Consider the following 59,714-nt stretch of genomic DNA (forward strand, 5'->3'; position numbering starts at 1 on the left):
CAAGCCAAACTTCACGAGAAACTTTGCTTTGGACTTTCCAACCAGGGTGAAGTCGAAAACCGGCGGCGTGTTGCAAGGTTATCTCACAGTATTCTTCACCGACGCTGCTAATATATTCCCAGGAGAAGAGCACAGTTTATGTCCCGCTGCCGACTATCAAAGCTGAGATATATTCGCAGTACTTAGCAGCCGCGGACCTCAAACGGTAAACGCTCACCACTTGTGTCAATTCAAGGAGGATTTGGCCCTCTTGCAACAAAACACGATCGCGGGAACGCTTGTGCCAGACGCCTGCAAATGCATACAAGACCATGTCTCCAAATTCAACCGTACAATTCGTATTTCCGAAGCTTCGAAGAAGAGGGAGAAACCTTCAGGCACATTCTTTGCGATTGCCCAGCTACTGGCAGCCAGGCTACGGACATTAGGTAAACCATTCTTTGAGGGTGGGAGAACTGCTTTCCTTCATGAATACTAGGGGCTGGTTCTGCAGATCTGAACCGGCTGGGCTCTGCCGCCATGCTCCTATCACAGCAATTAATAGTTTCTGGCAGCAAAACGGCGCATTACTAATAATATTCGTAAGCGCGAAAATTAACAATATGACTCACTACAATTTGTTTAAGTCCAAAATTGAAATTGCCGACCTTGCTTAAAATGTGGCCTATCTACCATCCAGTAACGAGTTGTGCTGCCTGCCACACCAGAATGGCATGTTCAGCTGATTTTTGGACCCTATTGTTGGACTTACGGTCAATACACTTACTACCTCTCTAAACCAAAGCTACGAAACTTTTACACGTCTTACTAAAACATAAAATAGCATTCGCAGACAATGTCCAGATCTTCTTCCCGTCCACATACAAATTTTACTTCCTCAATACTTCATTATTAATGTTGGTGCCAAAAAGGAGAAATTACTTTGTTAACCCCCCAACTTTGAGCTTTCAACAGAACCCTCCTCAGTTTTTTCCAGTCAACAATCGATTCGCTGCTTGGTCATACGTTTTCATGATAGCTTTCGCGGCACTTCTCTTCCTTTATCAGTCCTCGCAAAACTGGAGTGCTGACCAAAATAAATCTCATCGATGTCACCACTTATCACAGCTCTTATATAGTTAACCATAATGCCAGCAATAACACAACAACAACGGCAAAGTAAATTACGCTGAGTACTTATGAACTCATAAAAACAAGACATAGGTAAGTATGGAAAAGTGCATTCGGATAGGAAAATGTGAAAACAGGAATCCGGGGTAAGCAGAATATAGAAAATCCTATAATGAAGGAAAAAAGAAGAAGGAAGACAGACCAGACAGAAGAAAGGATGGGAGTCCTCCCTATGCAGCGAAACAAACAAACATTATAAAATCTAGCCCAATATGGTCAATATCTATAACCCGAGTTAAATGTACTACAGGAAAAGTGCAATTGCCAATCGAACCCGTCACCATAAAAGGGGAAATCAAATAAGCCAAATCCTCCTTTCCTGACAAATGCAATGATAAGCTCCGTTTCATCCTGGTGCAAATTTCCTTGCCTGCCTGGATGTAGAACCCAAATTCAAACAGTGCAGAATGGCTATCCAAAAATATTTTCCGGGCACTGTATCCCAGTGGTCATCGAACATTACCCGCAATTTTCACACACGTCACACGAGAATGTTGAAAAGTTGAGAGATTCTAATTTGAGAATGGGAGGGACTGAATAGTTCTGATCATCATCATTATCTTAACAGTAGTGGGGACAGTAGCTTTGCAATTATTACACTCGATGGACCTTGCCGATGGTAATTTACCCCAGCAACAACTCCACCGGCCATACCCACACGTTTGCATGCACATACTTTGTACACGAACCGAATTATAATATATTCGAATAAGTACATGTCCCCTGGCTAATTAAAGCCTCCCAGATTTCCTTATAGCTACATGTCGTCTTTTTTGTACTTTATTTAATTTTATTGTATTGTCATCGCGTACCATTTTCATTCTATTTTAGATGAAAATGTTTTAAACTTAGGGAAATTCTAATTTCGACTCTTAGTCAGTAGCTCGTGCGATTTTAAAGAGTTTGGCTGCAATTCACGTGCGGTTGCGCCAAAAATTTATTCAGTGGAGATAGAAAACGGTTCGAAGGACATAACGCAAATGTGGACTAGAAATATAAAATAGGATTGTGAAATTTATTGGTGACATTCACAGATACGTTTGGTTTGAGAGAAGTTATAGTGCAGGATATTGAGTGGATTGGAAGAAGGACAAGAAGGATTTTCCTATCCTGAATTCATTGCTTTTGGATACTTCACGTTTTATATAAAAGTAAGTTAGAACTTAAGCCAATTGAAAAATTCAAATTTTTTTTTCTTCATTCCACACAATTTATATTTATGAGATCCCATAAAATACATCCATGCAAACGAAAGATTTAAGCCAGAAACCTGAATTATTTTTTTCTTTTTTTGTAAAACTAATTTCTTAAAAGCGAATAATTCTGTGGAACCATTTCATATTTTACCGATTTCCGCGTGTGTATAGATGTCTTTGGCTAGCATAATCAATTTCCGACCATCGGTTCAGGATATTGATTCCTTATCTGAAACTAACAACTAGGAAAAAGTACATACTATATCTGCGCACCGCACGCAATACCGATATATCTGTATACCGTACTTTACATCTGGCTGCCTTTGCCAGGGTCTAGAATTTTGTCTTGCTGATATTTTCACTGCTATACTGTTCAATTAATAGATCCTACTCGTATCTGGGGCATCATTGTACAATCGCTGGAAAGTCTGACTGCCATTATTAGAGTTGCAATCAACCTGTAATACCAGTTACCACTTCCATAATCTTCACCAGTTGGCTACCTATTCACAAAGGTAGAAGAAGTTAAGAAAAGTCTTACACCCTGCCATATTCCGTCTTACTTCCTGCTTCCTGGTGCGCTTTGATATCCTATTCTAACCCCATCCTGATTGGCATAACCACAACTCCATTACCTAAGTAGCTATCGCAAGACAGTTCTGCTTGCTTTTCAAGATAGTTAGATTTCTGCTTCCTTTTCCCTTAAAAAGATTCGTACTAAATAAAACCTTATCAATGCCGATTCGTTCCAGTATGTTCGTTTATGAGAAAGGGGCGTAAAAAACTCTTTCGTATGGTATGGTCAAGCCTGACGATAACGTGTGCAAAGCGGGGGTTCCCCGGTTACTTCGTTTTCTCGGAGGTTCGAGGATAATAGAGGGTTGATATAATTTTCACTCCAGACCTGCATATTTTTTTCCCGCCGAGACCGTATTTTCGCATAATTTTTTTACCACAAATCCTATTTTCAAAAATTATAAAATATAAGCCCTCAATAAATTTCAAGGTCTAAATGATAGAGTCCATGTTTCGAACCAGGAGCGTATAGACGTAGTCCACTTCCCACCCTCATAATTTAGGAGCTGCATACATCACACGGAACAATACATACTTCCTTCCTTCCTAGAATGAAAGGATAAAAGTAGGGTTCAGGCACTCCCAATTTATTCCAATACCCGCATCTCATTAAACACCGAAGCTAGCATCATCATCCTATCTTCAAAAATATTAACTGCAAAATTTAAATCAAAGATCAAGCTGAGAATCAATACGGAATGAACTCCAGGGATTTTCGCTTTTCACGCTCTTAACTAGTGATTTCGAACATTTCCTTCATTTCATCTGCCAATATTTCTGCACTGACAAACGCAGTTTCATTCGAGGTGGTCCTGAAGGTCCAACGTAGAGATCACTCATACCTTAGATTGATACTAAGCAGAATATCGTTAGCCTCATCTTCTGTAATTACTAACAGTCTTAGGAAAGACCCGAAAAAAAAAACCATTCAAAGCCACGGTAGTAAACCACGAGGATAGAACTAGTCGAACTTCTAAAAAGGGTGGCGAAAATTGGCCGTGAACTGAAGCCGGCCGCCATCCATTTGCATGATCTTATACCAGGCAGAATCGGGAATTTAGATCAGATTTTTGGACACTGTAGCCCCTCACACGTCAGCTACAAAATTACACGATTTTCAAGAGAAAATCGGATACTCAGTTGAATCACGCGTTGAACCGGAAAACTGGAAAACCGATTACCGTTAAGCAGAAATAGAAAATCCTTCAGTCTGCCTTAGGCTTCGTTAAGCGCTGCGGGATTCCCACGCTTCCTCTGCATCTCTTGCTATGTGTATTCTTTAATCTGGTGATTGCAATTTAGTTGCAACATCCCGTAAAATTTCAAAGCTTGACAGGGACGTCTACCCCCTGGGTAATCAAAAGGACGTTCACGGAAAAGTGTGTACTGAAAAAAAACAACCTTACTCCTACCCCGGAAAGATAAAATATCCAGCTCTGGATTGAAAATTTGCACTGCAACAGGAGCAGACTTTCACCTGTGACTGGTCCATGGAAAAATAATCCACAGGAGAAGCCTCCCCTCTCTTTAAACTTATCTAATTCGAATTACCATCCTCTAATAGTAAGAGAAATCGCACACACAGTTATTTTACCTGACTTTGTGACTAATATTTTTTCCCCGTTTTTCCTCCGTAAATGTTATTTCAGCCAAGTCCGACGCTCCCCTCCCACCCCCGGCCCCAACCGCATTTTCACAAGAATGGAGGCTTGAACACGATTCAAGAGCCTCAAAATATTTCATAATAAGAGAACTCCACATAGATAATTAATTAGTAACATCCCACATAACACGAGAGCACGTTCAGACAGTTCTGCCCCTCCTTCAACTATGTATGTGAGAGTACGCGACTGACCCTGAAGAGGTTTCCGAGCTGCCATTGTTGCCATCGGTGCTTCCGCTGGCTTCCAGAGGAGGAGCGTAATGGTGATGGGGTCTTGGAACAACTTGATCTCCAGAATAGCTTCAACACTTCTACTTAGAAAGGCCGATGGGTCAGGAACTTTCCTCATTATTGGCGTTCCTAAAGCAGATATTAAAAAGGTTCGGGAGCAAATGCGCTGTCGGCTCTACTACGAGTTTTGGCCCGTAACATTCCAAGTGTCGGCTCCTAAAGCTAAAAAACAAAGGCATCTTCATCTGAATCGTAAATGAGGTGTTATGTGTCTCAAAAAAATTTGCAGCATCAATCATCAATATCAATCGTCGGATCAACATCTGCAAGACATGTATATACTTCATACAAGAACCATGAGTTGTTGGTGGGGAAATTAGCGGCTTGAACTTCCCCCATGCTGCCTTGTTGTACGCCAGTGGAAGTGATAGACGCCGCTCTTACATGGTGGTTTCAAAGGACTTCCATGCTATCTTGGTTAACGACCTATGTGATGGTGACACCACAACGATGACATTGAAAATAAAAAGTCAATAGCGAGATAAGGATTTTTTATGGTAGCCTGCTTATTTTCCTTATAACGTAGACGAACTTCTTAGTGGAATATTCATCAGAGCTAATCAATATTCCAAAAGTAAAGGCACGGGAATAATAGCAGGATGTGATGTTAACGCCCACGATACATGCTGGTAGTGAGGATGGAGACTACTGGAATATTTGTCATGAACTGAATTGCAGATCCCACATTCTTCAACGTTGTCGGGCGATTGTGCGCATCACAATGGCACCCCCTGACATTCCGGCTCTTGTCGGGAAATGGCGAGTATTAAACGAGATAACGTTCTTAGATCACAGGCTCAATGGTTTCGTAATGGGCATGGATCCACCTCCACCTACTCCAATTCGGAATCCACGTAAGACAGATTGGGCGACGTACAAAACAGGACTGAGCGCCCGACTTTCGATCCCGGGGAAACGCATCAAATCCATTGTTATAACTGAAAAAAACAACCCAGCATGAAAGCACCTTTTCAAAAGAGCTATCCACTCAAGATACCAAAGAAGGGTAAAACATCATGGTAGAACTCCAATTTGTTGAAACAGAGAAGAACCCCAAGGGTGCCCCCCAACCGCACTCTAAAGTATGATACAACCGCTGGTTGAAAGCGATACAAAAAGGCTCAAAAAAAGAGCATAAAGTCGACGCTTTTACAAAGAGACCAACTCTCTTGCAACCTAAAAGCTGAAGCGGATCCTTTTTAAAGAACGTAGCCAGCAGTTGGATCATCGTTTACAGAGCCGGACTTATACATAAGGCGATGAAAAAACGGCAAACCATTTGTTTGAAGTGCACTTCCCAGGCAGCAGTCAGTACTTCATCTCGGGGCCGACAGGTGGATACACCCCTCAAACGAAAGATTGGGCTTTGGCATGCAAAGTAGTATCACTGGAATGAGTGAAATGGGCATTTAACCCGTTGCATACATGCAAGTCTGCAGGTCTGGATGGCATTATTCCTGCTCTAATAATATAGAGAAGGGATGCCCGGAGTGTACACACAAGGAATAAATACCGTGCTTGCCTAGCACATGCTTATATCTAAGTTAACTGGCATAATGAAAAGGTAATATTTAGTCCCAAACCAGGGAAACCCCCCTATACAGACGCTAAAAACCTCCGGCCGATCAGTCCAACTTCCTTTCTACTAAAAGAACTAGAATGACTAGTAGATCGGTTCATAAGGGATACATCATCACTAAGTGCCACTTCACTGTCGGCAATATGCTTACCAGAAAGGCAAGTCTACGGAGAGAGCACTTCAAGAGCTAACGGCAAACATTGAGAAGGCGATGTCCGCGAAAGAATACCCTTTGGACGCATTCATCGACATCAAAGGCACCTTCAATTATGCCTCATTTGCCGCGATTTGTAGCGCGGTAAGACAACATGGAATCGATCCGCTGTTTATCAGTTGGAGTATGCGGAAGGATGTCTTGGGGGTTGCCCATAGGGAGGGGTTCTCTCTCCTTCGTTGTGACTTCTGGTTATGGGGACCTTACTATGGCTCCTTAAAGACACAAAGGTCTTCGCACAAGTAATAATTATCAGCAAGTTTGCGGGCACAATATGTGACCGCTTAAATGCAACATTGCATGTAATTCACAGTTGGTGCCTCCGTAATGGACCGGTGCACACTAGGCAGATTTGACTCATTATTTTCACTAGGAACGTCCGCAGGGGCTGAAATCGAACTTTTAAAAACAATCATATATTTTGGAGCGCATTTTGACTCCAAGTTAAGGAGGAAGTGCCATATCCAAGAACAATAACAGAAATCCTCCAAATTGCTCTGGTACTGCAGGATTGCGATAGGTAAAACCTGGACACTTTCAACAAAACAAATTCATTGAATGTATACATCCATCCATCCAGTTGGGAAGCATTATCAGCACTAAATAGCAACCACATATGAAGCCAGTTGATGTAGAGTGGTCATCAGGTGGTGCTGAAACTTGGTCGACTGAACGAAACATTCCTGGTGTGGGTGCCAGGGCACTCAAACATCGCTGGAGGTAAGGAAGCTGACAGGACAAGGCTCTGTATCCACAACGGCGGGGCCGTTCCCTGTCAAGTCCAATCTGAAGGAAAAAATTGCAAGGATTCACGCAGTCAAATGGAGAAATCTGTGTGAAGGAACCCATGGCCGCTAGAGCAGCTAGAATTGTTCCTTCAGAAGTGGGCCATGGTAACTCTAGCAAGGCTTTTGACGGGACACTCCTCCGTAAACTGCCACATGGAAAAAATTGGAGTGATGGTCTCGGCTATAAACAAACAATGTGAGGAGGAGAAAGCGACGGCCTTGCAGCTGTCCGACCTTCTCAAACCTCAGACGAAGATACCTTGGTAAAGTTTTCTTCAACGAAGAGTCTACGCATTTTCTCAGATGCGCGAAAACCTGTGAGCTGCATAGCCCAAGGGCGGTAGATAGTACAATGCTCCTGACAATTCTCTCTTTACCGGGAAACCTATTTTTTATTGGATTTTAACTGCAAGATTCCGATCTAGGTAAAAAAGCATCATAATTGAACAGTGAGCCATCGGAAAGTTCTGATATAGTGAAGAAGTATGCTGTCTTCTAGCAGTTACGCGCAGTTGAGGACAGACTTCCTAAAGATGACATTGTGCTTATGGTGGGTGATCTGAACGCTAAGGTGAGCCTTGATAACAATTTGTTCCGACATGTAATGGGGAAACACCGTCTTGGCGACTGCATCGAAAACAATGGGAGGTTTATGGATTTCTGCAGCTTGCACCGCCTCGTCATTGGTGGCACATTGTTCAAACACAGAGCCTGCCTGTCGATACCGTACTACTAATCAGATTTATCACTTCGTGATCAGCAGTAGATTCAGAAGTTGTCTCCTGGATGTGCGTCATAAAAGAGGCGCTCATATCATTCTCGAAAGGGATCAGCATTTGAAGGTCGCTTACGTTCGCTTGCGTGTTGCGTCCGTTGGATTTCTACTGACCAACACCGTACCAGCAATCAGATTGACAGCTTTGGCAGCAGCAGTAGATTTAGGAACTGTCTTCTGTATGTGCATAACAAGAGAGGCACTAACATCGGCCGCGAAAAGGATCACCATCTGATGGTTACTTACGTTCGCTTGGGTGTAGGGTCTGTCACTTCTCGCAGGACTGGAGGGCTTTCGCAGATACACTGAGTAAATCGCCTGCGAATATTGATAAGCATTGGGCGATGAACGGAAGAGATTGAAGGCTCTATTAACCACTCCGAGTGATGACAGGCGTAACGCGCTTGAGCTCCGACACCGTGCGAAATGTCAGGAAATTATTCATAATGTGTGTCCTGGCAAAAAGAAATTTGTCATTGCGCTAATGAGGGAAGCAGAAGATACCGTAGATCCCAATCATTTCAGGTCACAAACCTGATTTTGATTTTGATGGTCCTATGAAGAACTTCAATGGTCGACGCCTAATTCACGACGTCAAGGAGCTGAAGAGGTGGAAGGAACACTTCACCACGGTTCTTACCCGCAGCATGCGGATACGCACTGCTCCTCCAAATATAAAAGAAATCGTCTCGGCTATCAATGCAGTCAGACGTAGGAAAGCCGATATGCTCCCCGCGGTAGTATTCATCGTTGCATCTGCATTTTCCGCCAATACTGAAAATCCGAGAACTTTCCTAAAGAGTAGAAGCAGGCGACAATCGTTGAGATTCCATAGAAAGACACCCCTCTTGAGTGGGACAATTGCCTCAGTGTTCTCCGCCAAGATGCTATCTAAAATAATACTGAAACGCTGGAAGAGCAGTCTGGTTTTCGTCCTGGATCACATCAACACCGTGCGGATCCTTTTGCAACAGCACGCGGAGTTCAGATCTCCGCTTCACCTACACTTCATCGATTTCAAGTAGACTTTCTGCAGCGTGAACCAGGAGTGTATCTAACGTTCTCTATGCAGGCAGGGCATTCCAGAGAAACTAGTTGTTATTATTAGCACAATATATGATATGAAAACATCTATTTGCTTTCTAACCAGATCATGGATCCGAAAAGAAAGACAAGTAGAGTCGTACTAAAGATAAATACCAACAAAACCAAGGTTCTCAGTCTAGCGGGCCCTACCCGAAGCATGGTTTTTCTCGGCGGTGTCTGAAATCTAGAAAAGCAATTATCTCAACATCAAGAACAAGTCAAGATTGTTCTGTGTTAATGTTCTTTCTAAGGTTTTAACCTTATTAAAACCAATTCAATGCCTGTCCGTCTGTCTGTCTGTCTTTTTTTTCGACTTGGAGGAAATCCATCATGGATACACATCTTGAATCTAGGATACGCGTGCCGGATTCTTAACGACTAAAACCTCCCATATTTTCTCCACACTCTCCCCGCGGGACCATCACTCTGGTATTGATTCACGGGGCTATTCAGTTCTTAGCTGTTCACTCTAAACGAGCTGCTACCGCTTTGCGTGGTGTTAATTGCAGGAGCTCTCCACTGCGCTTCTGGGGCAACTACCGTGTCCCATGCAGTGTTTGATTGGATCATGTACCTTATTAGATTTTCCACCGTTAAACGGGTGTTTAGCCCTGTTTCAAGCTTTCTCCTTGAGCTTTTAAATTTTGGGCTGGCGAATAAAACGGTTCTGCATTTTTGGCTGCACCTTCATACGTAGGACAATTGGGCGATTCATCTAGACTGAATCTATAAAGGTAATCCCTGTATCCACCGTGTCCGGTTAACGATTGAGTCAGATCGTAACTCGTGTTACCGTGGCACCGCATAGTCCACATACTTATATCTGGGATAAGCTTGTGTAACCACCGGCCTTTCTCCGCCTGGTCCCATGCAGTTTCCCATGCAGTGAATGAGTGCACACGCTCACTTCGCTTGTTTAGACTCACTGTCGCGCCTGTCTGTCACTCGATTTACTCGGAAACTGCTGAACGAAATGTCACGAAATTTGGTCATGGTCTGTGAACCACTTTACATATGGCAAGTGGCACCATTTTATATTGAGTTTGAAGGGGGGACTGCCCATACATTCGAAAGGGTATGTAAATTTTTTTTTTCACCGAATATGGTCATGTGGGATATCAAATGAAAGCGCTCGATTAGTACTTTTCGATCTTATTTCTGATATCGGGTGAAACATAGGGAATTGAGGGCTCAAAATGTGTGCGCCAAAAAGTGAAATAGGCCTCGTTCTCAGAAATCACAATGGTTAGATGCACCACAAATCTAGGCCTCAAAATACATTTCATTCCGATATCTGTTCAAATAAAGTTAGTAATAGCGTTATTACCATATTTTAGAAATTTACCCAAAACCCCCCTTAATTTCATCCAAGCACAAGATTTCGTATTGGTATAAGGAATAATATAATACTAATTTTGGGAAATTTGAATGAAATCTAACTATTGTTAACAATGTTATTGGCGTTGCAATTTCTGCATTTCATGAAAATGTATCGCACTCTACCCCTCTTAGCCTTAATAATGAATTCCAGACATCCCGGTTTTGCGCCGAGGTCCACCAATTCGATATCCCTAAAAACTGTCTGGCATCCTGAACTACGTCACCACTCCATCTCAAGCAGGGTCTGCCTCGTTTTCTTTTCTACCATAGATAGTGCCCGTATAGACTTTCCTTATCCATATGAATTAAATTACCCACCCACCGTAACCTATTGAGCCGGATTTTATCCACAACCTGACGGTCATGGTATCGCTCATAGATTTCGTCGTTATATAGGCTACGGAATCTTTCCTCCTTCAATTCTTCGGAGGACTCTTCTCTCGAACGCGGCCAAGAGTTCGCAATTTTTCTTGCTAAGAACCCAAGTTTCCGAGGAATACATGAGGACTGACAAGATCAGAGTCTTGTACAGTAAGAGCTTTAACCCTATGGTGAGACGTTTCGAGCGGAATAGTTTTCGTAAGCTGAAATAGTCTCTGTTGGCTGACAACAACCGTGCGCGGATTTCATCATCGTAGCTGTTGTCGGTTGTGATTTTCGACCCTAGATAGGAGAAATTATCAACGGTCTCAAAGTTGTATTCTCCTATCTTTATTCTTCCCGTTTGACCAGTGCGGTTTGATGTTGTTGGTTGGTTGGTTTTCGATGCAGACGTTGCCAATATATATTTTGTCTTGCCTTCATTCATGTGCAGCCCAAGATCTCGCCCCAATCGCCGCCTGCTCGATCTGGATGAAGGCAGTTTGTACATCTCGGGTGATTCTTCCGATAATGTCGATATGGTCAGCATAGCTTAGTAGTTGGGTGGACTTAAAGAGGATCGTATCTCTTACATTTACCTCAGCATCACGGATTACTTTCTCAAGGGCCAGGTTAAAGAGGACGCATGATAAGGCGTCGGAAAGTCTTGAGAGTGATCCTGTTGCTTTTATCTGGCCTCGCACTTTGGTCACAGTAAGCCTAGTCAGTCTTATCAATTTGGTCGGGATACCGAATTCTCTCATGGCCGTGTACAGTTTTACCCTGGCTATGATATCATAGGCGGCTTTAAAGTCGATAAATAGATGGTCCAACTGGTGTCCATATTCCAACAGTTTTTCCATCGCTTCCCGCACAGAAAAAATTTGATCTGCTGCTGATTTGCCTGGAGTGAAACCTCTTTGGTATACCAAAGATGTTCTGGGCGTATGGGGCTATCCGGCCTAGGAAGAGAGCAGAGAATGTCTTATAGATTGTACTCAGCAACGTGATACCTCTATACTGATGCCCAAAGCAATTCAAGTTCAGAGCAAGAAGATCGATGGTGGATACTGTTATGGAGGTGGTGGATCCATTTCATTGAGTTGGGGCACATGGCCGCCGACAGATAGTGCCTCTCCATTATCTTGATGTCAAAATTGCGCTCAAATCCGTAAGATGGACAGATTTGCTATGCACATTAGAAACCTCATTCTGCATGCCGAGTTACCTCTTGAGAATATTAAGGGATGATGAGAGAGCACCCTGCTTTATGAGATACTAACGGTCCAGAGAAGGATGAAGATCACTTTGGGAGTAGCACAGGGATCCATCCTAGGGCCGTACTTCAGGAATACTGCCTACGATAGTTTGCTAAGGCTCGACATGTCAGATAAGTGCATAAGTAAATGCAATCAACATTGCAGCATTCTCGGCACGGAGGTATGGACTGGTGCTCTTGGCAAGGAGGAGTATCGTAAGCACCTTGCCTAAGTGCAGAGACGAGAAGCTTTACGAGTTTCTTCTGCTTATCGTACTACGGCAAACTTGGATGCCCGTGAAGAACGCATACGCATACTAAACGAGTGGCAAAATAAGGCAAAAGGCAGATGGGCTGCATGGCTCGTCTGCAATTTGGATCCGTGGCTGAATTTGCTTACTCAACTTCTAAGTAGACAAAGACATTTTCAGTCTTACCGGTACAATAATGGGAAATCACGATCTTCGGGTTCTGCAATAGAGTAGTGGACAATGCCAAACACACATTTTTCTCTTGTGAAACTTTCGCCAACAACTTTATGCAGCACAGGGGAGTCCTCTCCAAACAACGTTGTCAAAGAGATGCAGAGGAGCGGTAGCAGATGGGGTCATGTTGCGCGTTTCGTTCGGGTACTTCTCGTTAAGAAGAAAATTGAACTCAACCAGCGGAGGGAACGGAGGGCAAGGGATTCCTTAAACTGAAAATTCCCTTCCTCCTCTCATCTCTTGTTGGTGAAAGGAATCCCCTGACTTGAAGGCTGCCTAAGCCACGAGAGTGGGAGGGCTAGCCCGAAGTAATGTGTCAAACGATTGCAGACTAGTTCTCTCCTGACGGCGACGTATAAGTCGAGAGCCAGACAACGTACTGTTACAGGAGACTAACAATCTGTGGACCAACGCATTCACCTACCTTACTCCGAAAATGAAGCCCAGCCACACAGTAAACACAGATATTTTCAGTCTTACCTGCACATCGTCCGATTACATTTACTGCAAGAATAAATTAATGATTGATTGTAACCTTTTTCTGCTGACAAGGTGATAGCACTATTGCCTGTCGGCCCGTACAGTGCGAAAGGTAATAATGAATTTCCTACCAAGTTGAATCTAAATAAAAGTGAAATGAATTTCTGCGACATCCTTGCCAAGAGGTCCATGAAAAGACCAAACATAGAAGAGGCAAAAAACTCTTTAGCGATCTCGCATTTAAACCAGGCGATGCGATAACTTACACTTTTGCCCTATTTTAATACCGATACCTGGTTGGTAAAGGAGCGCAAGTCCATCTTCAGCTCAGTGGACTCTCCCGTGTGATTGTCGCAACAGCTACAACCAACACGAAATTCTCATAAGGAGTTCGCAAATAATAACAACGTGGTTCGCGGGAAAACTGAACCTGGGATGAAAATTGGACAACTCCCCCCTCCCCCAAGCAATTATCCTTTTTTTCATCGAAATTTCTATTCTGGACACTCTAGAAAACTCCAAGCCGAAGCTATAAACTTGATTAAATTTGGACCCATGATTCAGTACAGTTTATTATATGTTGCGCTAGTAATGTTCAAAGTATCTATAATATGTGCAACATCTATAAAGAGATACATAATACATATGTACACATGCCTGTATATACTCGTATGAGTACATGTTTTTATTATATGTTAAGGCCAAGTTAGAATTTTGACCGTGTTGCAATTTGGAAAGTTGATATCTATATTATTATCTACGATTATTATTTTGCTGAATGTATGTTCGTATCTTTGAAGCCATTTATGAACCTAACATATATGTACATATCATCCACATTTCCAAGTCATTTCATTTGGTCAAACCGAAAACCATGAAAATAATTGCAATAATGATAACTGCTGCCAATGACATCGAAACATGCCCGGTCACAGATAGACAGTCAGATATCTGAATACTTATCTGTTTGTAGCTCATGGCGACTGATCACCAATATCTCTTTCATGGACCGCATTCACTTAGCAATAGTGCTCGCCAGTAAATACTTTTATCTAGTTTTTTTCTGTAGATATTCACGTGCGACATTATGAATAATTTCTACTCCCAGTTTTACACAAAGGACCGGAACTAACTTCCGGCGATCAGATTATCTGATTCGTTACGCATTCTGGGTTTTCCAGTTCTACGCATTGATTGAGGTCAAAAGTCTGCGCCTGGGTACTTTTTTCATTCTGACAATTCGCAAGAGTGGATAAATAAAAAAAATCTAATGAGAAAAAGTGGATGAAAAAATCAAATTGATGATATGAAAGTTGATGATGGGCATCATGTACATGGCCACATTTTCAAATTTTTAGAAATAATTGCACGAAATTGCTTTGGTTGCTAACTGAAATATTCTAAATGAGTGGGTGGATAATTGCCTGATATTAGATCGCATGAAGGAACTATAATTTTATCATATTCCGTAATGCTCAGTTGAACCTCCGTTTTATGGAAGAGTGTTAAACTGTTGAGCATTCATTCCCACTCTCTGTAAGCCATTGGATGCAGAGATACACATGTGTATACAGCACCTAAGTCCTCTATGGTTCTGCCTTTCTTTGTCCATCAGATACTCATTTGCAGAAAAAATCAATTGGGAAAGAATGAATCATTAGCCGTAGAAAGTATTTTTTTGGACCATGTAGGAATTCCAATCTAAAAAAGTATCTTTTTTACAGGTTATGCGACGTATTAAGAGATAATAGCACTACAAATGTTTTCTACGGATTTCAACCCTATCAGTAGGAAAGCCAAAATGTCGAACATTCTTAGGAATTTTCATACAGTAATAGTATGGATTCTTATAAGTAATATTTTAACAGCATTAGGTAAGTAAGCATGTATCATAAATAGTGGAAAAAAATAAGCTAAATTCACATATTATTCTCTGAGATTGGAGTTGCTACTCAACTTTCTATACAGTGACAAAAGCGCTAAAACTAGTTCAAAAAATGAGAAGAGTTGGCGGGAATATAAATTTGAGTCCTCGTTAACAAACTAAAAGGCATCCAATTTAGACGCAAGAAAACGAAGGTGCTGAGATCTTGAAGTTAGCCCTTCTTCAAGGTTTTCCGCAAAAACAAAATCGTGTTAAAACTGGCTTAGTCTCTGTCTATCTTTGTGGTTTTTTATTAAAATCGGTTCAATGTCTGCCTGTCAGTCTTGTTTTAAGGAGGTGAAAATCTTTAAAAGACTCTCGCGTGGACACGGCCATAGCACTTCAATTAGAGTTTCCTCTAGGCTTCTCCTTTCTTCCACGAACCTTGCATTGCAGTTTGGACATTCAGATACCTCATCTCAATCCAATTTAGAACATACACAGGAATTTACGGTATTCTCCATGGCCGGTGAGAAACTGGGTGAGATTATAATTGATCTCCCTATGCTGCCTCTCCAGCCACTCCCTGGTGTAAACCTGTATGTCCAAAGACCTTTTCCTGCCTGGTTTTCGGCTTTTTCATCTGCGATAAATGAGGGATACAACTGGCGTTATATATGTTCGTCATCTTATTAGCCAGGATGTCTATCGCCTCATTCCCGAAATGACGAACGCGGCATCATCTGAGGCGGTCCTAAGGGCAAAACACCCCCTTAGGGCTGTTCTTGTGTAGACCGCACACAGTTTATGTCAGTTACATAAAACATGCAAAGTTGTTCCATAAACATACAGCAAGACAGAACTCACCACCCTGATTATGGGTAGTTCACAGTATGCCGCGGCCCTCCCAATTTCGGCATCATCCTTACCAGAGCCATGCTTGTGGTGGATGCTTTTTTGCAAGTATGCTCTGTGTGCTGCTTAAAATTTAGTTTGCCACCAGCCATCATCCCCAAGTATTTGATGGGAGGCTTGGAGGTAATGATATGATTCCCAATTCTAATGCGAGTGAAATGTCTCCTGCAGGTAATGAGAATCGTTTCCTCCTTTTTCTCTGCGAGTACCAGCCCAGTGTTATCCCGCCAATCCTCAACAGCACTGATTGCTTCACATGAGTAAAATTCAGCATCTTCGCGATGTGTTGCAACTATAACCAGTGTAATGTCACCGGCGTAGACCACCACCGTGGCGTCCTCCGGAACCGGAAGATTAAGAACATCACACAGTAGTGGGCCCAGTACGGACTTCTGTGGGACATCCGCGGAGGCAACATACTCCTAAGGTCCATCATCGATGCTATACTAGAGCGTCCGTTCTCGCAAGTAGCTGTCCACAAAGACAGCGGAGATAGGTGGGAACACCAATCGTCGCCAGGCACTTCTGTATACGGCCCCAATTGGTCGAATTGAATGCATTTTTCACATCCAAGCTTACCACCATGATAACATCACGCAACTCATACTGGCGATCTGAGAGGCATCCTTGGCTCTTAACGACTGGGAGCAATCTATTATAGAACATCCGCTCCAGCATTTGCCCATAGTATCTAGGAGACATATGGATCTATAGGAGGATGGCTCACTTAAAGGTTTGCCAACCTTAAGCACCGTTTGCCAACCTTTACCGCTTCCATACTGTAGGCAATATCCCTTCAGACATTGATACCTCGAGCAACTACGCAAACATGTCCGGTCTAGATTTCACGGCGAGCTTAAGGGCCCTCTCAATATTCCGTTCAAGCCCAGAGTTTTGTTGTCGCCTACTTTGCTACCGATCTCCAGCAGCTCCTCTGTGGTTACTGCCGGAATTGCCGTTACATCCACAGTTTTGTGAAAGGCGTCAGCGCCCCTTTCTTGCTGAAGGAATAACCCCTGGATGATTTTCAACAAGAGTAGGACACGTGATCTGTGAAGTTGACCGACCTCTGAATCGTCCCATAACAACTTCATAGATACTCCTCCACGAAGTTATATCCGCCTCAAAGCAGAGCTCCTTAAAGCATTTCCTTTCGCTCGAGATTTTTGCGAGCTTCCTTGTATGCATGCACTTTTTGCATCTGGTCGATCCTACCTAATGCTATTCGTCTGGCACGGTAGAAGGCTGTTCGAAGGCCGGCCAGTTCACTATTGCACCAGTAGCTGGCTCTTCTATTGGAGAATGTGCATCTCCCAGGCATGGACACGTCACATGCCTTAGTAGTCCAGCCACACTTTCATAAAGCTCTGCACATCCAGGGCTTTTGCAGACCAGTCAAAGCCCTATCGGCTTTGGATATGTTATTTGCTACTGTGTGGCTGTTTCCTTAGTTCAAAGATAATTGTCTGGTGACCGCTACGGTAATGAGCCAAGTCATACAACGCGTCAGTGCAGGGCTAACAAAGGTCAAGTCTACGATTGAAGTAAACCCCCCTTTCCAAAAGCGACTTACACTGAGCACGCGCCTCTAGTAGACTTCGGCCTTTTGCATTATCAAAATCACCGGCAATTACCCTCGGACTTTGTTCCTTTGCGTCTTGAATAAGGTTGTCCAATATGTCTTCAAACTTAACATGGGAGCCTAGGTGGGACATAGCAACTGTATTGCCCGTATGGCTGCTCCACCAATCGTCAGCCCATCATTTTTCGCGTTCGATATTGGTGTTCTTGACAAGATCTTACTTCGCTTGAACACCTTTTTCTCCAAATTTAGATCACTTGTGCCACGGTAACCAAGTTTTCCAGCACGGTTGTGCATTAACTAGGGCATGATTCGATCTTTGTAATCAGCCGTTCATCTACTGTGGAACCGTCTTTCTACTCTTTCTGCAGCGGCATACAAAAATATCGAAATTACCACTTTAGATAGCAGTAACCTTATTGATTGCCTTGATCCAGCGATTACCGCCAAGAGATGGCTTTTGAATGTCAGCCTCTCCTCTACCACTTTCCAAGATATTATAGTTCTTTCTCCCTCCGCCTGCTTATAAATACTGATTATATCTTATAGTCCGCTAATTCCATGTCGGCGAGTCCCTCACGCCTAAAAACGGGACAAATTGTACAAACTGATCCTCCAGGTTGGGGGTTGGGTAGGACTGACAACACTACACGGAAAACAACTTGTTACGAAGTCACAACAAGAGCCTCGGAATGAATGGATGTCACAACGACGAACCCGGCAACAAAAACGGAATAATCATTTGTCCATTTTCTCATGGAACCTGTGCTCCCTGTACAGAAATGGTGCTGCCAAGCATCTAGCCGATACCCTGTCCCAATATAGGACTGATGTAACAGCGTTGCAGGGGATGTGTTGGGCGGGAACCGATTTCCTGGAGAAGAGTCACTACACCATATATTATCGTAGCCATCCAGTAAACCATGTGCTCAGAGTAAGTTTCTTAGTCAGCCAAAAAATGAAACCTGCTGTTATCGGCTTTCAAAACATAAGCGAACGGTTATGCACTCTGAGCTTGTGAGCCAAATTTAGTAATATAAGCCCTATTAATGTTCACGCCCTTACAGAGGAAACTGCAGCGTCGGAGAAGGATACCTTCTACCAGGAAGTTTGGGTTTGGGTTTACAGCCTTCTACATTCTCGTTTTGCACAAGCAGCATTGATATCATTCCGGGGACCCTTCCCACATCTCAGCAATTAACACTTTCAAGTCCTGTTTGCAAGGATAAGAGTTCATTTCAGATGATGATGAGTTAGCCTATACATGCTGGTTTCACCGAGTGGTATTAACGCTCTATTATCCCACTTAATTATGGTTGATGGGCCATTGTTCCATTTTTGGATCTTCGACAGACTTTGCAAGCTCACTGAAAAGTGCTGATACCAACTGGCTGCTCTGTTCACTTGTTACCATTTTTGGTACGCCATAGGGGAGTTTTAGTTGTTAAGAAGGGCGTCGACGAATGTGTACCTATAAAATCAATTAATCATTTTAATGCATTATTTGTACTCGCCGACCATTGAAAACTCGGTGATGTCAACGTTGATGCGCTCAAATCGAACACAGCCCCCGCCCCAGCACGCTGAGGCGGTAGCCTATTTATCTTGGCCCTTTCCAGGACTCTTAAGGGCTGATGTATCATTGAGCGCACTTGATAGCATCACTTCCCATTCCTAACAAAAGTTACCTTCTTCTGACCAGCCAGGAAATAGCAAGTCCCCGCGCTAGATGGTACCTGATATCAAAGGCGTTAGTTTTCACTTCCTTAGTAAAATATACGAAGGCCTTGAGGATTTCCTTGACGGCTTTGCCCCGATGCATATTGCAGGGCCCTTCTCATCCAAATGTGTGTGGCTTCGCCTAAATTGCCACACCGCTGTTCCATTGCCAGTGTTAACATCTCAAGCCCCCCGCTAATGACCGGAATACCACAAACTTATTTCGGTACGTACTTGAAAAGTAGAATGTGAAGTATCTTACCGATGACCTATTCCCCAAATTGGTACCACACACACTGTGTTATTGAGACAGCACTAGCAGTTTCATAAATCCAAGCGCCTGAGGGATCCTCGCGGCTTGAACTAGTCGGTCTCGGCGAAGGTAGCCTCCTTTCTTTTTAATCATTGTGGTAACCTGGAAAGTTTGGTGTGTTTTGGAATAGGGCCTGTTTAAGTTCTGATTCAAGCTCCATCCAACGATAGTTCCGAATGCAGAAGATACAAATACTTTCGCTTTCAAAGGACTCCGTTTTTTTCTGCCACAAGATGCTGAAATACAGTTATACTGATATTTTCAAGTGAAGCTCATTCAGTGTGTTACCTTGGAAAATTTTCTCAAAATCACCACTCAAAACCACCCGCCCCGTCTCTGCTGCTGGTTTATCTCCTCCATTTTTCAATGAGACTGCTCTTCAGTTTCATTGTTATCAGTGCGAATTGTAAGTGGTAAGTCTACAGAGCAAAACCAGGGCAAAGACAAAAATATACATCCATGCTAGAATTCGATCTCGGTTTAGCGAAACCGGCGGAACGACGTTCAGCCATCAGGTATAATAGCCTAATAAGAATTCAAACGATTGAACACAGCAGCAGCAAATCAAATTTTGCAGATACCAAACCTCCAATTAAACATTTCCACATGCTAATCATATCTTTTTCTCCTTCAGCACAAACCACATGTAACAATGGCCTGGGAAGAGTCCTCTATGAACGTCTTCCAAACCAGCAATTACAAGGATTCGATGATGATATTTTCCGCGACACTGCCCCACCATTCCGAGTTCTGGAGAAATGTCAGGATCTCTGTCTTCGAGATCGGACCTCCGCCAATAATTTAGTCCGAGTATGCACGAGTTTTGACTTCCAACCGGGAAGCAGAATCGCTTCCTTTAGCGGAAGTGCAGAATATGAAGAATCAACCTGCTACCTAACAAGAGAGCAAGCTGCACCAGAAGGGATTGGTAATTTGATGCTGGTCCCGAATAGTGTTCACTTCGTTGAAGTTTGTCTAACTTGTAAGTATCAAATCATGAAATTAACTTTACAAAATGTGCTAAATATATCAACTGGCTTCCTCAGCAAGCCGTCCCGAAAGAGAATGCCCCAGCCGACGTTATGTGTTTGAAAGGCATCCAAGGAAGAAACTAAAACTGCCCATCTCAGATATTAAAGAAGTAAGACCACTGAATGATTTTAAAGCTTTCACTTTCAAACGAAAAATACTATTCCTTTTTTAACAGATAACTGCCGCAAATCGTTCAGACTGTGAAGATAAATGTCTTAATGAATTCTCATTTGTATGTCGATCAGCGAATTATGATTCAAACCTGCGCACCTGTAGTTTAAGCCGGTAAGTAATTCCGAATTTACTATTTAATCTTTATCGGTGTCTCCATAATCAGACACAGTAACTAGCCACGATTCGATACGATATTCTCTACTGCATATACTCCAATCGGTGCTCTGGCTCAGGGTCTTCCTCTCTGGACTAGCAGATCCAAAAGATTCCATTCAGAAGCCCACCGAATTTTCAAAAAAGGATGGGCTCCTATGTTCCTTGATCAAAATCTTACTGAATCTCGGAGAATTACTAATACTTTCTAAGTTTGACAATACCCCAATCAGGACCGCCTATCCCTCTTCAGCCTGTCCTTGTATGCCAGCCAGCATTTACGTCTGCAGTAGATGCTGAAGACCTCCCTCGACCGTTCCAGAGATAAGGCAGGTCGTCGTTACACCACGGTGGCAATACATAAAAGGGTAGGAAACCTCTGCAGCGCGACTCAGACTGTGACCCAAGAACAATTTCTGATCAGACGCGCTTCAGTTTTCCACCCTAAAATCTGCATTGTCAATAAGTAGATCGTCATCGCCGGACACAGGAAGGCATGCAGGCTGTTCTTGGCTTGGATGGATACTCTAAGCGTATCCAGATCAGTGTCTCCAAGCTGTGGAACAAATTGTAATATTTGCTTTGCAAGTCTTTGATGATTCGGCCACCTGCAATATACGATATCGCTGTCTCCCATCCAAAGAAAGATCAGCTGCTTAACCGCCTCCCACCTCGAATGCTGCTCATTTATCTGCGGCACGCTAGCCATACTATATTAAATATTTTATTAGTGAGTTAATGGCAAGTTTGACTAATTTTGAGGAGCAACTGTTTCCATACGTTTTTGGCAAGTGCCCGTTTTTTATGGAAATTAAAAGTATAGCCGACGTTTTGGAAGTGCCAGGCAACTCTTCCGCTGTTGCTTTACTTCTACCCTGCAGATGAGCTTATTTCCTCCGCACCATCCAGCGATATATTGGGCTTGAGCGCCATGGAAAACATGTCAGGAATGCCTTCAATTTGACTTGGTGAAGTTGCATTGAGGGCACTTTGACTAAATTAATTTAATTCTCCCAACTGGGCTTTGGATCAAATACATCTAGGTTCAGATGGGCGACGCGCTAAGAGAATACAGCGTGATACCAAAGTGCCACATCGGGGCCCCTGTCATGGAACATAACGTATGGTGGATTGCATGACAAAAGAGGAAAATTTTAGTTTTACAAACGACCAGGCGGTAATGATAATTGCGAAACACAACGAGGATGTGGGAAGTGAAACCATTCATGCCTTTGAATCGCGATTACGAATAGTTAAACTGAACCTGGCAGGCAAAAGGACGGGCGTGATCCTTATTACCAATCGCAAGAAAAACAATACTGTCTAAATCCGGGTCCGAAGTCGTTTCAAAAGCGATCATCAGGTACCTGGGGGTGGCGGTTGATGGCCAGTTGAGCTTCAGGGGGACTTGGATTACGCGCGAGAGAAACGGGTGGCAATGTGTCTCATCAGAGAAATGACCACTTTGAAGCTTGCAGCAAATGAAGCCAAGAAGGGTGAACCCGTCCAAGCTAACCATTCAATTCTAAAAAGCCACTGAAAAGTAGCTATCCATGAGATGGCAGCAATAATGAGATAATTCAGAAGAATTCCTCTGGACCCTTACGCTAATCCCGTTGGGATTGAAGTGGATTAAGCGAAAACACGGAGAATTTCATTACCATATAGGGCGCAGCCCTTATAGAGCACGGTGTCCTGATCAATATGTCTTTTCATTTTAATCCTACCTGCAGGTGTCTAAAGCTTCAACAAATACAATCAGGCTAGCTCAGCTGGCGAACTAGAGAGGGAGCGTATGAAATATTTGCATCCACTAAAAACCACTCCCGCAGATCACGATTTATATTGTATATTACTTGACAGGATGAGTTTTATTTCAAACTCTTTTAGCTTTCTTCCGTCTTGCCTCCATCAGCTATTATATTTGTATCTTTACAACTACGGAGCAACTGCAAGGTAATTCTCTTTCAACTTGAATATCTTCCAAATTTTTATACGCTCCGACCTCTAGTTGTTCTTGAGCGGATCGTTTATTCGTGTCCTGTGAGAAATTTGGTAATATAGCATAGCAGTTGGTCTCCTTTTGCTTTTTTTAAGTCCCACAGATATTTGAGATAATTATATGTCCACCGGCAGTGTTTTTCTGTTTAGTGCTCAATCCAGGACTTCCTCACTCCCGCTACCTCCGTCAAGTAGACCTACGCACCTTATAGATGCACGGCTGTAACCAAGGTGAAGTCACCTGCACAGCCGTCATTCATAACCTCTTTCAGAACAAGAAGTTCACACACTGTTTGTAATATCACTGCAGTATTGGAATACTTTCAGGCGGCGTCATCCATACCGTACCTGGCACTCTAACTGCCCATTGGCATTTTCAATGATAGGCAGCATTCTGTAATGATTCTCTACAACATTTTGCACATTATATCCACCAAGTGAGAATATTAAGCGTTTAGATAAATAGGTAGGCAGGTATCAATGGCTGCTCCGAGCCTGCAAAGGAAGTGCCTGAAGATTTCCCGCTTCGCAGCTTCGGCAGTGCGAATTTTAAGGTATGCCAAGTCCCCTCCAGACACCTGTAGTCCTGTACGCATTTGCACGCGTCTGACTTAAGGGGGTCATCCCGTGTGAAGGCCGTTTTTTTTGCCTTTTTTTGAAAAATTATTTTGAAAGACTGGATAAAGATAGAAACGTGATTTTTTCACCATATGCTTATTGATATCTCTAATATATGTGATAAATTTTTCAGCTTCATATCTTAGCTAGTTTTTGGAATACATGTCAATTTATGCACCCATCTCCAAAAAAAGGTGGTTTTCTGCTGCCACGCTGGAGGGCGCTGTGTTCATCTGAGGAAAAAAAACTAAGTGGAATTTTAATGTGGACAATATTCCACGGTCCGCAAACTAGGATAATTAGAAAATATTAAAAGGCAAATTTTTGGTGGGCTTTTAAACTTAATTTTTTGAATTTTGATGTTTTTTTCCGGCTTTATTTATGAATAAAAAAAAAACTACCCGTCCGATTGCAATTATCCTAGTTTGCGGACCGTAGAAATATGTATTAAAGAAGTCGTGAAAATTTCAAAGAATTTGGTTGGATAGATTTTGAGCTATGGTGGCAGCCGATTTTCAAGATGCAGTTTCGAGAAAAACGCATTTGAAAATTTAAATGTGATTACCAATAGTAAAATTTAAACTCATCGTTAATCTGCTATACCTGGTACATAGAGAGCACCCTCCGTTTCTTTAAAAAAGTCTTGTAAGGCCGATTGTTACTCTCCGGTTTCAATTATGGCTCTTTTAGCGAGGTCAGTCGACCGTCGTTCGGACCACCAAATTCACGCTTCATTACGGCGGTCGACATAAACCTGACATATGTGACCAACTTGACATCCCATTGTCACTAGGATTTTGAGAATACCATTGAATCCTTCATTGAATATAATTACAGTCAGAAAAGTGGCTATTTCTACGACCTTGGCCCCAGAATGAAGGTGTTTAAGAGCGAAAGTCCAGATCAATGCATTTAGTGACTCATTGTTATCCTGGGTCTCTGCTCCTAAACATCTGTTCAAGAGATCATCTCGTAACAAATCTTTGTAGATTGGTTTGATGACTGTTTGAACTTCTGCAGTCAAAGGTGCCTTCTCGTGGTGAAAACTATCCAGTTCTCCTCTAGCTTCCGCTTTGCGCCATTTGCACCAACTGTCCTTGCCTGCTGGACAATTTTGATGCTGAGGATTTTCGTCTGTAGATCATTTATGGAAGAAAGTTGCCCAAATTTCTTGCTTCATTCCTTCTATCGAATTTGCGTGTCGACGAATAGCTAGCCCAAAAAATGTAGTGAGGTCGTTAATAACCGTATCAGTAAGTTTTCCAGTCCCCTTTCCACCAATGCCTTTGTGATTCTTCTTTGCATTTCTAAGCCGCGTTCCCATTCTTTTCTCGAAATGTCCTACGCATTCCTTTTTTACTACTACCTATATTTTATTATTTGCAGAAATTCGCAGAAATACCGAAAGAAACTCCAGCAAAATCCAATATACAATATACAAAACTTCTCGCAATTGGAACATCCAATTGCATGCTTGCTAAAAGTTTCTTTGCTGATGTTGATGCGAAGTCCTTTTTCTTCTCTGATAAGTATCGATTCCCATGAAATACTCGTTTTTTAGTGCGAGCATGACGTTGAACGTTAAAGCGATCTCCCTTCGTACGATCCAATTAAAAAAATCACTGAACACACAAACAGCACAATACTTACAACAAAATATAACTGAGTATAACTTGAACGCCTTTTAGTGGTCACTCTATACTGGATTATCCCTTTTATTCCCAACAGCAAATAAGTTTAGACAATTGATTGGTTTTTTATATTTTTATATTTATACCTGCGTTCAAATTTATAAGGCTCAGGTAAAAAACTAACAGGTAAAAAAAGATTCGATGCTCTTTCTCATCGAGTATTCAAGCCGCGGCTGCAAACTCCTTACCTGTTTAACCCTGTAATTTCTCAAGGACTCGGAATATCGGAAAATCCCTTCGCCCACATATTCTCCACTATATATAGATACAATTCATGCAAAAAAAAAAAAAATCGATTTCTCCAACCCGACACACGGGATGACCCCCTTAAAACCTCGGGTCGTCGTCGGGTCTTTTTATAAGAAGTCCAAACCCTCCTTAAGTTTGTATATGTGGTGAGTCTTCGCCATCTGAAGTCAGCAGCTATAATGCGAGTAAATTGCGCCCCCAGCCCTCTCCAGACTGCATCCACAAAGTGACTGCAAGAACAGAGCTCCGCGAGACCAATCCGTCAGCCCACTCATTCCCCTCTATGTTCGTATCACTGGGAACCAAGAGAAGCGTGTCATTTGAGCGCGCCGTTCAAGCTATTCAAGACTTTAAACTGTTCACCAGGCTGGAAGATCACGCCACTGATTATAATAGAGCGCCTTAGTGGTCACTTGGCTGTCCGCCAGAATGGCCATATTACGCTTAGGAGTCGGATCATTCCCAACCGTCGACAGGCTTCCAATATCCCTAGTATTACCGCTGGGAAACACTGATGAATCCTGGGAAAGTATACGACTCAGCTATCTTGTATGCATCCGAGAAAACTCCTGTACCGACTCCATGAACAATCCTTGATCCGTCCGTGATGAATGTCACGTCGCTTTGCAACACATCCCCTAATCTCCACTCTTGCCTGGTTGAAAAGCACACAGCAAAGTCCGTTGTCTAGAATCCCCGAGGTACTTCATCTGGGATGTTATTATAGCCGAAGGGGTTTGCTGTTCACCATCTGGACTTACGTTGCCTGATAGCACTGCACGCTACGGCGTATTAATTGTGGAGGTCCAGGGAAAGAAGGGTATCGTCAAGCTTCATCCTACTGTACTTCTTTCCCAGCGCCTGCCACTACGCAATAGAACTGTACATTAGGACGAGATAAACCACAGCTGTGTAAGTCCAGAAAACCTTGGCTGAAGACCTCACTTCCTTCAAAAGGGATTGATGTATTGCTATACATTCTTGTTAACCCTCAGTTCCATATTCAGACCCCAATTTAAATTAGTATCCAGATCACACCCAGACACTTGACGTTGAAGGCAAGAATTAGTCCCTGTTCATTTGGCCGCAGAAGATGGAATTCAATTACTCTTTTCTTGGTGGTGAACAGCGTCAGTTCCGTTTTGGTTCCATATGTGCCTAGTACGTATCCTGGAGCCCACAGGCGCACCTTTCCCAACGCTCTCCCCATGATTTCTATCATAACCGAGGGAAACATCCCTGACATTAATGTCACCAAGTCGTAAACATACGCCTGTCAAATATGCGTAAAATTTTGGTCTGGTCGAGTGACTATCTCCCAGATCAGACTGGATTTTCCTAGTTCTCTCCCCACTGTGTAGTATACCCCTCCAATCATATTCTGGTTAGAGCTTCCTTGGTGATGTTAGTTCTAAAGTTAACGGATTCTTCCTCTATTCCTTGTACTCTAGTGGCTGCTAAATTATGCTAATTATTTCGTAGGTAGGCGTGTTAAAACTTGGAAAAGGGAGTTCTCTCCATAATGCTCCTTAAGTGGATGTTAAAGACGCGCTGTAGGGTTTTCAATACGAAAGAAGTAAGGTTGATTGGATGAAAGTAACTCAAGGATTCATGACCGTGCATGCCTCCTTTAGGGCCCGTTTCCAAGAATGTGGTACGTAGGCGTAAGAAGTGCTGCTACGGTAAATCTCAAAAAGTTCCTTCGCAACTCTTTCTTACTGTTTTATAGCACGACTGGCACGACTACGCCCTCGGGGTTGGAGATTTATATGCAGAGAAGCTATTTTTACCACAGTCGACTTTATCCTCGGTAATTTAAGAATATCAATCGGTTGGAACCGCATACCCTCCAAACAGCACCTCTGTCCTCGTCGCTAGTGGGAAATTGCTTCTGAACCAGCAGCTCCAGAGTGTCACCGGTAGATCCCGTTTAGGAGTCTTCCGTCTTTTTAAGAAAAGACAGGCTCTTATGTTCCTCGGCCAGAATTTTATTGGATCGCGCAGACTCGCTGGTGCTTTCAATGTTCTGACAGTAATCCAGCCAAGACTGCTTCATAGTAATCTTGACGGCCGACGTGCACATCTTGAAGCAATCTTTGTTTAATTGTGCCTGTAGCAGATGTTGGTCAACTTCCTGTGGTTGGACGCATCTTCATTCCACTACAATGGTAATGTCTTCTTGTCATATTTAGCAGGAAGCGAGAATTTGAAGGCGGTTTCGAATTTCCTTTCCAAACCCCAGTTTGTCTACCATGCTAACGATACCAATTTGCGCACCGGAAAGTTTATTCACTTAACTGTAACTTAACCAAGCAATCGATCGATCCCCCTGTTATCTCTGCAAGAATTGAAGAGATTTAGACTGAAAAGTATCCAAATGTTATCTGAGGAAGATCTCTGGTCAGACAATTTCCAGTTCTCCGCTCTGAATGTTCCATTGTCCTTTAGCAAGTTACTATCAAGGGCCGCCTCCCAATTGTTACAGTTCGCCGAACCGGAGAAATTCAAGATTGGTGCACTGTCCTTCTTACACATGATAGGTTTGTGTTAATAATAAAGTCAAAGAGAAGCTCACCTCTATCATTTATTTCACATCTGTCCCAAAGCGAATGTCTTACATTGACATCGCAGCCTATCAACAGGTTGCCCATCTTTACTGCAATAATGAACGTCCAATGCTCTTCCGGTGGAACGAATCGGTCGTGAATCACGTAAGCGTAGGAAAAATACACTTTCTCCGCTCCTACTTGCTCCAGTTTGACCACGGAAGTCCAGACACAGAAAAGCGCCAGTCCCTTCCGAACCATGTCAACTGGATACTGACGGTGTCGACTGGATACAGGTCGTCATTCGATTTCGCGAAGAGGACCATTTCCACCTTTGCGTTTCTGACTCCGAACCGCACTTCAAACTCTGCCTTTCCAGTGCCTCCAGACATTCTCCATTTATACGGTACAGAAATCTTGGCTGTTCACCTGAGTTCCTTCTCTTTGATGACCACCCAGTCGTCCATGGAGATTCTAGGATTTTGAAGACTCAAGGATTAAACGAGATTATCCTTGTCCATGCTATTCTTCGGCAATCAGATGCGAGGGACCAGTCTCCTGGGAATCTCCTCACTTGGGGTCGCCTGGAGGCTTATGCCCTCCCAACCATCGCTAATATTATCGACGCACGATCTGGAAAAGCCCCTGGGGAATTGGTACTCGCATACTATGACATGGAACGCACGGACCACTAGGGAGGAATCGAAGCAGAGAATTTACGTCTTCTGTTCCTGTTTGCCGTCGAAAGGATGCTCAATGCCCATTCCCCACAACCTGGCCTCAACACTTCTGGTGCCAGTTTGCTGCCTGAGAAGTTACACGTAAGTGATTCCTGGTCATTTCATTGAAGGGTTCCGTAATTCGTGCCTCGCCAGCAGACCGTTATTGTTTCCCTTTTTGCAGAAGTTGCTTCGCGTCTGAGTCCTTACTTACTCTACTCCTCTTCTTTTGCTGTAAAACCTCCTCTTGAGATCGTTTGCATTTGAAAGCCGTAGGCTTCGGCTTCTGCTGTATTCTTCGACAACCGTCTGCTATTTAGCGAGGGTCTTTTCGTCCCACCACCTTCTTGTTCAGAATATGTATGTCCTTTTGATAGTGGCTTTCGAGCGCAACTCCAGTAGACTTTCGATTCTGCGCTGGCTTCACGGGCCGACATTCTTTTCAGCTCATCTCGTTCGCGGAGGACCTTTTTATTGATTTCAGTGCAGCAGTGCTACAAATTGCATCGACTGTACTGCCCTCGACGGTTTTTGTCTCCTACCTAGATGCCGGCAGCTCATCACCCGATGCTGCACCTGGGATGACCACCTTATCGTCCGTTTTTTTTTGTTTTTGTTGAATTCATGTCTTTGCCGCAAGAGTGCTCCGGACAAAATGACCGTGGCTAGCTCGGCCACCGAGTGCCTAATGTATTCAGAGTCCGCATGACGCTTGGCTTGGGGTATTATCAGCGCCTTTTCCAAGCTATTGCTAAAACATGACGAGCAAGCACACAGGTCCTCGTCAGTTGGATGAACCTACTCCCAGCTCGGCCCCACATACCCTTGGCCCTTCCGAAGACGGTGTCCAGCGGCCATTCCAAGGAGGTCGAGTGACGACTTGCCTCATTATGCAACCTTAACCTGAAGTAAATCAAACCAGGCCGCACAAGACATCTGTGCTTGAATAGAAGATTGCTTCTGAGCGAATCGTCACCTTTTTCTTAACCTCTTTTAATAATAATAATCGTTGGCGCAACAATCCATATTGGATCAGGGTCTTGAAGTGTGTTAGAGCACTTCATTCAAGACCGTAACGGTACACCACAGTACACTGTGGGAGGCAATGTGGTCAGCATTGCGCTCGCCCGAGATTATTACCCTGATTTGACTCAGGTACTCATTCACAGCTGAGTCGACTGGTGTCCGACATCCAATCACGATAACAAATTCCTCTGCCCCAGCGAGATTTGAACCGCGACCTTCCGCTACGACAGCCCAGCGCTCTAACCACTTGAGCCATCCGGACACTTAACCTCTTTTACCTCAACCTTAATTCAACGGTCACGTGCTTTTTATGTCGACATCAACTCGCCTCCCTCCGCTCTCGTCAAGTCGTTACTTTTTTGATTTCGGAGTGATTACTCGCATTCCATAATTTTCAGGGAGCTATCCTAATCAATAAGCTGCTCCTGAATTAATCCAGCTTTCGTTCGAGTACCATTGACGTCACTGCAACTTATATCGCCCAGCGTTCCGCTCTTCTCCTCGTTTTGACTTATTTTTAGCCCTAACTATTGACCCCATTAAAATTTCATTAAATACCCTTTACAATGACCACTTAAATTAATCCTGACTATTGCCTTTTGCCGTAGCTTTACTCGAAGAACACATCCTGAACTTCTAGAAGACGATGCAAACTCGGATTACTTAGAAAACACATGCCTAAATGGTAAGAAAATCAAAAAGTTCATTTTTCGACCCCACAGTTCACATTCATTTCTATCTACAGCCGAAAGAAGATGTGATGGTCTTGCTGTCTTTGTAAAAGAAGAGAACAAACGTCTCGGCGGACCATTTGAGGTGGACATATTCAACAATATGACCTTAGAGGAATGTCAGACCATGTGCCTGAGAGCGGAAAAGTGTGTTGTCTAATTCCCGACCCTTCAAAGTAAACTAAATTGTAATCTGTTCCAGATACTTTTGTCGCTCGGTTGAATTCGATGACCAAACCAAACAATGTATTCTATCCGAAGAAGATTCAATTTCTCAAAAGGACGACATAAGTATCAGTTCCAGTCCAACACATCACTTCTACGATTTAGTGTGCCTCGATAACCGTAAGTACCCCCAATTGATTTCAAACTGCCGCAAGGTGAACTCCATTAAAATAAATCATGTTAAATTCATTATTAGTACCATAACCGCTCCCGTAACTCAATACATCTTATCACCCACAGAACGAGGCACCGATTACCCAGATAATTCAGTAACCTCCCATCTGTTCTCGAGTGGCCGCAGACCAGATACCGCCTTCCAACGATACAGAAACTCAAGGCTCGGCGGAGAGTTCCACTCTGAAATTACAGGACGATCCTTGAGCGAATGTTTAGACGAGTGCTTGCGGCAAACGAGTTTCCAATGCAGGTACGTTGATTTATGTAATCATTAGGTGATCTGGAGCGATCTGGCTGATCTTGGTGCTGGACTGCCCGGAGATCTTGTTCATAAATCAGTAAATGGACCATTTAGGCCATTGTTCAAAAACGGAATTGGCAGTTGCTCATAGTCACAAAATTAATGATACTTGACCATAAATATCGAAAATGGTTCTCCGCAGATCGGCCGTGTACAGCGATCGATTCAGGACGTGTCGTCTGAGCAGGTATAATCAGCGGGACGGAATGAGGATTATTTATGACGCCGATTACGACTACTATGAAAATTTAATGCGTGAGTTTATTAAAATCACTTCATTAGCACTTGTACGACGGATCAGGTTACCACTAATCTGATTGATTTACAGTGAATGTTGTTGGAAGCGGAGATGATGATCGACAAAATCAGCGTCCAGATGCCGGAAGTGGCGATCGAGATAGATTCCCTGGTAAATACCCCTCAACCGATGGCAAATATCCCTACGACAAGCATCCCATGAGCCCAGACTATGGTACGAATTAATTCAACTACTATTTATTTTAATTTAACATCACCTAGAGCAATTCACAAATGGAGCTAAAGCGGCTAAGAAATAAATCAGGCTGCAGAAGTTCCAATCATTAATGATGTAACTCATATAAACCTCACGAGTAGAGTTCCCATTAAAAACAGTAATTAATACTTTATTCTAAAACACTGTGAGAACGTGTTAGAATTCACATGTGCACAACCCTCTTAACTCTTTTTAGATCGTTATCCAGCTGACAAATATCCAGGAGACAGATATCCAGCTGGCGACCGCTACCCACCTGGTTCAGATAGAGATCGTTTGCCAGGGGGAGACCGTTATCCACCTGGTGGAGATCGCTACCCTACAGGTGGTGATCGTTATCCAGGAGGGGGTGACCGCTACCCGCCTGGTGGAGATCGCTATCCTGGTGGTGGAGATCGCTATCCTAGTGGCGGTGATCGTTATCCAGGAGGAGGTGACCGCTACCCAAGCGGTGGTGATCGCTATCCCAGCGGAGGAGATCGCTACCCTGGGGGTGACAGATATCCTGATATGGACAGAGATCGATATCCCGGAATGGATCGTGATCGTTATCCCGGTATGGATAGAGACAGGCCGCCAGGCATGGATCGCGACAGATACCCAGGCGGTGATCGTGATAGATATCCAGGTATGGATAGAGACAGATATCCTGGAATGGACAGAGATAGAGATAGGTATCCGGGGATGGGTGGTATGGACAGAGATAAATTCCCGCCAGATGAAAAATATCCGCCAGAAGAATTTTATCCCGGCGACAAAGATAAAGATCGATATCCAGGCGGTTATGATCGTGACCGTGATCGTGACCGAGATCGTTATCCAGGTGGAGGTGGTAGATATGCCGATAGAGATCGTTATCCCGATAGAGATCGTTATCCAGGTGGAGGTGATAGATTTCCCGATAGAGATCGTTTCCCGCCCGAGCGATATCCGCCAATCACTGACAATAGATACCCGGACGATGGTTATAGGCCGTTACGTCCAGACATCGGCGGTAGAGACTATTACGCCTTCCATCAATTCTCAGAGCGTTTCTCCCCTCACTCCCGTTATCCAGGTGGAGACCTCCCAGATAGATATCCTCCCGGACGTTTCCCACCCCGTTATCCTCCCCCAGGAATTGATGGACCACCAGACGGTCGATTCCCAGACAGCAGATATCGTCCTTCGTCTTATCCTATTGATGGCCCTCCTGGCCGGCCTGGATATCCTCCTTTGGAACCAGGGCGATTTGCACCTCCTGAGCCACCAAGAAGATACCCTCCAATAGATATACCTGGATCCCGAAGACCGATAGTCGATCCAGGACGTTACCCAGATTCAGATAAGCCATATCCTCCTCCAACAGGTGATAGTAAGTTCCCTCCTACATCTCCTAATCGATTCCCAGTGGGTAGTGATAGATTCCCCGTTGATATTTACAAATATGGCAACAGAGAACGATTCCCAAGCGGATCAGGTACGTATGTGCAGATACTTTCCTCTAATTCGCCTACTAACTTGCCTATCGCTCCATAATGTTGAAAAGCTTGTCATAATACAAAATACTTTTCACAGGCTATGACCGCTTCCCGCCACCACCATCCTATTACGACCTAGAATATGATGACCGATTCAGCAGCGATAGACGCTATGGAGGACGACGAGGTTATTCGGTAAAAATAAAGTTCGCAAGAAACCTCTTCCCCAACTAACAGTTCAATTTCCAGAGTTACGGCTCTTCATATGATCGGGAATATGACGGAGGCTTCATACGACGTCCCATACCTCCAGGCGGCGCTGGGTACCCACAATTTGAACCCCCTTATCGACCTTCACCTCAATCAGGCTACGATAATACAATAAATGCTATCTCTGGTGATGGATTCGGCGGGTATGGTCCCATTCGACCACAACCAACGCGATGCGATGATATGGAGAACTTCAAGCAGATGGCATCACGCCGCAAAATGAGAAGACAATTTATCCGGAAATCATTCACGGTTCCTACTCTGTTGCAATGTCAAAGGGAGTGTATAGACTCAAGAGAGTTCTTCTGTAGAAGTTTCAATTTCAGGTAAGGTCACTTTTTGTTTGTAAAATCCATCTGTCAACCTAAACCAAATATTGGGAATGATTGTATGCGGGATCATCGAACTCATGATCCTAAAAAATGTCCTGTACCTTTAATCCTATACTCATCCATCATTTACTATTACCAACTCCACTTCTCGTACCTCACAGAGAATCTATTGGATCATATGATGATCGTGACTTGCCGAATTGCGAGCTAAGTGATCGCGATACCCGGGAATTGGACCTACAAAACCCTAATATGTTCGATTCGGCTGCGTACGACTACTATGAAAGGAGTGCTGGTCGAAATGGATATGATGGTGAATGTCTTGATGGTAAGTATAGCGCTTTGAAATCCTTAATCCTGGATTCAATATGGTATTCGTTTTTCTGTAGTCTCCCAAGTTTGCAGCGAAGATGGCATGGAATTTACACTAAGAACACCTGAAGGTTTTGTTGGAAGGATATACACTTACGGATTCTATGACAGGTAAGGGTTGAGGGGCGTATGAGTAATAATTAGTAATATTTCCCCTTCTTCAGGTGCTTCTTCCGTGGCAATGGTGGAACAGTAAATGTCCTAAAAATAAGTGGACAACAAGGATATCCAGAGTGCGGAACACAGAAGGTATGTATGACTCACATTCTTTGATATAATTGACATTAGCAATCTCATCTTCTCTCGAAGGTGGCATTCAAATTTATGAGTTAGAGCTATGGTCAAGAGAATGGGGAATCGACCCCCGGTAGAGTATCATTGCCAGTTTTATTTCCAGCCAAGAAGACTGTATGCAGGACGGGCAAATCCAATTGCAAAGGGTCACGGAATGTCTTTGGGTATCTTTGAGGTAGGGACGAGGTAGCTAACTGGCTCGTGACCAATGTGGTTAATGTATTCGTATGTGTTTCGATGAGAGTACTGCGTTGCATCACCTTTGCGATGGAAAACAGGTCCACTTTTTCCACCATCACATTTTAATCTCTCCCTCTTTCTGACGTTTCTCTTCACCCCTCTCACCCACCAGAAAAGACCCCCAGCTATTTTGCGCGGCAGTGCAGTCACCACCGCACGGGCGTCGATACGCAATGATTTTTCTCCGCCATGAAATTTCGAACAATGAGATGGGAGTTGAATCTTCTATATACAATCTTCTTATCCAGCCAAATGCAATTTATCAGGCATCTTTGAAAGGCAAGAGTCTGGAACCAGGGTAGATCCCTAAGCAATCCCCGACGAGACATTGATTATGCGCCATTCTTCCTGGTCCTCATAGAGCAGGGTGCGATCCGTCAAATAGCCCCTCAATATCCCCAAACGCTAGCCTAGGATATGGAAACTATTTTGATAAGGTGCAGTTGACGATGACCATAGCTTCGGCTCAAAACAAGAAGGCTTCTCCACTAAAACGACATGCAATTCGGTCAATCAAATCATTGGAATCTGCGAGTAGAAGAATAGAATGACCGTTATTATTTCAGCACGAATTGTTACTGCAACAGTTGAAGGGCTGTATGCTCCCTGCCGCCGCAAAGATAACATAATCTTACTGGGATGCTTGAAAGATTAGTTGAGAAGCTTCATCGACACGAAGCAAGTTGGTTTTTTCTCTAGATACCCAAATTGATACCATTCGGAACATTGTAGAGCAGTGTGCAAGACTAAGTTTTGGACCACGTGAATTGAGAGCGTCTCTGGAATGCTCTATGCTAGAGGGGAATTCTAGAGAAACTAAGGACCCAATTAACTCTGTGGTGCGCCATTTTGATACCACAAACTCCTAACACGTTGACTGTTGTGGTAAGAACAAGGCAGGTAAAGTCCACCAACTCAGATCTTCAGAGCCAGCGCGTAATATTCAAGACAGAAAACCGCTTCACCACCCTGCACATAGAGATCTCCCTGAGGTCCGTAACCTGACTCTAAGAGTGCTGGCAAATGGCACGAGAGCTGTGCAATCGAATCTTCTTATAAATGGGCCAAATCGTCCTTGACTTCAGGTGCAGGTGATGAGCTTCGCCATTTGAAGTTGACGGCTACCAAGTAGTGCGAGAAGATTCCGCTTCTGGCAGTCACCAGCGGGACATAGAATGTACCCACCGAGGGACTGCTAAGACCAGAGCCCTACCTAATCAGTTCACCACCCCGCTCATTCCCCTCTATAGTTCTGTGGCTGGGAACCCACAGGAGCTCGATTTTTACCGTGCTGCGTAGACTAATCTGCGCATTCCTGTACTGTCCTACCAGCCTGGAGAATGTCCCCAATGAGTGCTAAATCTTAATGGCTGGTTGACTGTTGATAAGACTGACCACGTTACGCTTACATTCTGTATCATGGCCCAGCCATGGATAGGCTTCCAGTATCGCCAGTGCTTCCACTTGAAATACCCTGGCATATCCTCAGATACTAAATATATAAGAGAAAACTCCCATGCCGACTCTGCAAATCATCTTTGATTCGCCGGTGAAGAATATTGTCTTATCGTAGCCTTTCAGCACGACGCGGGCCTTCCACTCTGCCCTGGTTGGAAAGTCCACGGCAAAATTACTCCCAAAGTACCGCTTGCGTGTGGTGAGTAGAGGACTCCCAAGGTTTCCCGAGGTACTTCGTCTAGGTTGTTATTATGGCCGTAGAGCTTCGCTGTCCCGGACTCACGTAGTTTGACAGCACTGCGCGCTACAACGTATTTACTGTAGAGGTCTACGAAGAGGAGATGTAAAAGTACATTTACATCATCTGCGAGCAGGGCTGGTGATCCACTGGTTAAGTGGCTACCTTGCGGATCAGACTGGATGATCCTAGCTCCAAGCATGGGTATTCTGATTAAGGTTTCCTTGATGATGTTAGTACAAACGTTGTTGAATTCTCCCTTTATATCCAGTAAGGTAACTGAAGTATATTGTTTGTACTGTAGCGACCACTTAATCATCCTAATTCGCTTTCTGTGGATTTGCTTTTAAAGTAGCCGCGTTAAAACTAGGAGAAGGCTTCTATGATCCTTGCATAGAATCTTAATAAGTCTCGCAGATTTGCTGGTGCTTTCAATGTCCTGAAAATAGACCAACCAGAACCACATCTTAGCTTCCGAAATATAGTTGCCAACATATGTATATGCCTATTGCAGATGTTGAAGATCTCCCTGGTCAGCCTCCTGAGTCTGGACAAAACTTCCTACCATATTTAACAGGGCCTCGTAAATTTCAAATGCTTTTTCCAGAGTCTCGGCTTTTGTCTCCAATCGTCTGTCATGCCAATGTTACCAATTTGAGCAACGAAGAGTTTGTTTTTGATAACTTCCTGCAGTTTATGCTCCTAGAATCTCTGAAAGTATTGGAAACTTCTACAGCGAGATTTAGATTGAAAAACTGTGATCTGAGAAGGATCCCTGGTCTCCACCCCAAAAACCCAAGTGGGATGATATCAAGGACCCTCTCCCAGCCGTCACTGTTCTGTGAACTGAAGAAATAGAAGGTTGATGTACTGCCCCTGTAACACACCGATAAATTTGCGTTAATAAAAAATAAAACAAGTCGGGAAACCGGAAGCTAGACGCTTCAGGTATGAAAGGTTTTGTGTATTTCGTTTATAAGGAGACTTGGGCGTGCATTTGTCCCATTAGCATGTAGCACGTAAAATATGCATATATTATGTGAAAAAAGCCACTTTCAAGTGATATTGACATTCATAGTCTTGAATTTGCAGAGGAGCGCAGATTTGACCTAGTATAACTTTGTTAGTCATAGTGCGATTTTCACCAAATTTGGCAGGATCATGATCTATACTGTAGCCTACATTGCTGCAAAATTTTGTGATTCTAGGGTGAACTTAAGGGGGGTTTCCTGTCAATTACTAAAAATTATAGTAATATACTATTATTAACTTTATTTGAACAGGTATCGATATGAAGGGTATTTCGGAGCCTAGGCACCATATAGTGGCAGCCCCCTGATTTTTTCCAGATTTTTCGGTTTGGTAGTTCCTGAGAATGGGTTCTTTAAAAAAATGACCACTTTCAACCCCCCGCACTCCCCACCTTTTCAGCAAAAGTCAAAACTAATACCGGCTTCGAAAAGTACTAACCGAGACCTTTAATTTGATACCCCACATGACTATATTTGATGAAAAAAAAATTTACACCCCCCTTTTGCATGTATGGGGACCCCCCCTTAAATTCGTCGTAAGAGGATGTAACTCACTATATGCGTGAGCGTTCACAGTTCCCACCTTTCTACCAAATTTGGTGTCAATCGCTATAACCGTCTCCGAGAAAAATGCGTGTGACGGACAGACAGACAGACAGACAGACAGACAGACAGACGGACAGACAGACAGACAGTAAACCGATTTTAATAAGGTTTTGTTTTACAAACAAAACCTTAATAAAAAATAAAAAACCCTCGCAGCCTCTCAATAGGCTGGCTTTCGTCGCTGTGATGGTGGACTTCAAATATTATCTTCTGATAGAGCTAATCGGTCATATGCAATGTAAGCCGAAGAGATATACACGATTTCCGCTCCCACCACGGTTAAGCCGCTGGAACTCAACGCCGAAAAATTTGCAGACTCTTCCTGGCAATGATACATGCTCTAGATCTATTCTGATAAGTATCTGTTGTGCTGTTGAATAAATTAAGAATTTCCTTTAAAACCCCTTGATGGTTCGGCTTCCTCTGATCCAAAGCTCCTGTGTTAAAACGACATCAATGTCTTCCTCTAGGAGAAGGACCACCTCCTGGGGTGCACTTGGAGTGCTGCTGATTTATCTGCGCGGCTCTCCGAATAATCTACTTGCGAAATCGGTTTGTCAGTCCCCGCCGGACTGTTGATCTTTAGTTCCTCCATCTGCTCGTTGTCGGCGTCGAACGGATCCAGGTCGTCATCCGATCTCGCGGAGCACACTTTTACCTATGCGTTGCTCACTCCGAACCGCACTTTATAATGTGCATTTTCCAGTCAGCATTGCGCTCGGCGGAGATTATTACTCTGATTTGACTCAGATAACATACTCATTCACAGCTGAGTCGATTGATATCCGACGTCAAATCACGACCAATTCTGATGCCATCAGTGAGATTTGAACTGCGACCTTTCGTACGACAGTCTGAACAGGAAAAATTGGTTGCTCTCCTGGAGTTCCTCCGCCTTGATCTCCACCCAATCGTCCATGGAAATCCTGGGGTTCCAAAGACGTGGATCCTTGGCTTTTTAACTGTTTGCAAAAGTTGCTCGGCTTCCAAACTCTACTCTACTTACGCTGCTGTTCGACCTCATCTTGAGATCAATTGCGCTTGAAGGAGACGGACTTTGCCTTCTTCTGGGTCCCCAAGCGTTTGTTATTGTATTCTACGACAATCGCCTGGCATTTAGCGAGGTGATTTTCATCCCCCTCACCCCTGCAGTCTTGCTCAGAATATGTATGTCCTTCAGGTACTAGCTCTTGAACAGGACTCCAGTGGACCTCTGCCTCTTTGCTGGCTTCCGGTGATATTCATCTCAGTCCTTACTTTTAATGGTTCCCAAGCTGGAAACCACTAATCCATCTGCGGATTTCAACACAACGGTCCTACGGCTGGCATCGACTGTACTGGCCTCGACGACTACTATCTTCTGACTGCATGCCAGCAGCTCGTCCGCCGATGATGCACTTGGCATCGCCACCTCTTCTTCCTTTATTATCAGTTTTTTATTTTTCCATGTCATGATCCCAGTAGTAATCCGGGAAAAATGTTCGCCCTGGCTAGCCCGACCACCATGGTAAGAGTCTAAATTGAAACTGAAACTGGCCAAGGTAGCATCTTTCCCACCGCAGGGAGGATAATCTGCGGGTTGTCTCTTCATCCCTCGCCAAATCCGCTTCCCACTAGCACATGATCAACAGGGAAGCAGACCCTCATCAATTTAATGAACCTACTCCCAGCCCGACCGTATACACTCTTTGTCCATCTGAAGATGATTTTCAGCGCCCACGATGGAGAGGTCGTGTGAGTACTTGCGGAATTAAGTAATCAAGGCCGCCCAGCTGTTTTAGTAGCTTATGGATGAAAAGGTTACTCTAAACTTTGCGTTCCCGTCTTGCACCAACAATCCCTTTCGTTTCCTGGGGTGCCACGATACTAAATTTATAATATGAAACCTGTTGTAACCCCTATTCTATTTAGAGATAGCAGATTCGTTTTCAAAATGTTATTCAGTTGCAGTTTGATCAGAAGGTTCCTAGACAAGTCATACCGACGCTAGTTCGCTAGTGTTTCACTTATTTCGAGAACAAATTCTCTCTCGGCTCTATACATCTCAACAAAGTTATTTTAGGCGCCGCAGCGATCCTGATATTCTAATGGATTGCCATTCATTCCAAGAGTATAGTGATAACTATCGCAACTTACCCCGCTATATGATCACACAGCACATGCTGAAATAGTAACAAGTCTTGCTTCCAATTGCCGGCGAATTCTAGGAGTATGCTTCCGCTACCCTAAGATATAATAGTGACATAGTATCCTTTCAGTCTAAAAATTGCGCTAATAGTTCCGTCGAGTCCTTCTTAAGGTTCAACAGGTCTATCTAGTTCGGTGCAAAATTGAAAACGACAATATTAGATTATATTTTTTTTTTTTTGAGGAAACTTCTATGGGCGATATCCAATATAGTTCAAAACAATATGAACTTTGAGGTTGCGAATCTTACAAAATTTATAAATCTGTATTTACGGGATCTCTGCTATATTAAATCCATTGGGACTGGGGGGAAGATAGTGTTCCTTTTCCTCTCGCCAAAACTTAATGCTCCTCGTCTTAGTTCCACTATGTATATAACTGTCATTTATCTTTCAATCATCATCTCATCAACCCCACCTAGGCACCATCGTTCCCGGTTTACTGAAATGTTCAGCTCCCTCAAAGACCTCGCGGGAAATTGAACCGCATGCCTTTCTAAGGCATTCCACTCGTTGACAATCCTCTAATGGATTGCATTGCATCGCCCGCAATGGAGTCGTCGTATTTCCTTAATGTGTAACCTATCTACTGCCACTTTGGCCTTCTAATGAACACGCTGACTATGATCATTAACAAATTATTTTCTCTGATTATAGTATGGCGACACCCTCACAAACATCGTCGTCGTCCAATTCTCTGACCATGTACAAACGAGCCGGGACAAGAGATTCAATTTGACCTGTGTCTTCAGAGGACCTGGTGAAGCCGTAGTCACATCTGGATATATCGGAGCCGGGTAAGTATCACTTTGCTGTCTTAAGCATTCTTTCTTCTGTACGGCAAATTGTAAATAGAGGTCCCTTGTAAATATTGATTTTACATTTAAAAATAGTAGCGTAGTTTAAACGAGTTTTGTAAATACCAGATGCTTGAGCTTCCTTTTATAGTCAACCAATACACACTTAGTCCTAGTAGAAATAGGTCCACTTAATTATCAAATGTTTACTAGAAAATTCTGAAAATTTGGTAGATACCTGGCTCGAGAAAAACTGTTTAGACAGAATTCTCCCGTAGTTGAAATTTTTTTGTATCCTGCAGATTTTAGTATGATAGTCCAAATGCAATGTTTTCCAAAATATAAAACCAAAGCTAGCCCTTAACAAACTAACCGGAATGAAATCGCATAGCTACTAATTCGTAGATGAACTAATTTCTATAAAAAAGCTCCTTTGAAAAAATCTTCATTTTCATTTATACAAATGAAAATAAGCTTTCTCAAAGGATATTCTGATAGCTCTCCGCTTTTAAAATGAAGTTCTTACGATCCCGACAGATCTGGAAGTCCAATACCTATAGAATATCTCCCAGCGGAGAACACGCTCAGCTCGAAGGTCCGTTTAATGATCCTATACCAAGGAAGGCCCACAACAACAATTGCCGTTGGAGATCCTCTCACATTCCGTCTGGAAGCTCAGGAGGGATACAACCAAGTTACCGACATATTTGCCACCAATGTTGTTGCTCGCGATCCTTATTCAGGAAGAAGTATACAGTTGATCGATAGATTCGGGTAAGTACCAAATCAATCAATATCCTTATTGTTAGTATGAATGCTATAATATAATTTTTCGCATTACAGATGTCCTGTCGATCCATTCGTTTTCCCTGAACTAGACAAACTGCGTGATGGGGACATTCTGGAAGCAAGATTCAATGCCTTCAAGATTCCTGAATCCAATTTCTTAGTTTTCGAAGCTACAGTCAGAACCTGCCGAGAGGGATGCCAACCAGTAAGACAAATGGAAAAAAATCTCCTTTTCACAACTAATACTTTCTTACTGTTTAATCAATAGGCCTATTGTCCTGGACCCTCTGGAAGGTCAGAACCGTCATTTGGAAGGCGTCGCCGATCTCTGAATGAAACTGAAAATGAAATAACGACCGAGGAGAACGTCATAGAAGTTAATGGCACTATTTCAAATGACTCCGATACAAATAAAAGTAATTCCCAAAATATTATTTATTAAAAATATTCAAAAAAATTACCAATGTTTCTTCTCACAGCTGAAAGTATGAACGAAATAATATCGGAGGAGCCAGAGCACGTTAGGGAGATGATTGAGGTGAGTAACTTTTAAGATTTGAATTCAACCTAAGAGCGGAAAGTATTTATTTCGTGGAGTGGAAAGCCAGATCCTAAACCTAAACTATCAAGAATTGCGTATATAAATTGCAGGTCTTTGAAACCCGAGATGAAATCGAACAAGAATCCTTTGCAAGGAAGCTGGTCGCACCTATTGAAACTGTCTGCATGACTCCTTCAGAATACCATGGACTTATTACCGCCGTAATTCTGCTGATGATACTTTTGTTCAGCATCACTTTAGTGGCTGGACTCGCTTACAGGTTTGTAAATATCCATAATGAAGTCACGGACCAGAATGTTTCCTGCATGTTTTATGGTATTTTTTCAAACGGTTTTACAGACGTTACTGGAAGATTATGTCAAAAAATCGTGTAGCTGATCGCTCCTCCCCAGTGAACTCATTTGTACCATCTACGATTCGCACCCATGAACCCTTCCATGAGCCAAGTCAAAGTACTGCATCGCGGAGAGCAGCAAATCTGAAAGCAAGTGGTATATCCTTCTTTGGAAATGGACTGCAGAAAACTTTTGCAACGGGGTAAAGATCGAAGACGTGCGAAGTAATAAGTAACAAATTAAATTAACTCTTTGTCTTTCAATAGAAATTTGTCCAGGATGTGTCAGATACCGGTTGTGAACCCAATTCGAAATAATGCGAATAATTTTGATGATCCAAGTGAACCTATCTATACTGATCCATCGCTATTTGAACGATCAAGGTAAGTGACAGCAGTATTTGTAACCATTCAGGAAGATGCTGTTATTTGGTTGGTTTTTCTTGGGAAAAGCGATCGTCAAGTCTAGGGTCTTTGCCGGCTGAACTCTCCTAGTCATAAGGAAGAAACTTTGAAAGGCGAAATTAAAGTCACCGTGAACAAATGCTTTCAGATTTATCCTCTTCTTTTTCAACTATAGTGCTGGAATGATTGAACTTTCTCCTGGACTTTCTCGCATACTTTAGCATATATTTTTTCCAACCCTAGTGAACTTACGGAAATAAAAAATCGCTGCATTATACACCGTTCATCGTTATAGGCTTTATTTGCACCACTGAGCCCATTGGGGAAAAGGGAACTAAGCCTCGGCATTGCCTAAAATAGTAGCAATCCCAGAGAGTCCTTTACCCCTAACCCAGAACTATAGTGGATTTATGAATGGATAAAAAGGAGCACCTAACTCCCGGATGACTATTGCGGTTAGTCAATCTTTGGTGAATTCTTGTCGTGGCGGTGTGCTTCATAAATCTTTCATCCATATTGTACCAATGTCTCTTCTTGGCCAGTTGGTTGTATATAACTATGGGCATCTGTCTTAAGCAATGCGCTTTCAATCTATCTACTACAAAACGTCCAAATTGAATATGTTGGAAACATTACTTTGGCAACAATTTGCACAAAGCCATCGCTTCTTTACATAAGTTGTTAACAAGCTTTTCACATCTTCCACAGAATTGTCATAACGAAATTTTTATTTGAGACTCCCGCAGTATGGATCTTGGTCCCCCACGATTTTCCAAGGGGTCCGCAATGCTTCTCCACTGTTCTTCATAACGCAGCTCTAAAGCGACCTACACGTCGGCGAATCTGGAGTAGTAATTTGCATTACATGACCTAACTCGTAATAAAGTTGCCAATTTTCGCAATGTATTACCTATCTATTACCCCTTCTATCTTCTGATCAACACGGGCAACTGGTACGTACGCTCATAAAGTTTCTCATACCAATGGTATGATGAAAGTCCTGGCCGCTTTTCAGGTATTACTCTCATTAGCAATTCCATGCATTGCTACCATTAAGAACCACAGAAAGAACATTGGGACAGCATAGCCTCAGCCTGATGTAGGTGCTTCAAATTTTGTAAAAAACAGCGAGGTCCAGATAGACTCTACTTTGGAATTCAAGCGTTCCCAAAATCAATAAAGAGCGGCCAGCGAAGGTATATGAGCACATCACACTGATCCAAAATGATCCAAAGGTTATTAAAGTAGTCGGTGCAAGAGGTTCCACAGTGCTATCTGCAGTCTGCTCTCTGTAAGCTTTCAAGGTGCTGCTTGATGTATTCCAGAATGGTTTTAACTAATACCTTCGCGGCAGCAGGAAGTATATACTCTTCCAACTGTCGACCTCGATCCGAGTGAAATTTTACTAAATTCCCTGGATTAACGAATGAATGGAAATAACAAGTCTGCCGAGATAGCAGGGACTGAAGGGAACAGTTTCGCAAGGAGACCGTCACTCCGTTACTCTCTTTGACCACGTTGATGGACGAAAAAATGTTGCTTCCGTTTGGAGGAGTAGTCTGTATCCGCATGTTACTGTAACTTGCCACAACATCCACAAAACGAAGAACTCCACCAAATGTTATACTATTGAGAATCGTGATGGAATGCTCCACCTCTTCAGCTAATTATCATTGTTGATGGGAAACCTACATTTATCGTGCACCACATGACTATCGAAAGGCTCACTACCACCTCTTCCGTAGTCAGCCAAGACTTTTAATATCCGCGCCAGAGGTGAAAACACTTTTAATAGAGGCCCCGTGCTCATCAATATTTTCGGGCGTGTTATTCAAAGGCTTTGGTATTCGCGCAGCAAAAAAGTTTTCACAATGCTGGATGAGGCCGACATTCTGCTCCCCTACGTGCTGATACAATATCGGCTCGCAAGTGAAGGTAGGTGAACATCAGATGATGGTCCTTCCCGCGGCCAATATCAGCACCCATTATATTCGGAAGAAAACTCTTAAATCTCTAATCGCGAAGATCCATTTAATTAGATAGCCATTGCTGGCTAGTCGAAGTCGAACAAATCTTTTAGCAGCTTCGCCGGAGGTGGTCCTAGGTCCGGTTGAGCAAGGAGGAGGAAGAAATCAGATGGGCTGATTGGCCAAGTAACAAAACCTAGCGTTCCAGGGAGGTGGGGCCAATTCCCCCAGACTAATTGCAATAACTATTAAGAGGGGAATTTGGTGCCCCGCTTAGGTAGTGATCCTCCTGTGAACTATATTCTAGAATGTGCTAGTGCTTCTTGATAACGGTATCGCAGCTCTCCAGAATGTTCGCCTGATTAACTTCAGTGAGAATTTCATCCAAATAGGGTGCACGTTCTGGGGTTAAGCGGTAAGACAATGAAACTCTGGAGAGCACTCTTCTCCAATAAGGGTGAATCTAGTGCCGAATTAGTGCCTACGCATCCGCTAGGCATGCCCTCATGTTCTCCACCTCCCGGTTGTCGTTCGGCACTAGGAAAACTATCTTGCTGACCGAAAGGCAGGCACCTTGAAAAACTCACCGGAGAATATTGATGAGCAATGGGCTGCCATCAAAAGTACTTTTCCCTGGGGCGCAAGGGAAATTGTTGGCGCGTGCCGAGGTGGCACCATAAAATCTGACTGATGAGGAGCGAAATTGAAGGCTCTTATTTCCGTCGCGGGTGAGGGCGAACGGCAAAGTATCACGAGAATTGCTGCGTAGTGTACGCCGTGATATAAGAGAATTTTTTATTACTCTAATCCAAGAGGCAACAATTATTATTGCGGAATCGTAACCGCATCACAAACGAGCGTACAAGTAATCACATGCCAATCGATGGTCCTATGAAAGACGCTAACTCTCCAGCAGATATTTCACCGGGCTACTCAACCATATAACATTATCTGAAGTTCCACCTCTTATGGATGGAAAGGCTAGTCACAACATCGGCGTACGGACTACTCTTCCAAACAAAAAATGAAATCACCCTCGGGCATCAATGCACTCAAGCGAGAGCTGTTTGACTTAACCGTCTCCTTAGGAATAATTCATTCCACTTCTTCCGTCTCTGTAGAGCTACTTCTTCCACTCACCAATGGCGTCGACCGTAGACCGCACACTGCGAAACCCATACTGCCGCTCCGGTGGACACCCGCTAGCTCGACCAATGGAAGCAGCCGGTTGCATACCACCCTCTCCAACATCTCTCCATAGTGTCTAAAAGGCAGATAGGGAAGAAGGTGCGCTAAGTGGTTTTTGGGGCCTCGGTAGTAAAACCAAACTCAGCCTTTTCTACTAGGCGGGAAACACTCCTTCCACCGTGCACGATTCGAATGTGCTTATGAACCATGGGGACCTGATTTAAGTTGCCAATATCAGGGCGTTGTTCGGAATCCCATCCAATCCCGGAGCCTTATTATCTCCAATTCGTCCACAGATCTCCGTAGTTCCTCCTCGGTCACCCAGGGGATTATAAAAACGTCCTGTTCCACCGTTGGTTGAGGTCTCTTTCTTCCCATCCAATCCGGAGCCTTATTATCCCCAATTTGTCCACAGATCTCCGTAGTTCCTCCTCGATCACCCAAGGAATTATGAAGACGTCCTGCTCCACCGTTGGTTGAGGTCCACTTTCTTCCTGTTATGGGTAAAGAATTGCCATTACTTTGAACAAGAGTCGCGAGCATGTCACTTGGGGTAATTTTTACCCAAGAATCTTGTTCATTACAACCTTGTAAGCTGCGCCCCATGGGTTCGTGTTTGCCTCAAGCCACAAGTGCTTGGGTTCCACCAGTGCTTTGGTTTCCTACCATGATGGAACCTGCGTCGCAGCACTGTAGAATCGCATGCCTCAGTTACCCGTTGACGTAACTAGCTCACTTTTGCCGGCGCCGTTCCGTTCGGATCTTAACCTTCTTCTAAAGCCTCAGGAATGTCCCTTCCTCGAAAGCTCCAGTAGACCACCCAGCTATCCTGGTTTTTGCGCTTCTCTTGCTCACTCAACTGTCGCCGGTACTGTGGTAAATCAAATCGACGATTGAGCCTAGTCCTCTGCCTCGGAAGGTAGGCACGCATCCAATATTGGATAGTGCGAAGGTTTCAAGCAGCATTTGGCCCCTGGTGTTTGTTTGCCCCCCACGCATTGAAACCACCGGCAATAATTTTGAGGCTGTAGTCCCTAGCGTCCAACACAAAGCCGTCTAACATCTCCTGATATTACGCTAATGTTGCACTAGGAGGAGCATAACAACTATAGATATGGACGCCGTTCATTTTCGTCCTCACAAAGCTGGCTGCCAAATGCAATTACTTCTTGAATGGATTGGCTTCCACCTGCCCCTATCACCGCGTTTCCCAGTGACTCTTTCGCTCACGTAGCATTATCGTAATGTCGGTAAGGTTCAAATATTACCGTCACGTCCACATTCATCTCTTGAATGGCTTTCGACAGCAAATCTTGAGCTGCCTTGAGGTTGATTTGTTTCCACCTTATTTTGCCCTACGATTCAGCTTCCTCCTATATGCCGGGCACCTGCCACCGTCCACTCCCTTTGTCCCTCTGCACAACATGCACCATGGATCCCCCGTGCAGTCTTTGATAAGGTGGCCCCTCACTCCATACTTCCTGCATTTTCTCGACCTATCATGTTCACCAGTACATGCTGCTGCAAAGTGACCGAAATTGAGGCATCTGAAGCATCTCTTGAGAGATACTTGCTCCCTAAGTCGGCACACGACCCAACCTATTCTTACCTCGCTCGCGGTAATCAATTTAATCCCTAATTCCACCAACAAGCTAATAATAACGGTCTGTGTGACTCCATATGTCTTCTTCATCCTTTTGATCGCACTTTCTTCTATTCCGCAAAGGTTGAATTGTTCCCTTAGAACAGCACATATATCCTCTCGTGACGTGACCTCGTCTAGGTCTTTGCACTCGATTACTATCCGTTGCTTTCGAGCTTTTATGTCTGCTTGCTCACCTAGCAACTTTTCCACCTGACCGCCAAAAATTCCACTGTCTTCTCGCTAGATTTGTTTAGTTTTAGCATCACATCCCCCTTTTGCGTACGCCGGATACGACTCATACTGCCACCCAGGTCTGCCAATTCCGGATCGACTTTGAATTTCCGAAGGATATTTCCGTAGGACATACATCCTTTATTGGAAATAATGATTATTTCCGGATGAATCTTCTTTTTCGCCTTTTGCCGCTTTTTGCCGCCCACTTTTGTTCATTCTTCGGGTTTACGAGCTGTATGCTCTTCCCCTTTCGTCAAAGTTGGGGCCGTAAGCAAAGAACTACCCGGAACTTTCGCCGACTGAGCTTTCTTCGACGAAGAGGCTTTTTTCTACTTATTCCATCTCTACCCCGTTTGCCCACGTTCTCCCCTACATTATGCTGGGTGCTCAGAGGTCACGGTGAGGAAGACGGGGCGGCAACCCTGTCGCCCAAAACAAAACCAAGTGGCCGAGGAGAACTTCCATAGTGGTGGCACCGGGAGGCGCTGTACTCACTTTGGTTTGCCGGCCGTGATGCAGTAGGCGAATGCTCCAAGGCCTAATTAGGGCGATCAGACCCGAGTCTGCACGGGGACTCATCTGAAGTGGCTTCAGTCACGAAACCTTACCAGGGGTATACTGGTACCATGGGAACCGGGGTAGCCCCTGGACTCTTATACTTCGGGAGAATTCCTGTCGTATATGAGTACAGCTCGGTTATTTGCGGTTGGCCCCCCAGTGGGAGTTTCATGGGGGTTGTAGTTATGCTCAAGCGAGAAGAGACCTTCGAGCCTCGGCGTGGTGTTGCATTTCAACACGGTTGCCGTACTCCTTAGTTCGGTAGAGATTTAGGGATGTCTTGCATCCACCAGTATGAATGCTAAGCCATGCACTTGGTATAGACTGGTGCCGTTGTTCCTTGTCACAGCGGGGCTCTGATTGTGGTCCCAAAATCAATCCGTGTCTTAAAAAGACCGTGGGATTAAGTCGCAAGACAGGTGCTCACGTAAAACCCTCAAGGACTTAACTACCTTATGTTGAAGAGGCGTCACCTCCGCCTCCCGCGCCACATAACGCTTGGGTGTCTCTCTCCTAAATCGCCCTAATATTAGACAACTTAATGCCACGTATCAGAGCCGTGATATTTTGGTGGATATTCCGCCTCTCCTTAATGAATTCACAGAGTTGATTTATGCGTCCCCCTGTTAAACAAACGCTGATGCAGTTTGTTGCCTTCCACGATCGTCTTTTACAGCAGGGAACTCTCCAAGTTCCTTTCCGAATCCCGCGACGAATGTCGACTACCTAGGGGTAACGTTGCCTTTAGTGGCGACCTCCCAAGTTTTTAACTTTTGAGAAAAGGATCCGGTGAAAATCTCCTTTCCACTATACTAAGATGTCTTGTAGCATTAGATCAAACAAGTTTCTCACTACAAAGGCACTGCGGTCGCTGAATATCGACGGCCGGGAACCCGCTTGCCCACTCCCAACAACCGATGGTACTGGGTTTCCAAAGCCCTGCACCGAAAAGAAAACTACAATTCTCGTCCTCCATATTTGGTTTGATTTCTGGGTGTCCTTTCCATAGCCAATCATTATCCACGGGTGGGCGTTTACTTCCTATCCGAACTGCGCACGCACCTCTCCGGATAGGTATATGTGCATGCCCGCAACGCATCCATCGAGCGCTTCCTTATCCGCACGAAGGGAAGCGTCTGATGGGAGATTTAGCAACTCCACACAGGATTTTACATACGTTTGATATAAAAATAAGATATTGATATGCATACTATAAACCACACTCATAATAAACAAATTTCCTTTTCAGATCGCTTCGAAGTCTGTCAGAAGAGGGACGAGGCAATGAAGTTTAAAAGCAATGCACCCGGCCTTTCTCTACCCTTGTAAATAGAATAAATCTTTTTTATGATATCCGTAACTTACATTATTGTAATTCAAATAGGATGGATTTGAATAAATATCTACTGCAAGAAACAGATATGAAATAAAAATTTAAAAGATATAATAACATTTATATGCAATTATTAGAAACTAAGTAACTTTTGCTATCTTGCTATTTGGAATATGATAAAGTTCTCTAATATTTTATATAATTTCTTTAATAGTAATGTAAATTTAATGAAAAAAAGCTCACATTACAGATAACTGTGATTTTAACTCCATTTTTATTTGCAGTAAATTATGTGACTTTGCAATCATGATGCTAATTATACCAAAGAATATTAAAAGGAAAATATATCATTGGAAGGAAAAACAAGGAACTATTAGGAATTTTTTAGAACATTTCAATTTGATTTAACAAATTTTTTTTTAAGAATATTAAATAAAATTTTCCAATGAAAACATCTATATGATTAATGATTATTATATGATTAATGGAATTATTTTATTAAAAAAATGGTACTTCTCCTAATTCTATAACAGCCTTTGCAGCAGCTTTTGATTTGAAAGGTATCTTCCAAATATATTGTCCATTTCATTTTTACTTTTCCTTTCCGTGAAAATAATGGGCACACGGGAAAACCATAAACGAACCATATATAAAATAGATATCAAAGGAAATCATGGAATTATTGAAATTTACAAAATATATTCAAATCGAAAATTATAATTCTTTAAATTTTTCAAATATTATAGTTGGCATATTACTGTAGTATTTACTTTATATTTTAGAAGCTGCTATTATATTATATATTATCTTTTCCAACAACCGCAAAAGCAACAATCTTTCCAAGTTCCTTGTTATTATCATTTCAGATACAATTTATATTTTTCATTTACACTACGTATAAGAACATGCATGCACCGTCGTCTGCTTTCTTTGAATTTACCATAATATTATTGCAATTTATTCCCTACAACATTTACGACCCCAAAACAATCAACATAAACATTTTTGTCTTTAAATTATAAGTATTACGTCTTAATTATGCATACGTAAACACATGAATACATATGGGTGAAATTTTGGATAAAGCAAATTGGAAATTTTATTTTTTAATAAGTTATTTAAGTGAATTGCTGTAGTTTTTTTAGAATGAGAATAAATATGATTTTGCAGTAGGTTTAGGCTTGGTTACATTTTTTTCTTGTAGAGTTGTTCAAGGTTGTTCTAAGAAATATGATCTCCATAGTTTTGAAGGCCTAGCAAACGCAGCTCTCGGCAATTCTTTAAGAGTTTTATTTAGAATTAATCACTTTTTGGGAGTTTCACTTTGTTTGAGTACGAAAAATATACATTTTTGCGTATTTATCACATTTACTTTTACCTTTTTACTCAGTAAAATGTTAAATATTAAACCATCTTGAAGAAAAATGGTGGAGATAAGGCAATCGGAAAGTGAATATGTGCTAGAGCATATTCTAGATTTCTTAAACTCCCTGTGAGGAGTGGCCAGATCTCCCATCAGGCGCGACCCCAGCTGTCGGATTGAGGCATACCTATTGATGTGTAAATATGTGTTCATGCGCTTTTCTTTTCTGACTGCGCATGGGCTAGTGTTTGCTCATCTCAAGATACCCAGAACATAAAACCACCATGGAAGACTAGAAAAGGAGAAAACTTACGGTGAAGGGGCTCGGAACCCCAGTACCGGCAGCTTTTGGGAATGAGCAAGCGGGCTCCCGGTCGTCGATATCCCTCGACCGCAGTGCCTCGGTGGTGGACAACTTGGCCACCGTTGCATCTAATGCTACAAGTATTTTGGATTTGGAAAAGGAAGTGTTCAAGCGTACTGCCACTCTATCAAGAACACCAGTAACAAAATCGAAGAAGGATGAATTAAAAGCAGATCGCTGGACGACCAAAACAGCAACAACACCGACCGCACATATTCAGGAAGCGCAGCAGCAGGAGGTACTCCAGGATCAGGAAAAGGACCCATTCAGAAGAATTCAACTTTGAGATCGCCGCTAATGCCAAACATCAAAAAAGATAAAAGGGAGGGAAGGTCAACGAATGCCAAATGAGAGAAACTATTTAAAAATAGTAATCTGGTTAGGAATAATGGAGAGCAAAGCCCTGAAGCAGAGGAATTACCCTTCACACAGCTTCGTGCAAAAATAGTGGAGCTGTCTGAGTTCATCACGGACAAGCACAAGGTGCACCAAGCCATAAAAAATATTGTGAGAGCTATTCGAATACTCTACAACAAATCCCAGCAGGGGGAACGAAATTCCAAGAGCATATCGAAATCTGTTGCCCCGAACGGTGTCACAGGCAACCCAAGTGACACCTAATCGTATTGCAATCAACCTGCCACCAAACAAGAGATAGCGGGAAAGAGATGTGGATCCTCTGGAAAATCAGCAGGCACCTAAGATAAAAAAAGCCATACAAATAGTTCCGAAAAACGGAACTAAAGGCACCGAAGAGAGAAAGCAGGTCCCCCAAGTGCGAGCTCCGGCAATCGACTCGACAAAATCCAAGGAGAATGAAAACGGTGGATGGACCAATGTAGCTAAGAAAAAGGCGAAGAAAAAGTGCGAATTCACCCAGAAGGGATTGTAATCTTCAGCAATGGAAGTTTGTCCTACGCGGAGATTCTGCAAAAGGTCAAAGCTTACCCCGACCTAAAAGATCTAGGCGGAAATGTCAGCAAGATTCGAAGGACCCAAAAGGATGACCTCATGTTTGAGCTGAAAAAAATCAGCTTAGGGAAAACTGATGGTTTCCGAACTCAGGTTACGAACTCACTTGGGGAGAATGTCTATATACAGTGGAAGGATTTCGATGAAGTGACATCCAAAGGAGAAATTGGCACCGCCTTCATAGAATAGTTCAAGTTGGAAGAACTTACCGCAGAGTCCATTGTGAGTTTGCGAAAAGCCTATAGCAATACTCAAACCGCCATATTGCGATTGCCAATGGACGCAGTGCACAAGTTATTGGCGGCCGAGAAGGTTCGAATCGGATGGGTTGTTTGCTGTCTGAGAGAGCAGATTTCTCTAAAGAGGTGCTTCAAGCGCCCTGCGTTTGGTCATTTCGCGAAGGCATGCACCAGCGGCATTGATCTGTCCGATCAATACAGAAGGTGTGGGGAGAAAGGCCATATTGCCAAAACGTGCAATAGGGACCCCAAATGGTTAGTGTGTGAAGGAAGTGAGGGACAGGATTACCGGGATATTGCCGGAAGTGGAAGGCGCTGACTTCAATGAAAAAATGAGATTTATTCAAATAAACCTCAACTATAGTAGGGTCGATCAAGATTTACTCGAGCAGACCATCTACGAATCCGAGGTGGAAATTGCCATCATTAGCGAACCCTATAGAAAACGTCACGGTGGCATATGGGCAGATTCGACTGGTGGAGCGGCGATGTGGGCATGCGGTCAACAAGCCATACAGTGTACTGGGGGTCAGACATACAGCGGCTTTGTGTGGGCCAAAATAAACGGGGTATATATGTACAGCTGTTACGCCCCACCAAGCCTGACACTGTCCGAATTCGAGGGAATGCATAACAAGAGGTAGGAAATGCATAGCAAGAGGTAGCAGTCCGTGAGTGGGGTAGCAGAGAGACAAATGCAAGGGGCCGCAGTCTATTAAACGCTTCCGCACAATTGGATATCATTCTGGCCAACGAAGGATATGTAAACACCTTTCAGAAAGGGGGGTCTGCCTCAATCGTAGACCTAACTTTTGTCAGCCTTGCACTGGCACGGTGTATGTCTTGACGCGTCAGCAAGCACTACACCCACAGCGATCACCAGGCAGTCTTCTTTGAGCAGTCACCAGGCAGAAGACCATCATGCCCGAAACCGAGAAAGCTCTGGATGAGCAAACCTTCATAGAAGTGTTATTAGACCAACCTAATAAAACAGGCGCCTCTACGGAAAGAGCTGTCCATGTGGCCCAATGCATCGTCAAAGCGTGTGACGCGTCCATGCCTAGAAGATGCTCATTCCCCAGTAGAAGATTAAACTACGAGTAGAATACTGAACTGACCAGCCTTCGGTCAGCCTATCACCGAGCCAGAAGAGCGGCTCAGAGAGCGGTAGGCAGAATCGACCAAGGGCAAAAAGAGCGTACCTATAAGGAAGCCCGCAAAATCCACAAGCTCGCCATCCAACGGGGCAAGAGGGAAGGCTATAAGGAGCTCTATTCAGAACCGGACGTAAACCCGTGGGGGAGCGCCTATAGAATCGTGATGGGGCGATTCGGAGGCCGATCACCTCCGCTGATCACGTGAACCTCCGCAGATCACCTCTGAACGACACACCAGTCACCAGTGACGAGCTGGAGATCTGCGCTAGGATAGGAGATAACAAAGCTCCGGGTCTAGATGGCGTGCCGAATAGGGCCCTTAGGCTTGCCGTGAAATCGATACCGGACATGTTCGCTGAGTTGTTCGAAACGTGCATGTCCGAGGGGATATTCCCTGCATCATGGAAACGACAGAAGTTGGTGCTACTGCCTAAGGCTGACAAACCTCCAGATGAGTCAATCTCCTGCAGACATATTTGTCTTTTGGACACTGTGGGCAAAATGCTAGAGCGAGTAATCTATAATAGATTACCCCCGTTTGTTGAGAGCCAGGGAAGTCTGTCAGATCGGCAGTATGGCTTCCGTAAAACCGTAAAAATGGTTACTGGCTTGGCCGAAGATGCAATCCACGGAAAGGGCAGTATTAGCAAATATTGCGTGATTGTGACCCTGAATGTGAGAAATGCATTCAATTCGGCCAATTGGAATCTAATACGGGAATCTCTGGCGAAGATTGATATTCCCGCTTATCTTGCAGCTATTGTCAACAACTATTTACAAGAACGGAGGCTTTGGTATGACACCGATAATGGACCCCAGGAGTACATTGTCTCTGTGGGTGTCCCACAGGGCTCCGTACTGGGCTGCTGTGGAACATCATTTACAACGATGTACTTAATCTTCCCCTTCCGGAGGAAGCCACAGTGGTAAAAGAAATTTTGCCCGTATTGGGAATCATATCATCACTTCTAAGCCTGCCATCAAATACTTGGGAGTGATAATAGACGGAAAGCTCAGCTATAAGCAACACATGCAGTATGTTTATGGAAAAGCATCCACTGCAAGTGTGGCCCTGGCAAGGACAACGCCAAACGTGGGAGGGCCACGGCATGCTTCCAGGTTACTTATAGCTAGGATAGTGAGTTCGATCCTGCTCTATGTAGCTCCAGTGTGGGGAAAGGCATTGCAAGTTACATTTAACGCTAACAAACTGAGTTCAGTCTACAGAAGAACAGCCCTAAGGGTGTGCTCGGCATTCAGGACTGTCTCAGATGATGCAGCATTCGTCATCTCTGGAATGATGCCCATTGACATCTTGGCAGATGAGATGACGAATATATATAATGCGAAGTCTATCTCTCCTTTATCGTAGACAAAGAACGCCGAAAAGGAGAGATCCCTAAATAGATGGCAAGAGCGTTGGGAATGCTCGAGAAAGGGACACACAGGCTCATTTTTGCCATCAAGGGATGGTTGGAGAGACGGCACGGTGAAATTAATTGTAATCTTACTCATTTTCTTACGGGGCATGGAGGATATCGCCAGTACTTGTTCAGGTTTAAACTAGATACCTCGCCCGATTGTCCAAACTGCGATGGGGTCCCAGAGGACCCAGAGCAGCACCCAGAAAAGCACTGACCAAGGTTTGTGAAGGAAAAGAAAAACCTGGAAGAGACTCTAGGAGAGGTGCTCGTACCAGAGAATCTGGTGTCAAGAAGACTGGGATGCGATCAACTCCATGGTCGTATCTATCCAGAGCAAACTGCGAAAAGCAGACGAGACTAGAAAAGCGCGCTTACGTACGCCGCGTACAGACGAAAGGGGACCAAGCTAAAATGAGCTGACTCCGCCCCGTGATGTAACACCGGGCGGTGGTTTCACGGGGTTTGGGGGAGTCGGGGGTGGTTTTAGTGGATCAGAATACCACACGCTGGCGTGTCCAGGCCAGTGTCTTTTGAAGATTTCCACCTCCTCACAAAAAAAAAGATTCCGTAAACTCACTTAACTAATAACTCTTCCAGTGAAATCTTTTTTCCACTTAATTTAATACTCATTGTATAAAAACGTGATATTAAATATAAATATTGGCCAGTTCTGTGTATTTCGCCACCGACAAGGTAAATAAGAACTTCACGATTGCTCGTAGGCACCTAATTCAAGTTCAGTGCAATTCACTCACCTTTCGCCGCAATTTAACTTTAAGATCTTTTATGCAATTTTCCATATGTGGAACTATCGCAGACCAAGTTTATGTTGTTTATTGTTGATATTATGAAGAATGCATTCTTCGTGGGCTACTAATCCAGGGGACAAGGTAGCATTCAAAACAGCTGGCAAGTAGCAATTGGTTGCCTTACTTATGAGTAAGATGCAAGTTTACATCTAAATAATGAAACATATTTTAGATACTTCGTTGAAAATGTTCATATGCGCGGTTATCTTCGAATTGAACAGTTTGGGACAGTGAAATTAATTTAACGAATGAAATTATATTTCTCAACCCTTCGTGACGAAAATCCTTTGGTTTGAAGACATTGTGCGTAAAGAAATATGTACGAAAATAAATAAAATAAACACAATTATCGCAAAAACACAAAAAAAAAATCCATTAAAAAGTGAAAAGTTCGAAATTGTGATAAAAGTTGAAAGTGAATACGTTATGAAGTTTTGCGAAAATAACGGAGTACGGTTTTTATGCATAATTTTCGCATCTGTCGCCGTATTGACCTTAACAGATGGACGATCAATAAAGTACACCATACGGAAGGTAAAAAGTTAAGATTTTCTCAGAAACATTTGAAGAAAGGAGCTCTCCTAAATTCTTGGGTCCAAGGAGATATATATGGTCTCAGCATGTACGCTTTTAGCAGTAAAATAGTAACACAGACGGTGCAGATTCCTTGCAGTCAATCAGACAGCCAACTTAACCCCAAAGAGCACTGCTTCCAACCGTTCGAATTCTGGGATAAAATTCATCTTCGTCAACCAAAGGACTGAGATCTCGACTCGGTGAAAGGGTATAATGTAACTGAGCCCTCGTGTCTGCTCTCTAGTTTTCCAAGTGAGGAACTTAGCTTCCATCCTAACTTAGCTTATCTACATATATTGCATATTTAAGTATATCTACTAGCTCCGGATCCTTGACTCAGTATTTCTAGTAACACCAAGATAACTGAGGTAGATGTCACAGACAGATATCGGCTTATTGTATGTCCTACCGAAATTCACTTATATGAAAAGTACCATCCTAGTCGCTAGAATGGAGAAATAATTCACTCGGTACATCCTATCGAGCCCTTCTTTTAGATTTGTTACCCTCAAGTGATATGTTTTCACCGCGAGAGCAAGGACCAGTTCAAAATTATGTGGGAAGCTGTCGCGTACTCTTCATCGCAAATTGGATTGTCATTACAAAGCCGCGTTGTGTAAAGATATTCTTTTAGAGGACAGCGATCGGGTAGTAGAATTATCATCACTATCACCATCAACAGCGCAACAACCGGTACCTGGTCTAGGCCTGCCTTAACAAGGAACTCCAGACATCCCGATTTTGCGCCGAGGTCCACCAATTCGATATCCCTAAAAGCTGTCTGGCGTCCTGGCCCACGCCATCGCTCCATCTTAGGCAGGGTCTGCCTCGTCTTCTTTTTCTACCATAGATATTGCCCTTATAGACTTTCCCACCTGGATCATATACATTAAGTGACCCACCCACCGTAACCTATTTATCCGGATTTTATCCATAACCTAACAGTCATACTATCGCTCATAGATTTCGTCGTTATGTAGGCTACGGAATCGTCTATCCTCATGTAGGGAGCTAAAAATTCTTCGGAGGATCTTCTCTCGAACGCGGCCAACAGTTCGCAGTTCTTCTTGCTAAGAGTACAAGTCTCCGAGGAATATATGAGGACTGGAGCGCTGCCTGCTCGATCTGGATGAAGGCAGTTTGAGGTCGTTCTTCCCATGATGTCGATATCGTCAGTATAGACCAATAGTTGGGTGGACTTAAAGAGGATCGTACCCCTCGCATTTACCTCAGCATCACGGATCACTTTCCCAGGGATAGGTTCAAGAGGACACATGATAGGGCATCCCTTACCGCCGTTGATCGTTGTTGATGTCGAATGGTCTGGATAATAATCCTGCTGCTTTCATCTGACCTCGCACATTGGTCAGGGTCAGCCTAGTCAGTCTTATTAATTTCGTCGGGATACCGAATTCTCTCATGGCGTGTACAGTTTTACCCTGGCTATGCCATCTTAGGCGGCTTTGAAGTCGATGAAAAGATGGTGCAACTGGTGTCCATATTCCAACAGTTTTCCATCGCTTGCCGCACAGAGAAAATCCGATCTGTTGCTGATTTGCCCGGAGTGAAGCCTCTTTGGTATGAGTCAATGATGTTCTAGGCGTATGGGGCTATTCGGCCTAGCAAGATAGTGAAGCATATCTTATTGATAGTTCTCAGCAACGTGATACCTCTATAATTGCTGGACTGTGTGATATCTCCCTTTTTATGTACGAGACAGATAATGCTTCTTTGCAAGTCGTCAGGCATTGATATTTAACCAATTCGGCTGTAATTCCATCGGCTCCTGACGACTTATGGTTTTTGAACCGATCAATTGCACGAACTATTTCTTGCATACTTGGTGGTGGCAGTATTTGTCCATCGTCTTCAGTTGGCGGGATCTCCAACTCGCCGATATGCTGATTGTTCAGCAGTTCACCAAAGTACACAACCCATCGCTCCAATATGTTCATTCAATTGCAAATCAGACTTCCCTCTTTGTCTCGGCAGGATGAGCATCGAGATGTGTAAGACTTCATCCTGCTGACTTGTTGGTAAAACTTCCGCACTCCCTGCACATCTCGAGTCGTGATAAGTCTTCGCGTGTGCCCGTGTTCTTTGCTAGCTTACATTCATCGTCAGACCAGCCGTTCCGACTCTTTTTGCGGCTGGGGCCAAGTATGCTTGTGGCCGTATTTATGATAACGTTCTTCAGGTGATTGTGAAGATCATTTGTTGATGCTTCATCTGCAGGATCTCTGTTGACTGCGGTTATTGCGGCATCCATTTCCCTCTTATAGGTGTTGCGGAGGGGTGTGTAACGGATGGCTTCAGTATTCACTCCCACCTGATTGTCAGAGGGTATTGTAGGTGATGTTGTTGTTCGAGCTCGGAGCACCATGCCAACAAGATAGTGATCCGAGTCTATATTGGTCCCCCTATATATTCTGACATTAATCGCGGCTGAGAGGTGGCAGCGTTCGATCAACATGTGGTTAATTTGGCTCAGAGTGGTCCCGTCTGGAGAGGCCCATGTATGTTTATGTACCGCTTTTTGCACAAGCCAGGTACTTCCAACAACCATTTCGTGTGACACTGCTTTTTCCGTATAGGGTTGTCAACCGTACCCAACCCCTAACCTCGAGGACCAGTTTGTACAATTTGGCCCCTTTTTTGCC

At 43.5% G+C, this 59,714-nt stretch overlaps 1 protein-coding gene across 3 annotated transcripts; it reads left to right on the forward strand.

Moving 5' to 3' along the window:
• Window positions 1-2,035: 2,035 nt before the first annotated feature.
• On the forward strand, window positions 2,036-51,316 carry LOC119646988. 3 transcript variants are annotated; one of them, XM_038047701.1, is made up of 26 exons: window positions 2,036-2,321; window positions 15,026-15,175; window positions 20,329-20,676; window positions 20,741-20,835; window positions 20,902-21,011; window positions 30,512-30,588; window positions 30,649-30,781; window positions 30,837-30,979; window positions 31,100-31,286; window positions 31,480-31,592; window positions 31,666-31,809; window positions 32,048-33,310; window positions 33,409-33,506; window positions 33,561-33,907; window positions 34,075-34,241; window positions 34,303-34,396; window positions 34,450-34,534; window positions 40,996-41,135; window positions 41,655-41,909; window positions 41,979-42,129; window positions 42,193-42,340; window positions 42,404-42,462; window positions 42,576-42,745; window positions 42,826-43,023; window positions 43,088-43,204; window positions 50,067-51,316. In XM_038047701.1, the coding sequence occupies exons 2-26, from the start codon at window positions 15,061-15,063 to the stop codon at window positions 50,110-50,112; spliced, it is 4,803 nt and encodes a 1,600-aa protein (XP_037903629.1). In that variant the 5' UTR covers window positions 2,036-2,321; window positions 15,026-15,060; the 3' UTR covers window positions 50,113-51,316. The 3 variants fall into 3 exon arrangements, with proteins under 3 accessions (XP_037903629.1, XP_037903627.1, XP_037903628.1); XM_038047699.1 differs by having other exon boundaries at window positions 30,837-31,286; window positions 42,555-42,745; XM_038047700.1 differs by having other exon boundaries at window positions 30,837-31,286.
• Window positions 51,317-59,714: the final 8,398 nt, after the last annotated feature.

Source organism: Hermetia illucens, chromosome 1 (assembly GCF_905115235.1).
Source record: "Hermetia illucens chromosome 1, iHerIll2.2.curated.20191125, whole genome shotgun sequence".
NCBI classification, from domain to species: domain Eukaryota; kingdom Metazoa; phylum Arthropoda; class Insecta; order Diptera; family Stratiomyidae; genus Hermetia; species Hermetia illucens.

Coding starts and splice junctions, on each gene's coding strand:
- LOC119646988 (XM_038047699.1), top strand. CDS start 15,061: ATGTTTTCTACGGATTTCAACCCTATCAGTAGGAAAGCCAAAATGTCG. Junction 33,311..33,408: donor ACGATTCCCAAGCGGATCAG/GTACGTATGTGC, acceptor TACTTTTCACAG/GCTATGACCGCTTCCCGCCA. Junction 33,507..33,560: donor GAGGACGACGAGGTTATTCG/GTAAAAATAAAG, acceptor TTCAATTTCCAG/AGTTACGGCTCTTCATATGA.